This window comes from Hoplias malabaricus, chromosome 5 (assembly GCF_029633855.1).
Source record: "Hoplias malabaricus isolate fHopMal1 chromosome 5, fHopMal1.hap1, whole genome shotgun sequence".
In the NCBI taxonomy this organism is placed as follows: domain Eukaryota; kingdom Metazoa; phylum Chordata; class Actinopteri; order Characiformes; family Erythrinidae; genus Hoplias; species Hoplias malabaricus.
The window spans coordinates 46,090,894-46,162,982 of record NC_089804.1 but is presented as its reverse complement, the minus strand read 5'-3'; the positions used below and the strand labels follow the sequence as shown (position 1 = coordinate 46,162,982).

The 72,089-nt window shown below is 38.4% G+C and overlaps 3 protein-coding genes across 6 annotated transcripts; 2 read left to right on the top strand and 1 right to left on the bottom strand.

Moving 5' to 3' along the window:
* Window positions 1-16,688: 16,688 nt before the first annotated feature.
* On the bottom strand, window positions 16,689-29,681 carry LOC136696178 (isocitrate dehydrogenase [NAD] subunit gamma, mitochondrial-like). Of its 2 annotated transcripts, none has more exons than XM_066670344.1 (13): window positions 29,531-29,681; window positions 29,025-29,075; window positions 26,085-26,182; window positions 25,880-25,995; window positions 25,715-25,775; window positions 25,364-25,496; window positions 24,706-24,839; window positions 24,399-24,501; window positions 22,448-22,594; window positions 22,111-22,205; window positions 21,841-21,901; window positions 19,757-19,881; window positions 16,689-19,546 (listed from the first exon to the last, which is right to left on the bottom strand). In XM_066670344.1, exons 1-12 carry the CDS (start codon window positions 29,597-29,599, stop codon window positions 19,777-19,779), a joined length of 1,173 nt encoding a protein of 390 aa, XP_066526441.1. In that variant the 5' UTR covers window positions 29,600-29,681; the 3' UTR covers window positions 16,689-19,546; window positions 19,757-19,776. The 2 variants fall into 2 exon arrangements, with proteins under 2 accessions (XP_066526441.1, XP_066526442.1); XM_066670345.1 differs by having other exon boundaries at window positions 29,025-29,072.
* Window positions 29,682-30,336: 655 nt separating this feature from the next.
* Window positions 30,337-51,328, top strand: fam120c (family with sequence similarity 120 member C). The gene is made up of 16 exons (XM_066670343.1): window positions 30,337-32,613; window positions 38,049-38,295; window positions 38,442-38,524; window positions 38,612-38,740; window positions 38,840-38,942; window positions 39,120-39,193; window positions 39,296-39,582; window positions 43,318-43,564; window positions 44,798-44,969; window positions 45,704-45,953; window positions 46,205-46,319; window positions 48,230-48,439; window positions 48,542-48,758; window positions 49,222-49,357; window positions 49,513-49,576; window positions 49,869-51,328. The coding sequence occupies exons 1-16, from the start codon at window positions 32,095-32,097 to the stop codon at window positions 50,151-50,153; spliced, it is 3,138 nt and encodes a 1,045-aa protein (XP_066526440.1). The 5' UTR covers window positions 30,337-32,094; the 3' UTR covers window positions 50,154-51,328.
* A 10,180-nt stretch (window positions 51,329-61,508) lies between these two features.
* Window positions 61,509-66,021, top strand: hsd17b10 (hydroxysteroid (17-beta) dehydrogenase 10). 3 transcript variants are annotated; one of them, XM_066672149.1, is made up of 6 exons: window positions 61,509-61,615; window positions 62,656-62,820; window positions 63,171-63,335; window positions 63,800-63,928; window positions 64,564-64,672; window positions 64,922-66,020. In XM_066672149.1, exons 1-6 carry the CDS (start codon window positions 61,592-61,594, stop codon window positions 65,110-65,112), a joined length of 783 nt encoding a protein of 260 aa, XP_066528246.1. In that variant the 5' UTR covers window positions 61,509-61,591; the 3' UTR covers window positions 65,113-66,020. The 3 variants fall into 3 exon arrangements, with proteins under 3 accessions (XP_066528246.1, XP_066528247.1, XP_066528248.1); XM_066672150.1 differs by lacking the exon at window positions 61,509-61,615 and adding an exon at window positions 61,689-61,907 and having other exon boundaries at window positions 64,922-66,021; XM_066672151.1 differs by lacking the exon at window positions 61,509-61,615 and adding an exon at window positions 62,334-62,483 and having other exon boundaries at window positions 64,922-66,021.
* Window positions 66,022-72,089: the final 6,068 nt, after the last annotated feature.

Sequence of the window (72,089 nt, the reverse complement as noted above, 5' to 3'; positions counted from 1 at the left end):
CCACCAGTGAAAAGCTCCTGAAACTAAAAGTTCCAAAAAATAAACCCTTGCTCACCACGCCTCATTAAACATGCCTTTATTTCCTGAATAATGGTAACGTTCTGGAGCTACTGGCCCCCAGGCAATGGGAAGGGTTTAGGTAAAGTCTTTGTGAATTCAAAGCTGAGGGCGTTTCTTCTTAGATTCAGTGTAGCTGTGGAGCAATGAACAGCTGCTGGCTGCGTCCTATTACCCGGGGGGAGGGGTGCGCTCTTGGACGCCGCTCTCCACAGGGATTTGCTCACAGCTCTCAGCAGGCGGGTCAGAAGTGATTGCCTGGGAGAGGAACGCCTGAAAGCAGGAGGAGCTCTCCAGAGGCGCGTAGTCTATAGTTGGAAGAGCGCTATGGAATGCCATCCGAGCCAAAATGTTTTAGAATAAATTTAAATTTACTGTTTTTTTGTTTTTTTTTTAACACAGAACAACCAAATAAAACCTTTATGTTTTGTGACTATTTTAAATTTTTGGGCACTTTGAGGTACATATTGTCTACTTTTAGAAACTGCTGTATAATTCCATAATAATTGACAGTTTTTGCTTAAATTTTGTAAGTTGTCTTACAAGACCATAGTGAATCAGGAAATATAAAGAAATTTCTAGTCTGTAATCTTCAGCACCCAATAACACATTGTTGACACCTAAAATAATAGGTCCTTTTTTTGCCTTTTTTTTCCCTGTTTTTAAAGGTTCTCAATTGGACCCTAATGATGTAAACAATAGCCTGAATGTGAATGCTTCTGTCCAAGTGTCAACATCAGTTTTAGCCTTGAATGATCATTTTAGTGTTTGTTGAACTTAAGATATCTAGTGTTAAAATGGAGTAGTACAAACCGCTCTAAAATTAGCTGAAAACTGCATCTGCGCAAAGGCGAGACAGGCAGCGTTTCACAGAGGAGATTTTTTTAGCCCTTTGGAACAATTTGAACAAGAGAAGCGTTTTCTGTTCCAAACTAGAGAAATACGCTTTCCATCAAGTCCTGATTTGTAATTGTCGCATGCTGGTTTAATATGTAAAGCTAAGGCACACGTCAGAACCAACACAGCACAGAAAAGAGAGAAAGAGAGAATTAAATATTAGCACACAAATGACAAACTATGAATTCTATTTATTTATAACTGAAGTTTTGCACTTGCTGTTCCAGCAGAATTATTCTTAAGACCCCGAGTATGGAAGCAAATCTGTGTCATCAGACTTTGAAATATTACCACCTTTGAATTCGTAGCACTGAATTGTTTTGGACTGAAATTATGCATCTGAATATAATTGCTCTTGAATAGAACTCGTGAATTTTCAAGAACACATTTTCACTGTTATTATTCAAGGTTAATAAATTCAGCTAAAAAATTCAAACAATATATTTTGAAGTTGATCAAATTCTATAGATGAAATTCAGATACCAAAATACGAGTTACAAAAAATTCAGATACACATCCGGGACACCAAGAATGAGCAATCGATTCATTTGGATTTTCTCTTTCACCTTAAGTGCTGCACTAGTTGCATTCTGTCGCCGCTAGATGGCGAAATACGAACACAACTTCCATACCGTGGAAAAACTACACGTTTAGCTTCATTTCACGGATATTATTTCTTTATTTTCAAAGTGCCTCAAAAATTTGAAAGGCTCACTAAAGACACCATATAACAGACTATTGATATCCTGAAGATGAAGAAATTTTACTGTGGAAATGTTTTGTAATGGCCCTGTGAACATAGCATGTGATATGACAGGAATGTGGAAACATGAACTGTGGAGATACAGTCGTGTGAAAATTAGAACACCCCATAAAAGCCTTTGTCTTTTAAAACATATTTAAACATATGTACATTTGACTTTCATTTGAACAGCACTAAGAAATGGAGCTTATACAAACAAAACTGAAGAAATTACTTATAAACATAGGTTGTACAATGTAATTGGCTTTGGCAGAGAGGATTTGCCAATTTTTTCATGGGTGTAACCCACATCCTCAGCTCTACTGCTCATCCACAAATGCATGTTCCTTACAAATGTGGGACCAATGAAAAGGGAAATTAAGAGGCTTTTCAATTGTATAAAATGTATTGCCAGGAAGCATTGTTACAACAAATAAATGATCTACAAATACAAATTTCTATATAAATATTTATAATAACATTAGAAATAACTAGACATTGTTAATATACACACCGACATTCAGTGTTTAAACAAACACAACTTTATGAATTAAACTCTGCACTTTGGCATATTATGTTTGTACTACAACTTCTGTAATATCAATTTCAGATTCTTGATAATCTGACTATTAAAAAATAAAAATGCCATAGGACATTTACTCCTAAGTTCATGTTTCCACATTCCTGTCATATCACATGCTAGGTTCACAGGGCCATTACAAAACATTTCCACAGTAAAATTTCTTCATCTTCAGGCTATCAATAGTCTGTTATATTGTGTCTTTAGTGAGCCTTTCAGATTTTTGAGACACTTTGAAAATAAAGAAATAATATCCGCGGAATGAAGCTAAACATGTGTTCGTATTTCGTCATCTAGCGGCGACAGAATGCAACTACTGCACAATTTAAGGTGAAAAATAAAATCCAAATGAATCGATTGCTCATCCTTGGTGTCCCGGATGTGTACTCTGAATTTTTTGTAACTTGTATTTTGGTATCTGAATTTCGTCTACCGAATTTGAGCAACTTCGAAATATATTGTTTGAATTTTTTTGAGCTTGAGTTCTATTCAAGAGCAATTATATTCAGATGCATAACTTCAGTGAAAAAAAAATCAGTGCTACAAATTCAAAGGTGGTAATAATTCAAAGTCTGATGAGACAGATTTGCTTCCGTACCCGAGTCATGTTACTCAGAGGAAGAACGAGATTTTGCAGTCGGATTAAACTGCTATGAAACAATTTCAAAATAAGAAAAAAAAAATTAAAAATTAAAAAGCAACCAAAAACACAGACTATGCACAATTAGTGGTATGAGCACATCTTTCTGGAATGTGAAATGTGTGTATCTTATGTGTAATTGTGGACAGAAATTGTGTTAAATTCCATTCAGTCAACATTCAATAAATCGTTCAGGAACACTGCCAATAAACAATCATCAATACCCGAGAAGTGCAAGCGATACAAACTTCTCAAACTTCTGCATAAACAGTTTTCCTAAATATAACGGTTTAATTTTTTATTTAATAAAAACACAAAAATCAAGATTGCTGTTTACTATTGTTAATTGAAAACAGTTATTTTAAACTCTCTTTTGTTTGTTTGTTTGCCGGACCACCTACCGGGTGGCATTTTCCTTTACCGACCAACTGACTGACTGAGTGACTCGTAGGACTGCTCAGTCTGACTGACTGACTACTTATGTATTTCACCTGAGTGTGTATCTTTGCCTGAAATATTGTAAAGGGAAGTGGTGGGGACATTTTGTGGTGTTAGTGTGTTTATAAAACTCCATATTAAAACATCATGTGCTTTACTGTAACTGCGCACGGGCGCACGGGCACCTTAAAACTTCACTTAATCTTAGAGAATGTATTTTGGCTGTAGCAGACACATCAAGTAGAACTGTGAGGTGAGCGAAGACATCAGGTACTTACAATAGTTACTTGTTCTAATATTTTAGAATCAGAAACTTCCATTTTGTGTGTTTATGCACATTTATGCATGTTGCTGCATTGCAACAAATAACTGGTCTTGCATTTGAATCATAAATATATATTGAACTCTTCTTACTTATTTGACTTGCTGTTTGTTTAAAGTTGAGCAAGCGTTTATCGTTGAACATTGGTCTAATTTTACGACAAATATTCGATGGTCCATTATGCCTGTGGTTTGGGCAAACTTTGAGCGTCCCCTTGATTGTGATGCCAGCCTTAGCATCCTCTGCCCCTGGAATTCCTTGCTCCAAATCTTAAACTATCAGGCAGAATTTTGGAGCACTTTTTATTATATCCTTCCCACTGAAGTAACACCAGTACTGGCTGAGTTCAAAAATATATATTTTAAAATTTCTGCATTTATTAGTCCTGCTCTCCTTATTTTCTGTACAACACTGTACACTGTATTTTCTGTACACTGTAAACCCTTGAGTGATTCTAACTTAAAATATATTAAAATGTTTCACTCAATTAAACAGTTAAATTATCTTCAACAATTTCTTCTTTTTGAGTTTGTGAAACTGTAAAATTTTGATTTAGAAGAGTCTTGTTGATTTAGCAGAGACCACTGCAGCAATTTTCAACCAAGATGGCGGATGGTCTGGGGTTCATTGCTTTTTGTTAATTTGGAGAGGTTCATGTGTTTATTTCAGTGCAAGGGGTGGTGGCACGACAGGTCGAATCACTGTCTCATAGATCCAGAGTCCTAGGGTCGTGGGTTTGAGATCCACATTGGGTTACTGCCCTGAGGAGTTTGGTGTGTTCCCCCACAGTGCAAAACAATCATTGGGAGGTGTCCATAGGTGTGAATGTTACAGACAATGAATGAATTTATGGTTAAATTAGTTAATAGTAATTAATAGTATTTTTTTGAGTTGAGTTCAGTATTAAGCATTAAATTAAATGTGATTTAAATTACAACTTAAAGTAAATGTGACAAGGGTATGTATTTTGGGCTTTACTGTTTCTGAATTGCCAGAAACAACTCTGTGACAACGGCTAAATGGCTAATGGGGGTCCAGCCATAAACTAGGCTTGCCTAGTCTTGTTTTTAAAAATTTGTTGCAGTCCTTTGAAAAGAAATGTGAAATTAACCATTATTTGCTAAATGTGATATTTGTTATAGATGTGCTGTTACTGTTTTGCACCTCTACAGTCCCTTCTAATAAAATGTTGAATTAAATTATGATTGTTTTTTTTTCTGTTGCATTATGTAAGAAAGAAAATCGTGATCAAGAATTGTTTTTAAATTTGTAAAAATCTCGAGATTTTTTTTTTTTGCAAAAACGCCCAGCCCTATCTGGAGCCTACCTGGAATCACAGAATCACAAAGTAGGAACACACTTTGGAAGGGGTGCCAGTCCAATACAGGGCCACACACACTCTGGACACTTGAGTAGCCAATCCACCTACCACTGTGTGTTATTGGACCCTGGGAGGAAAACAGTATCTGGAAGAAACCCACACAGACACAAGGAGAACTCACAAAAATTCAACCAAGTCACCCATAGCAGGGCTCGAACCCACAACCCAAGCTGTGTGAAAGCAACACTACCTTTTGTGCCACCATGGTGCACTTTAAAATTTATTGTACACCAATTAAGTGCAAATGAATCCAAGGCACACCATTCCTGTCACAGGTGTTAGATGCCCTCACAGTTGGTATTATACCCACAGTAAAATGGGATGCTATAGAGCTGCTGCACATGAGTTTAAATGAATCCTAAGGGATAGAAAGTCTCTGCACTGTGGAGGAGTGGAGCAGAGGAACTGCGTTCTCTGGAGTGATGGAGCACCTTCCATTTTTGGATGAGCTGGAGTGGTATTTATGATCAGTGCCTGACCTCAATAAATCTCTTGTGGCTGAATGAAATCCAACATCTAGTGCAAAGCTAGAAGACTCTGGACCTCAGAAGAGTGGAGGCTGCAGCAAAAAGTAAGGCCTGCAGACACCCTGCTTTATTAAATCCTCCCCTGAATAAAAATGAATGAAGTATTAATGGGGATGGGTAGGGGTTTGAAGTAGGATGTTGCTTGGGGCCATCAAACATTCTGAAATATCCTCAGCATATACACCGATCGACCATAATATTATGACCGCCTCCTTGTTTGTCCACTCTTTCAGTGCCCCTGACCATCATGGAGCACTTTACAGTTCTACAATTACAGACTGAAGTCCAGCTGTTGCTCTGTATACATTGTTTGCATCATTCACCAATTTCTTCAATTGTCAGGACCCTCAAAGGAAGACCACCACAGAGCAGGTATGATTTGAGTAGTGGATCATTCTCAGCACTGCAGTGACACTGACAGTGTGGTGTGTTAGTGCGTGTTGTGCTGGCATGATTGGATCAGACACAGCAGGGCTGCTGGAGGTTTTAATGCGGTGGTTGTAAAAAGTGCCAATAAAAGAAACCTGAGAAATCATGTGCGGATCCACCACCACAGTTCGCTGAACTCGGGAAGACAACGGCATCAACAGATTCTTCCCGGCAGCATGCACAAAGAACGATGCTTCAGTCGCTGACAAGAAGGAAATGTCCATCTGTTTCATAAAAACACTTTTGTTTTTTAAATGAAGGAATGGGACCGGACTGGTGTTTCTTTAATTCCAAACGAGTTCTACGTTAAAAACAGAGTATTAATTAAAGACTCTATTGAATATTAAAACGTGAACTGAGTTTTCTTTCACTCTAAGTGCAAATTTCCCGGGTCCCTCGCGAACACGAGTCTCAAAAGAGAAGGTGACAAGCACAGATATAATGAGTTTAATATTTCCAAAAGCCACATTTATACAGCTTCATACCGAAATGAACAATATCAAACTGATATAGAACTATTAAAAAAGGTCTTCTCTTGTTTGTTTTATTTAAAAAAAACCCACCTTTATACAAATTTTCATGTGTTTTACTTTCTCATAAATGAGAGACAGAGCAACAGAAACGCTCTCTGCATTCAAGAAATCCTTGAAAACCCAACTCTTCCGAAAGTATCTTTTGCACTGGAAGTCTTTCTTTAATGCACTCATTACTTCCTGCATACTGCGCCTAATGTAAGGTATTTTGTATAATTTGTGCTGTAGTTTGAATGTTAGATCCTCTTTTGGAAGTCGCTTTGGATAAAAGCGTCTGCCAAATGCATAAATATAAATATAAATGTAGAGACAGGAACCTGGTTTCAGGAGTTTCACAGGTTTTTCGTTTCCTAGTATTTTTTTACAAAACGGAAATCCTTTGACCTGGTCATTTCCACCTCCTAAACACCTCAAATAATAAAAAAAATGCTTTGGATCATAGTCCGAAGATTATTCTCAGCAGCCAGAGTGATGTAAAAAGTCACATGAATTCGGACCTGGCCTTTCAGACAGAGTCGAATTTCCACAGATGGACATGGATCATATGAAAGTGGCCCAAATCTGATGTGAAAAAGTCAGATTCAATGTGATTTATGCTGTTCACACAGCCACATGAACGACACATCTGGGTCTCTTTACCTGCTGTGTGAACATAGCCTTAGTATTCCCTGCCCAGAATATGCCAAGCCAGTAAATAACTGGTGTTTAAGCCACAGTACATTTAAATTTGCAAATATCATTTTCAAACATACAATTTTAATTAAAAACAGGACAAGGGGCAAATATTCATTCATTATCTGTAACTGCTTATCCAGTTCAGGGTCGTGGTGGGTCCAGGGCCTACCTGGAATCATTGGGCGCAAGGTGGGAATACACCCTGGAGGGGGCGCCAGTCCTTCACAGGGCAACACACACACACACATTCACTCACACCTACGGACACTTTTGAGTCGCCAATCCATCTACCGTGTGTTTTTGGACTGTGGGAGGAAACCGGAGCACCCAGAGGAAACCCACGCGGACACAGGGAGAACATACCAACTCCTCACAGACAGTCACCCGGAGCGGGAATCGAACCCACAACGTCCAGGTCCCTGGAGCTGTGTGACTGCGACACTACCTGCTGCGTCACCGTGCCGCAATTGTGTGTACATTATTATGTTATCATTAAGCATCAAGACCTATTAAAATACTGGGGGATGTAAAAAAAAACCCCAGACAATTAAATTATTAATCGCAATTACTTGTATGACAAATAATCGTCAGTTAAAATTTCATGATCATGACAGCCCTATCTACAAGGTGGACCATCAACGTAGGTGTGTCTAACAGAGTGGACACAGTGTTTAAAAACTCCAGCAGCACTTCTGTGTCTGATCCACTCGTACCAGCACAACAAACACTAACACACCACCTCCAGATCAATGTCACTACAGCGCTAAGCATGATCCACCACACAAATCATACCTGCTCTATGGAGGTCCTGTGAGGATCCTGACCTTTGAAGAACAGGGTGAAAAGGGGAAAATAAAGTATACAGAGCGAATGTTCTTGTAATTATTAAACTACAAAGTGCTCCGGCATGGACAATGAGTGTAGAAACAAGGAGATGGTCATAATGTTATGGTTCTTCTGTGTATTATGCTTATGGGTGAACCTTACTGAGTGAGTGTTCATACTGTTTGTGTGAGCCTGAGAGGAAGAGAAACGTGTGATCACAGCATGTCTCTTCTGAGGTCTGAGTGTGAGATAGTGGAAAGGTCTTCTGACACAGTGCACCTGGTGGAATTGACAAAGGGGCTTAAATCTGGTCTTGAAAAAAAAAAGGACAGATGGTAGCAGACATTTGGAACAGGAGCAAGAGAGAGAGGAAGCTGTAGAAGTGAGAAAAGAGGGAGAGAGAGCCTGGAAATGCCACAGCTGTTTAGGGAGAAAGGAAGCCTGGGAGAGACAGAAAGCACAGAAGTCCATGCACACGGCTGAATGTGAAGGTCTTGTAAAATCATTTTTGAGGGATTTGATTGGCTGGTGCAGAAGGGATAACATATGTTGGTAATTTCCCAAATTATCACATATAGCTCAGACCATGTTTCTGTGTGATAGCACACACTGTGTACTGTGCTCACACAAACCTGATTCAACTCAACTGGCAGTTGTTTATTAGGTGTGTTTTAGCAGAAGAATCAGCAAAGTTTGCTGGACACTGGCCCTTCAGAGTTGTGTATCCCTGATATAAAATATGAAGTGATTAGCTCTCTCTCTGTCTCTCTCTCTCTCCGTCTCTCTCGTTTTTTTTTTTTAGACAATGGAGAGAATTCCAAACGTTGAAAAGCATGAACCAAAATGAGGATTGGCGATTCCTGCTCCATAGGTGGTAACACTCACTTATTTTTCGGATCACTAAAGGCTCAAATGTCTCCAAACTTGGGAGATGGTGAACTACATTACAGTAAGTGCTACAAAACAACTTGAGTTCCAAACAGGTTTCTGTGGTAATTCAAACACTTACAGACAAGTTAGAATTCATCCACGTACAACTGTCATTTTTTCCCCTCAAACACATTGTTCCAAAAAACGAGCAGCATTTAGAGCAGCACAATCCTTCCCTTTAACCTATATAAGCCTTCTCATGTTAGTCTGGCCTTGTCGACCATTTGGTGTGTTTGTTGTCCTACGTGTTTATTCCTGTTCAGTGTTGTGCTTAGTGTGTTTGTTCTTATTAAATAATGCCATCTCTGCATGACATCTTTATCTCCATGACAGAGATAAAGGGCCAAACGTAGAAAAAGCTTTTTTGTGTACTATTGTGTTGCTAATAATACTGTAGCCCCTCGTGTAAAACATTGCTCAAACAGGGCTTTGGTTTTATTCTTACATATCTTCTACGCTCTGACCAGGTGCGATGTTATGAGTGCCACAGCAATGCTTATTCAGATTCTTCAGTGTTATCACAGAAATAAGCAGTGCTCCTGTATGTGTCCAGGTGAACCTCTGGCTGCTTAACAGCAGGCCTGCAGCTCTGAGTTCTGCTGTTGCTGATGTTGATGTGTCATGGCAGGAGGTCTTCAGCAGGGCAGCGGGTGTCCACTTTAATTAACATGGTTCAAGAATTTCTGAACCATGCAGCATGATGGACAGGGCAAAATGAGGGTGAAAAAGAGGCTGGACTAGTAAATAGTTTTTACTAATCTTTTTACGCTTAATTTAAATCTAAACATGCATCCAATCATTGGTTGATACTAACTCATTTATTCTAAAATGAAGGGTGTAAATAAATATGTAGCTTGCCCCACTCTTCTGTGAAGGCTTTAGACTAGATATTAGAATGATTTTTTTCTAAGGAACTGATTGCATTCAACCACAAGAACAATAGTGAGATCAGGTTTCTGATGTACCATGAACAGTCTTTGATTGCATACGCCACTCCATCACATTCCAGAGGTATTGGATGGTACTCCATCACTTGAGAGAACACGGTTCTACTGTACCACAGCCCAAGGCAAAGGGAAGTATGCCACTTGAGCCAACACTTGGTATTAAGCATGGTGACCTTAAAGGGAACATCTACGATTGTGGGGAAATGCAGTTCTAAGCTCTGTGTCTTTTAAGGCGGAACGGTATGTTTGGGGGTAAATAACGACTGTTGATTGTACGTGCCTGAAATTTAACTTGTCTGTATGTTTTTATTCACTGTATGAAATACCACAGAAACGCATTTGTAACTCAAGCTGTAAAGTTTTGTAGCATCTTCGGTAATGCAGTTAGCTGTCTCCCAAGTTTGGAGACATTTCCACCTTAAGTGAGCCAAAACAGCAAATATAAGTCTATATTACCCACAAATGGAGCAGGAATCGAGCAATCCTCATTTCGCTTTGTGCTTTTCAGTGAGTGGTGTTCACTCCGTTGTCTAAAACAGCTCCAGATGCCTCTGCCATGAGAGAGAGTGAGAGAGAGAGAGAGAGAGAAACTAGCATACCGGACCGAGCCAGTTTTTTATTTACAGACACTGGGGCTTTTTAAACACATTAGACCGGTTTCAAGTACACAAACAGACTGGAGAGCTAGCAAATGTTGAGGAAACAACATCTGAGTTTTATAAAATGTTTTTTTTTAATTACTATTGTGAACTATCCCTTTAAGAGCCTGAGTAAATCATCTCATTTCATGCTGTTCTACAGAGATGATACAAGCTGTACATGCAAAACAGAATGTCCACAATGGGCTAATTTTAAATTACTGGAAAGTATACAAATACAAATATTTCAAAATGTAGTGTAACGCCGGTGCAGAATCCAACGTAATATAAATGTTGGCAACTAGTTAAAAAGTAGTGTAAATAAGATTGCTAACTGAACTACACCTTTAAGATTGGTATGTGTGAGCTAGTGTTAGATGAGGATATAGGGTGGAGTTGTGAGATATGTGGATTGCTGAAAAAGCAATTCCAAATGAGAGGGGGAAAAAAAGACCAGTGCCTGTCAAATATCTTTGGGGCTTGTTGGGTCCTCAGAGTTTAAAGCTGTCCTGCTTCTGACAGCATTTAGGACAAGATGTTATGCATTTTGCATGAAGACAAGCAGCGGTGTGTGTGTAAACTGGAGAGTGGCAATGAGAGATGGGGCAGAAGGAGAAGGAGGCAACACAGACAACGGTACTCAACACTAAACAGAGCATCGTTAAACTATTAAACTAAGTGCTTACAGATTTATAAGAGAGTGGCACTGTCACTGGATGGAATTAATTTAATCAAACCCCCCCCCCCCCCTCTCTCTCTAGTTTGTTACACATTTTTTTAACTAAAAGCTTTTAATGTTCTAAAATTGATTTACAATCCGTGTTAGACCATTGCTCTGATTATTTGATGGCCATAGCCACAGGGGTGTTAGGTCAGGTACTTATGAATGTTGATTGACTAATGTCGCATCAGTAAACCCTAAACCCCTGAGAACACAGTTCCCCTGCTCCACAGCTCAGTGCAGGTGGGCTTTATACCTCACTTGCTGAGAGTTGGCATTTTTGGTTTACTACATCATTTGAACACAGCAGCTGTCCTTCACATTGTGTGAAGATGGGAATGTTTTAATAGAACCAAGAAAAACGCTCGAAAACCACTTGGAATCAAATGTTTTACATTGACTTCCATTGTAAGCTATGAAGGATTTTTCCTTCTCCTGTAAAGTTACTATTTTGCAGATATGTGATTTTCTTTGGACAGTGATGATATAATCTTTCCATGTTTACACATCTTTATTTCTTTTAAGCAACTCTTTCTCCCTGTCTCTTTCTCATACCTCCTCCTTCAGAGTGCTGTTTTTCCCATATTTCTGATCACTTCAAAGTGGTCTTTTGGCTCCTCAGCCCAAAACATTGCCAGAACAGTCATAGCATACCCCCCACCCCCCCTCTCTCTCTCCAAATCCAGCAAGTTCCAGGCCTGACAGATATATCAGCAAATCACCAGAGAGCCAATAGTGTGGGTGTGTGCGTAAGTGTGTGTTTATGTGAGATGTAAGTGAAGAATGCTTACGATAGTCACATACACCACAGGTGCTTTCACTTCAAAAACACTCTTCTTCATCCTGCCAATGAGTTTCCTTCCTCTTCACCTCCCCCTTCCTCCTACATTCCATCCCTCCTTCTTCACCTTTCCTTCTCTGGTACCGTGTTTCTTCTACTCAATTGCCTTCTAATTTGGCCGAAGTGATTAAATTACTGTGATGAACACCGGGTGATGTTTTGTTCTTTTAAAGTCCACCCTCACGCTCTCTCGCTGCCGACTTTTTTCACCTACCAAATTTCATCTATCAGGTGCAATGCTTTTCTGTTCTGATTAAAAAGTTGTTTCATGGTTACATTCACGATTGTGATCAAAAAACACTTTTTAGAAAATTCAGAAGATACCGTTTGCTAGCTCTCCAATCTGTTTTACTCTGGAAACAGGTCAAATGTGTTTACAATACCCCAGTGTCGTGTGTTACAATTCCCAAGTGGCTTGTCAGACATGCTATTTCATATAGTAATTCATATAGTAAATTATTCATTCATTCAGTCATTCATTATCCTGCTTATCCAGTTCAGGGGCACGGTGGGTCCAGAGCCTAGCTGGAATCATTGGGTGCAAGGCAGGAATACACCCTGGAGGGGGCCCCACTCCTTCACAGGGCAACACACAGTCACTCACTCACACCTACGGACACTTTTGAGTCACCAATCCTCATGTGTTTTTGGACCGTGAGAGGAAACTGGAGCACCCAAAGAGAACACACCAAACTCCTCACACAGTGTCACCCCAAGCGGGACTTGAACCCACAACCTCCAGGTCCCCTGAGCTGTGCGACTGCGACACTACCACACATCACTTTCTGTGAATTGTGTTTCCAGAAATTAGAAAAAGTATTACATCACTTATCACTTCATCACTACCACTCTGTCTCTCTTTTATTTTCTCATTCATTTATGTGTATGTTTATAGCTAATAGGACAAATTCTAACTGAAACATACAACCAAAAATGCCTCCCAACACCATCCCCAAAGCATGAGTGTGTCCCTGGACCACCTCCTTTGCAGGGGTCAATTATTATTATTGGCGAATATGGTGACAAAATTACTTGTTAGGGCACGTAAATATTTTCCCACATTTCTGTAGACCTGCACTCTTATTTGCAATTAGTGGGTTATGCGCTGTGACTATACTATAATGTCCTGCATGTGTGTGTTTATACACTGAACATCCATAAGTTTAAAGGAGCAATGTGTAATATTGCTCAACCCTATGTACCAATGGTACTCAACGCTAAAATGACCAGTGTGTCATTGGAGATTAAGGAAACATTTTAAGCTGAAGAACTGGTGTCTTTGACAGCAATGCTGCAGCCAGTGTATTCTTCTGTTTGTTCTGGAATGGAAGACTATTGGGGTTTCGGCCTGTGATCCTGCCCACTGTCCAGTCACAATGAAATCTAATATCACCCTGTGTTGCCAGGTATAAAACAACGCAAACATCTTGCTTCAGCCATGGATATGGACAAGCAAACAAAGATAATGTTAGTTTCTGCAAAACCTCAGGTTCTTTCTAAAAAATTTCCATGAACAGAGATGGAGAAAAATGAGAGGAAATACTAGCCAGGTGTTTGAAAAGTGGAGGCAACTTAGAGCCCAGAAAGATTACAAACTGTATTTCAATTTGGCTACTTTTCTCCTCAACGGGTAAGTAAAAACTGAAAGTACTGAAAGTACATAAGTGTTGAATACAGGTGTAAACTATAACACTATGGTTTGTGCGTTTTAAACTGAGAAAAATATTAACAAAATTTGGTTTTTAAAAACTACCTTAATTTCCGAGTAGGCTCTGCACCCAGCTTGACGCTGAACTGGATAAGCAGTTACAGGCAAAGAATGAATGAATGAATGAATGAAAAAACTTACCTTCAGTTTTCTATTTAAGGTGGAACTGAGTATTTGAGAAAGAAGCTTGCAAATAATGGCAATATAAGCCTCATAAACTGATCTATTTAAGCTTTTCTACAGCCCAGTTTATACAGCGTTGACTTGATGCAGAGCCCTATGTTGTAGGCCACACAAGAGCCCTATGCCATTGTGACCTTTTATACTTCGGCGCTGTAAGTTGTCTGCGTCGCTCTGTAATTACACCGCCACACCACTAGGGCTGAATCTTAAAACAGCGTCCTCTACATTCTGTAGTGCACAATGTAGTGGTGTAGTAGAATTACTTTTATAAATTTTTGAAGTGCAGTATTTAGGGAGTAAGTTGTGGATTGGGACAGCGCATAGTTTACATGAGGTGCCAGGAAAGTAACTAACACAAAACCGGCATGTTTGTCCCACGTGGTATCACTTTTCGTTGGGTTATATTTTCCTGGAGACGTCCGTATTTTTCCTTTGTTCAACATTTTTATGAAGCCCACGCCATGTCTGAGTAAATCTCTCGCTATGAATTTGCTGCTGTCTGCGTCTCTGTGTGTGGAGGAGAGGACATTGTGTTTCTGTACTTCTTCGGTTCTGCATAAACAATGTCCGTCCAACTTCTGACCAATCACAGTTTTTTGCGGTTTCGTTACATTTCTGGAGAGGAGCGTGGCAGGGTTCGCGTTGACACAGAAGTATAAATTGGGCTTTAACCTGCGTGAGGTTTGGGGTAGACATGCAGGAAACCCTCCACTGTTTTGAACCACTGTTTTGTGTATCCTGGTTGTTGTAACAAAACTTGTTGTAATTTATTCCCCTCAACAACTTTAAACCACCACTTTCTTTGGAACTGATTTACAAGGTGTAGTTTAGAAAATAGAACAACCTTCAGCCGTCACCAGAACACGAAGAACCAGCTCCGCGATATCAGAGGTGCTCTTGGACGTAGTTCAATTACAGGCTTTATATGCCTTCAAAAATCCAGTCCTACTTTATCACCCACTCCTAACTCTCTGTGATATGAAGCTGAATTAAGCTGCTTATTCTGAGGCCACAGACCCCTAGAATGTAGCTAATTGCTTCACCATTTAATGTGTAACTGAACATTCTGAGACATCTGCAAATTACTTGCGATATTTTATGTTTATTATGAAATAAAAACACCCAATGCATTGAAACTGCATTAAACTAAATCCCTACTCTGGCTTTTGCCTGTGGACGTAGGTAATATTTTACCTCAGCAGTTTTAATTCTGTCCGAACAGACCACTCCAGTCAGTTCTCCTGTGCGCGCTCCCGTTTCAGTAAAACAACCGGTAAAAAAAATTCCCGTCCGAATTTCATGTATGTATTTTTCGCGGGTTTTCTCGGGAATGGACTGAGGAGGCGTTTGTGAGGGATATATGAGGTTTAAGTTCAAATCTCAGCTCAATTTATGAACGAAGCACCACATTTAAATCCACAAAACGACCTAAAGCATCACTCAGAGGGAAACCGTTAGCTGTAGGTAGCTTTTGTGCACAAAAGCAGTCTACAGACGTATGAATGTGTGACCTATTCATAAAGTTACCCTTAAGCGGTTTAAAATATCAGTTATATAATTGTGTGAAGGAATAGTAAAAATTTCACATCTCTGTTATTTTCTTATTCAATTCGAATCCACCATATTAACTGGTGACGTACTTTGGGAAAATGATATTACACTAGATCCCCACGAAAACCCCGTATGAAGAGGGCTTACGATTATACAAACAATATCATCAAAGAAGAGTATATTGACATTTGTTGCTTATCATTTGGTCGCTTGTGTGGCCTTCTTGCCGGTGATTCACAAGATATTTATAGCCTTTCGTTTGAAGCGCGCCCCTGAAAACCCTTCAGTTGAAGACCGCGGTATATAGCCCTACCCCTCTTTCCAACAATAATTGAGACACCACTACCCCTAGGCAAAACGGAGGGGCAGGACTAATGGCAGGGCTAAGGGTGAGATAGGATTCACCCAAAGGATATTCATCACTTAATTATGTTGTGCACTAATAAGAGAGTGAGTGAGTGAGTGAGAGAGAGTGAGTGAGAGAGAGAGCCGAGTATGAAATTGGCTGGATGACCAGGATCTCAAGTGTCTTTCCAAAGCCTCATATAATTAACTTTAATAGCACATAATCTCTATATCACATAATGTTCTATGCCTAGTATCTAAAATTTGGCAGTGAGTCTGTAGGAAGCTGCCTGTGCAGCATCTATTCGGAGAGCCTAAATTTCCACTGACAGATAAACTAAAAAACCTCTTGAGATGTTACTTTGTTGTGACCAAGATCAATGCCTCTTGACTTTTACTTTTTTTTGTGAGGTTAAATCTTGTGTTTATCATTTGCATCATTCAGCTCTGCATATCTTCAAAAGGCACATTTTCTCCGGTGGGAAAAAAATAAGATTAAAAGCAGTTTAATACCATTATGCTGTGGATCTATAAATGGAACATTTGGTCTAAACTCTGTATGAAATACTTGGAAGCATGATATAGTGAGCTCATATTTTCCCTTTAGTCTTCCTGTTACTTTCCAGTTAAATTGCTATTAAAATTTTACAGCAGTTTTATTTGGAACTTGTGGAATTTTGCATGGCAGTTGGCCTCAGCACATTTGTACACAGAATGTGTGTGTATTGATTCAATAGATCCATAGCGACATCAAACATTTTGAAATATTTATGCATTTTATTATTCAGTCAAAATCTTACAGAGAACTTCGGGCATATTTTAAGTGAATGATGGGACTTCAGCGCCATCTATTGGCAATAATGTAAGCAGTGGAAAAACTGGCCTAGATTGTTTCCTTCTTCAAGAGCTTTTGAAGAAAATAAACTGCTGAAGAAACCTCCTTTATCATGAGCCATCATGATAAAAAAATAATAAAAACAACAGTATGGCCTAGTCCTATGGTTTGAAATATAAATCAGATTCAGTAACTACATTAAACACTGGACCTTAATCTAGTTAAATGTCACTAGCTTTGAATATATTGAAAATGAAAACTCGTAAAAAACTGTTAACATAATTTTGTTGTAATTTGCAACTGTCTCCTTGTTTTGGTGCTATAGAAAATGTTGTACAAGTGCCTTCTAGGAGTCTCTCCACCTGAATAATGCTATCATAAGGTGTGTTGGTGTTGATAGGAACAACAGCCTTATCTCAGCTTTCCCTGAGACATCAGAAAAGCAAAACAGCACCACATCATTACGTAGACTGAAGTGTATCTATTGTGTATCTGCTTACAGTAAAAATCACAGTAACCTGTTTAAGCTAGTTCAAATAAATGACCAAAAAAACCCCCACAGCTTTATTTCAATAAAATCACAGTAAAAAAAAAACATCCCAACACAATTGAGTATGAAGTCTGAGGTCTATAAACTGATATTTATTATACAGCTAAATGAACAATTTCAACTATCTAAACTTTTGCGCTGCAGCACATGAGCTCAAGGTCACCATGATCAATGTCAAATATCAGCTAAGGGCATACAAAGTCCAGTGTAGTCTAAAGCCTTCCCAAATAAGTAGAAGCTGCTACTGTAGCAAACAGTACAAACTAACTTTTCCCACCCTTCATTTCAGAAGTGTTGGATAAGCAGGTGTCCACACACATTTGACTATGTTAATAATTACAAATCTTTAGAAACTGCAACAAATCTTAGGAGCAAAGTACTTAGGTTTGTTAGGCTCTGCTTTTAACTGGATCTTTCTATTGCTATACAATTTTTGTTTCCTAAATACTGTCGTACTCTAACCTCACAATGTACTTTGATGTATTACAATGTGTACTTTACAGTGTTCATTTGTCCAGATTTAGATTTAAACCTATTTTAAATATGGCCAACCCTGTTAGGGATCACGCTCTATGGAGCATAAACTGGTATTTCAGGAAATTCATAATAATTAGATTCTTTGTCTCATCTCAGTTAGAATTTATAGGGAAAAAAATAAGTCACTTTAAATTTTTGCTAATATCTGATGGTTAAAATGACAGATTGTTGCTTTGAAAAAAAAAAAACCACCCCATAGATACATCACTAATCAACAAAGAAATTAGCTGGACACTGTAATGCTATGCTACATCCTTCAAATGCTATTCTTATGCGGTAAACTCTGACCATTTAGTAGCCTCCAATATCTTTAAAGAAACATGAACAGACAATATCAGATAAATATTGTAACAGTAATGTTGGCATCCCTGCCTGTATACCACAAATATAATAATCATACTGGCCCTTATTAATCAAAGTTGTGTATAAACAAACCCAGATTCAAACACACTGAGTGATGACCAAACTCTTTATCGTCTCATTCAAGAAAAGTGGAGATTTGGGTGTTGATGAATCAGTTAACAGTGTGTGAATACAAGCCCGTCCTACCAGTACCTGTTTTACATGTCATTTACCTGAAACACCTTAATTTGTCCAGTTAACGAGTTAACGAGTCAATGGAATATGTCATCAAATTGAACACAGAGGGTCAGCATAATTATCTGCTATATCAATGTACATGTAGAAACATAACTTCATCCACCATTACTGGATAGAATTTTGCAGATTATTATCATTATTTTCTAATTTTGTTCTGCTTTTATTACTATTAGGGATTACATTTTTATTATCATTACTATTAACCAAGCTTTTCTCAGTGTAGCATATTTGATTTGGTCATAGAGATACACTAGTGATGAATATCCAAACGATATGTGAACTTTGCACAAGCTCATTTTACGATAACATTTGACAGTACACATCACTGATGAATAAGGACCATGGGGTATTTGGCTCAGCTGATCAGTGGGTAGATAATTTCTTCACACAATTAAATGTCAATTAAAAATGTGCAAGGAATCTTACCCTATAATGTAACTGTTTTATGTTAAAGTACACTATGTAATATACAAACAAAGAATACATTTATATTTCCATGGATCTGTTATCTTTGTAAAGGTGCAAGAATGCAGGAGGTGGTCTGTTGTTGTAATCTACGGCTAATACCACGTAAATGTATAACTCAGTGCTAAACTGTTTTCATTATTACAGTGTAAAGGCTCATTTATGCTCCCTCTGCGTTCAGAAATGTATATGCGTGCGCTTCAACCGATATAACCGTCACTGCCTACATACTTCCATGCGTCAGCTCCGTTGACATGATTGTTGAACAACACATCCAATAGAGGGCAGTTCAGAGTAAAAACCAAACATGGCGTGGTCTGTGAAGCCATTAAATAACCTCTCTTCAAAACGTTCTGCCATTTCTTCTTCGTCGTGTCCATATGGAAGTGGTGGCATCTTGCACTGCCCCCACAGTCTCCAGTGGTATTGCTCCGTCCCGTCCGCATCCGTAAGCTTTAAGACGTGTAAATTACGTACGGAATGAACGCAGAGTACAGACAGAAGGCTCTGTCCGTCTCCGTGTCTAACGTTGAGCATTAATGAGCCTTTACAGTGTTATATTGTAAAGCTAAACCCTAATGTGTGTCCTTCATATGAAATAATTTAAAATAAAAATATGATCTCATGACTTAAAGCTGGAGTCTTCCCCCTAGAAAGCACAAATAACACACATACACATGATAAAAGACACTGAACAAAAAACTATGTTATCATATTTTTCTATTACTATATTTTGGTCGTGCTATAAAACTTCAATTAAGGTATATGACAATGAAGGACGCTGCAACTTCTTGGCAACAATCATTGAAGCTTGTATCTAAATATAATTATTTACAGTACTGTTGTGGACAGCGCATACCTGGCTCAAGGAAAATGTATTTAGATATATTCAGAGGTAAGAGGTCCACCTTTCTGGACCTCTTGCATTATGGATTGCACCACCTCAGATGTTGTGCCTTGACCCCCAATGTCGGCTGTGTGCAACTGTCAGGAGAGGAAACATGGTTAAGATGTTAAAGTAATAAATACACTGTTGTGTGAATATTATCAAACACATGGTAAAGGATACAATGTTGTACAAATCATTTAACCGTATATTTAATTGAAAAGTACAAATTCAACATTTCATCTGGCTTGTTAAAAGTGCACATGGCATAGGTAACCTTTAAATCTGTGTACACACTGTAATGTTGAACAACATATACATATTCTGGAGCAACTGCCATCTAGACCTTGTCTTTTTTGAGGGAAGGCCTATTTTAGCAAGATAAGTATAAACCACATACCGCATGGATTACATCAGCACTTTCCTGTAGTTAAAGAAAAGGCCTAAACTAGTTCAGACTTACTGAAAACATTTAGCACATTATGAAAATAAAAAATACTATAATGGAGACCAAAACTGTTGAAAGGATGAAATAATATATCAAGTATGAATGGGAAAATATTTAAAAACAGCAGTCAGTCTCCAAAGTTTCCAAGCGTTTAGAGTGTTGTTAAAAAATGTGTGATGCAACACAATGGAAACATGCCCCTGTCCCAAATTTTTCAGACACTTGTTGCTGGCATTAAAATCAAAATGGGCAAATTGTCTGTCTGTAAGCGCTTATCCAGTTCAGGGTCGTGGTGGGTCCGGAGCCTACTTGGAATCACTGGGCGCAAGGCAGGAACACACCCTGGAGGGGGCGCCAGTCCTTCGCAGGGCGACATACACTCACACATTCACTTACACACACACACCTATGGACACTTTTGAGTCGCCAATCCACCTACCAACGTGTGTTTTTGGATCGTGGGAGGAAACCCGGAGGAAACCAATGCGGACATAGGGAGATGTCTTCCATTCTGTTTTATATACATTTTGCTCAGTGTGTTTTCTGGGAATTGAGTTTACACAAGGAGTTTGTGTTTTTGAGGCAAACAATAAAAACAATGCAATGCATCATCAAGGATTTTAAAAATTGTTTTGAAACATTACTCTTGCCTTTAGCTTTTTATTTTTATAGACACCTCCCATCCAAAGAAAGGGGAAACTGTTCTTGTTTGAGGGAAGATAACTGCCTGTTGACATTACCAAAATGGTCACAGAATCTTTAACAAATTCCTATAGTGACTCATTTTTACCTTTATGACTCTCTCATTTTTTTGTCTCAAATATGGTGTAAATTAAGCTCAATTATTGTAGCCCATAGAAACAAAAAATATAGGTCTGTCTCATTGCCTGCAGTAATGGGAGAAGCTTAAGGAAGCTGAATTAATTAATTACAAGGAAACTGGCAAACAGATGGACATTAAATGTACAGGAAAATAGAGTTACATTTTAAAAGTTACCCAAAAGATTTAAAGGCCATCGGAAGTGTTAGGGAACTGAAAGTGTGTAGTGAAAATGACATTCTTATGAAAAATATGATCATTCCCACACCTCAAACCTACAAAGGAGAAAGTCTTTGTTTGTGTTGCTAAAAAGGGCACGTTCCTCCTAGAATCCTGGATTGACATAATCTGGCAAATATGCACAAAAAAGGAGGGCAAAAATAATCAGCTTAACTGAACTTCACACACTTCATGCTGAAATAATAAGGCTGGGAAATGTCGAGATTAAGCTGCTGACCTATTCACAGCATAAGAACATAATAACTCCCCAACGATCCTGATTAAAAGATTTTATGTTTGATCTTAGAAAAGTAGTGCAAGCATTTGTTATGATTTGGAGAACTGTTCTGTGACAGGTGACAGTATTCCTTGTCAGACCTTTTATATAACGTTCTCATTAACAGCAAAACGGCTGCCCCCCCAAGGGAACAACTCAAAAAAATTATTTTTATAATTTTACAAGAGCATTGATGCATGATGGTAACTGATAAGACAAAATCTCCTAAAGCTGTGAGAAAGGGTTCAGTGCATTTAAAAAAAGATTAGACAGATAATGAGGTTTGAACGTACCCGTGTCTCAGAGAGTGTTTTGAGGATAGCTTTTCGGATCATACTGGCATAGTCATGAAGCCTTGGGAAGTAATAAACAGACAGCTATAACTGCTGATCATGGATTACACAAAAGAACATGGATTAATTCAGTAAGCTTGAGAAGATCTCCTGTCTTCTGACCTAATGAGACCCCAGAGTCTCTTTCAACTGCCACATTTGGGTTAGAAAAATGATTGATAAGTATGGAATGTCTTAAATGAGGAGGGAAATTAAAATGCTTTTACATACCCTAAATGGTCAAGCATCAGGCAGCTGGCCAACAGTGTTGCAGTGGGGTTTGCAATGTTCTTGTTAGCAATGCTTTTCCCAGTGTTCCTTGTGGCCTGACAACACAAAACATAAATTATAGGAAGACTGTGTCCAGCATTTTTACAAGCTTTTGTACAAACGGTGTCAATGAGTGGTACACAACATATCAGAGGACAGTTTATCCAGCAATAAACTAGGAAACATTTTTTTATTCATGCTTTTTTTTTATCATATTTGTACCATTTTATTAAGCTAACAAATAAAAATGCAACTATTCACCTTCTGTTTGCTGCAATATGTACATAAGGGTTCTTACCGTCTCAAAGACAGCATAGTCCTTGCCATAGTTGGCTCCTGGTACCAGGCCTGGACCTCCAACAAGTCCAGCACACACATTGCTCACCACGTTACCATACAGATTTGGCATCACCATCACATCAAACTGCTGGGGCTTGGAAACCAGCTGCACACACAGAAACAAAGACACTGTATAAAATCTTCATTTAGCCATAAATTTAAATCTCACTGATCTGTATTGGTAGTGCTGGGTGATATGAGTGCAAATCTATATTAATTATTCATTCATTCATTATCTGTAACTGCTTATCCAGTTCAGGGTCGCGGTGGGTCCAGAGCCTACCTGGAATCATTGGGCGCAAGGCGGGAACACACCCTGGAGGGGGCGCCAGTCCTTCACAGGGCAACACACACACACACACTTTTGAGTCACCAATTCACCTACCAACCTGTGTTTTTGGACTGTGGGAGGAAACCGGAGCACCCGGAGGAAAACCCACACTCCTCACAGACAGTCACCCGGAGCGGGAATCGAACCCACAACCTCCAGGTCCCTGTTGCACCACCGTGCCGCCCTATATTAATTATTAATTGTTATTAATATTTACAATGATATACAATTAATGTATATTTTACCATGATTACGATTAAGGAACGATTATGTTTTTGTATTTTTGACCCTGATAGTTCAGTGACGAGGCTTGTATGGTAAATATGCTCCAGTTTTAAAGCTGGGATATTTTTCTTATCTCACTGGGATGTTTTTTGAGCACTGTTTATATTTGGTGTCTGATTGTGCTTTGGTCACTGAAAGCGTTCTTTCTCAGCGTTAACATTTGATTTCTTTTTGTTCAGTGTTGTCTAAATTATAGTCATAACACAGCACGTCCAAACCACAGACGCTGTGTTTGCTTTTGGTACGAGCTGCTCAAGTCACTCAGTCTGCCTCAGCATTTAGGTTGTTGCTTCCATGTGGCAGAACGTGGAAGAATCAAGTGACTACAGTTTGGTAGCGTGGTTTTCAAGGGGCAGTACATGAACACACAGTGGGGACATAACAGAATAAAAATAATAAATATAGACAAGATTATGTCGATTAGAAGTTCTGATTATTATTATTTTGATTAATTTTCAATTAATTGCTTAGCCCTATGTATTGGTAACCAAAAGAATACAGTGGAACCTCTACCTACGAACTTGATCCGTTCCGTGACCCGGTTCATAAGTGCAAAAGTTCGTTTCTCGAGTCAAGTTTCCCCATTTAAAATAATGGAAAAGCAATTAATGCATTCCTGCCCACCCCGAAATTCACCTTTTTTGCACTGATATATGTTTACAACACTCTCAAATTAGTAAAACGGGCTGTATGACGGGAGGTGGGGGTGGGTGGAATAACGGAGAGTTGGCATGTGAATGTGGAACGAATTTCGATGTCTGCTATTTACACTAATGCTAAATTGCTAAAACTACAATTTGCTAATCTTAAAAGCTCACTCAAGTCTGGGCGGCGCTGGGAGACTCACCTATTGGGGTCAGGGGCCATTTCCAGCCGCTGACTCGGCGGAGGCTCGGGTTCGTTTCTAGAGTCATGGTTCGTTGGTAGAGGCAAAAATATTCAAATGCCCGGTTCGTATCTTGGAAAGTTCGTTAGTATAGACGTTCATGAGTAGAGTTTCCACTGTATATCCAAAACCTTAAATTAACCATATGACAGTAATTTGCCACACCAATAAACATGGAACAGAACAGAAGCAACCAAGCAAGAAAATGTCTCAAAATTCTTTTTAAAAATCTGGCAATTTGAAAAAGAATTGCAGAAATAAAGAATTTCATTTTGCTGCAATATATTATTCCATCCTGAAGCTGTGTGTGTGTGTGTGTTCACTGCCACAGATGTGGTAAATGCAGAGGCCCAATTTCTTTGTACATTGTACAGTGAGGATAAAAAAAATCTAAACTAATACATATACCTGCATGGTGGTGTTGTCCACAATCATGTTGTCAAAAGTAATATCAGGATATCCTGCTGCAACCTCCTTACAACACTGTAGGAAGAGGCCATCACCCAGCTTCCTGAGTGGAGCACAGAATAGACGAAAAACCTCAAGATTATGTTCAAATTATGCAAATTTAGCACAATTTCAGTTTCTTAAACACTGCATGGCTTACCTTTGTTGATATAGGCTGACTTTATGCTTGTATATAGTGATTCAGTGTAAAAAAAAAACCCCAAAAAAACAGGCCGTGCACAAGTCAGTAATAAGTGTATACACTCACATGATATTAGCTTTATGGACAGCTGTGACTCTGCGGCGACCTTTCTCTCTGGCAAGTTTGAAGGCATAATTAGCAATCCGTAATGAGTTCATTCGAGTGATGATCTTCAGACTCTCAACTACTCCAGGAACATTCTGGTAGATATATAGATGCATAAACAGGAGTGAACATATAAAACTTTCTATCATCGAACACTGGTATTTCTATGGTTAGAAATTTTAAGTCTAGTGCTTTTTATTGGGGCTCTTTGAAGATTCACATTTGAGCAGTTAAGAAAGAGAACCAACCAATGGCTAAAACCAGAGCCTCTGCTACTCGCTCCTCACTCCTGGGCTCTCACATTGAGGAAAGCTATGGCTCATTTTCATTTAAAGAAACAGACTGTAAAACTAGTCAGTGTTCAGAACACACCTAACTCCTGACAGTCACCCGGAGCGGGGCTCGAACCCACAATCCCCAGAGCTGTGTGGCAGCAACACTACCTCTTGTGCCATCACCGCCCTAGACCTTTTATTAAGATCACAGAACAGTCTGTGAAAAAGGGATATAATATGCTCTCTTTATGTTTTTTTTTTACATGCTGCTAGCGAAAGGGGTGATCTGGTCCTTTAGTGGATATTCTGACTTTATAAGTCAGTACAGACACAAACACACACACCTCATGCTCCAAGCTGCTGTATTCTCCTTCAGTATTCTCTCTGATAATGATGATGTCTATGCCTTTGTGCCGAGTCTGGACCCCGGGCAGAGTCTGACAGTGCATCACATTAGCGTACAAGTCCAAAGACGTACTAAGAAAAAAAAATGCAACAACGGACAATCAATAAACTATGTTCAACTAGCATTCAAACTTAATCTGTCAAACTTAATTTGTATTACTATTGTAATATATACAACAAAAATGTTATGATAACAACCTTTTGACATTTGCCCTTTCAGTGCATCATTAATTTCAAATATTGGTATCTATGGCTATGTTAATTTCTATATCCTTACAACATAGTAATACCGTAACAAGTTGTTTCTGGATTTATGAGATGGAGGAAGGTTGTGGTTGGTCTCAATGTTTCCTGCAGAAAAGAAAATAATGCAGAATAATGAGTAATACTTCAGTTAAACATACCTTTTTAGACATGCGCATGTACAAAACACTGATAAATGGCAAATTACCTACCTTTCAGTGCTACTCCATTGCGTCTGATAGCTGTGACAGCATTATTAATATCATCCTCTGAAGTAACAGATGAATCTACATTGACCACCTCAAAATCCACAGGGACGCAGCAGAACCTGTGAAGACACCAATATGTTAACAATTTAACTAATTCAAATCATTCATGGCCTTAAATAGGATTCATTCTTTCAGCCTATGTCCATACCTGAAGAGCTCTCGCACATGGTTTAGGAGTTCAGGCCCAATACCATCTCCAGGAATAAGGGTCACCGTGTGTCTGCCTCCATACTTAGCAGGTGGAGGCTGATGTGTAGAGATGGGAGAGCATTTTACACAGGGCAACTCGATCAGATGTACAAATATGTGCAGCATATATTTATTTATTAGCAATTCTGAAAGCCAAATGTGAATAATTATATAATAGTATGTCAAACATCATCTAAAACCACATAAGCAAGTCTACCTGTGATTGTATTCCCATTCCACCATCAGATTAAACATGTCTTTTTTATCAATTTCTTTATTAGCTCTACTGAAATGTGTCAGAGGAGCCATTCAGAGGGGTGATAACTCACAAGGCCGTGTTGAATATATAGCCACAATTTTGCCAAAACATCACTGCAACCTAACGTACATATCTCATCAATCCCAAAACATGATGGACATATCTGTCCATTAGCTGTTTATAGCATGATTTCTACTTAAATATGCTTGATATTTTAAAACCTTAATATTTTAATAACTCTAGTTATTCTATGCAAGTTATGTTGAAGCGTCTATAAAAAAAAAAAAAAAAAAAAAAAAAAAAAAAAAAAAACACACACTGAGGCTAACCTAGCAAAAGTTTAGTACATTGCTTGCTACTAGTGGTGATTTGTGTAACAAGTTGCAGAGTGCATGTTAAAGACATTTTTGAAATAGGAATGTTTTGAGGTGACTGTGTAATGAATTACATATCATCGCTGTCCTACTAAAAACATGTATCTCAATTTTTGTGGATTTTTAGTTTACTTCATCATTGAACATTGTGAAAATGTCATAGGAAATGGACCCCTATAAATGCTCCAAAATTAATTCTTAGAAACGTTTTACTTTGACTTCCATTAAAAGTTAAGAAGGTTTTTTTTTTCCTTCTCCTGTAAAATTACTGTTTGGGAGATGTATTTTTAATTGGACAGTGACGATATGTAAGTTACATGTCAGTTATTTGTGGGGTAAAACCTCTATTTTTTCCAACATAAGACTCATAGCACCAGGATAAACCTAAAGAACCATAATTTGTACAAAAAAGGTGTTGACTAATTTACATTTGGGGTAAAGGGAAAACTGCTAATTAAATTGTTGAAGAAGCAGTCCATTGATGTAACAAGCATTTACTGTGTTCAAGTGAAAGTTGGGCCTTAAATGCTCATATAAAATACATGCCATCCATCCTCCATTGTATTGTTTAAAGGTGCATTATGAAGGAGTTGGTTCATTTCCACAAAACCACTTAATACATAGCAAGCAATGATCAAACTCACACAAACCAACACTGATAAAAAGTTTACCTCATTTAATCAACAATATAACTGGTCACTGGAAGAAAAGCATTGTTTTATATATCGTATACAAGTTCAACAAGTGCAAATTTATTAGAAAGTGGTATGATGTAATGCATAAAAACAGAGTACTCCCATTAGCTTGGCCATGTATATATAATTGCATAAATTTAATATGAAGGCGTGAATTGGAGGGAGTGAATAATTGTGGTTAGCCATGGAAAAGTAACTATGTTACTTCTGGAGGAGGGTATGAATCTACACCTGTACAACATGCATTATTACCATGAATAATGTTTGCAATGCACAGTCATAACTTCTGTATTTTTTCAGACTGTTCTCACAACTTCACACCATGCATGAAATGTATCACAGACGCACACTAGTTTTCAGGCAGTTTTCCTGATTTTATTATGATATTATACAATGTTGCAGGTGAAGTAGTGTCAGCCACAGACACTCCACCCACAAGCTGAAAGAGACTCTGGCCTCACTGTCAGAATTCTGCCAATTGCATTCTGATTGGCTATCTGCATCCTTCTACACATTATGCCAAAATAGCAGACTTCTGGTTGGTTTTAAGCATGTCAGTCAAATTGTTTTTCCTGCAGTAGTAGGTGGTTCTTGGCCACGTTAAATGGCGAAAGGTAGGAGACTCTCCTAGAGAGTCTGGCAATGAAGACGTACGGGTGAAGTAACTAATTACTTACGATACGAAACTAATTACTTGGTGAGGGGACATTCATTCATTCATTCATTATCTGTAACCGCTTATCCAGTTCAGGGTCGCGGTGGGTGCAGAGCCTACCTGGAATCATTGGGCGCAAGGCGGGAATACACCCTGGAGGGGGCGCCAGTCCTTCACAGGGCAACACACACACACACACACAATCACACCTACGGACACTTTTGAATCGCCAATCCACCTACCAACATGTGTTTTTGGACTGTGGGAGGAAACTGGAGCACCCGGAGGAAACCCATACGGACACGGGGAGAACACACCAACTCCTCACAGACAGTCACCCGGAGCGGGAATCAAACCCACAACCTCCAGGTCCCTGGAGCTGTGTGACTGCGACACTACCTGCTGCAGTGAGGGGACATTGTTCTTAAATTGATTTGCTGATGCATTTTGGCAAACTGGCAGATCTCACAACATCAAAGGCCTGTGACAAAAGACTTTTCAGTGAACACTCTTTTTATATTCAAGCATGAATGAATGAACTTCAAAGTATGTTTAATTTGACCCTAGTCTTTAATATTTTTTCTAGATCAAAATGAATGTTAAGACGAGTTTCTTCTGTGAAGTGGAATACCTTTAAGCTTGATAATGAGAGACATAATAAGGTACTAACAGAGACAAATGCATAATGAAATCATATACTAGCTAGATCAGGTTTCAGGATGGGTACAGACTTGGACAAAATTAGCCATTTAGTATCAACTGGAATCTGATAATGACTTTTGATCCTTTTAAGGCAATGCACTGTCTAATTCTTGTTTAATTATTCTTTTTTGTATTACTAAAATAGGCAATTTACTGTAAAAAGGTGTGGAAAATATTGGAAAGAAGACACTCGTACTATGTATAGGACACTTACAGTATAAGAGGACTTTTCTCTTCTGGTGCCTACAGCTGATCGTAACACCTGCTGAAAATGACAGAAAAAGAATGAGTCTACCTTATTGAGAGTGAGAAATAAAATCTTTAATAAGTGTTATCAGTGGGCTTTGCTGGACGTATTGAGAGGTTACAGTAAGATGTGCACTAATGAATAAAACGATACTATGTACTATAATGATACACTATATAATTATTATAATAATAATAATACACACATTATATATATATATATATATATATATATATATATATATATATATATATATATATATATATATATATATATATATAAAAACACTCGATGTGTAAATGACCTTGTAATCAGTTGCGGTATGTGCTACAGCAAACTAACGCGGGTATGGTGAAATAAACAATGACGCCTTGTGTGCACGTACACTTGCTGTAGCGAAAGAAATAAAGACATTACAATGTATTCGAACGTTACTCTGTTCTACTGAAGCATTAGAAAAATCTGACACTGACCGTGTTGCCCTTTACTCCGGTCCATGGCTGTAATGCTTTGGCGAGCGACAGGACTGACCTAGTGGACATTTTGTATGAATGAACAGCAGCTCCTCACACACTCTGCTTTAGCAGGCCGCCCCAAATCCGACAAAGTGCAGAGCACATTACAAACGCTGTTTTCGCCTTCTGTTAAAGGGAAAACACTTACGGAATATTTTTGTCTTTAAACAAGTGCTTTAGTGCCACCTGCTGTCGCGTTTTGGTTATTAGAGGAGGCTTGTATTATAAGCAGAGAACGAAAATGCTGAAAATAAATGGCAAAAGTATAATTCAGGCGCGATGATTCACACTTCTAGGTTTCAATAATGATAATGTAAACGAGATTTTAAAAAATCCTGTTTCTAGGATTCTAATCCTAAAAGCAGCACTGAAAGTATTACTGCATTTAATTTTATTTAATAATCATTTGTATACAAATGCTGATAAATTATTCTAAAAACAAATGGAGGTTACATTTTATATGTTCTGATTTTACAAACGTTTCATGTTGCATCCTGCATCAAGGCCATGCATGTTGTGACACTTTCAAGGAAGGAAAAATAAGTTTTAAGCCAAAACTTGATCTCCAAACTATTGCCAAAACAATGTCTCAGTTGTTTGAATTCATATACATTTTAAATGCAGATTTTTGTGAGGAAGCTTTTGGAGGCATTCAATTATTGTTATACTTGTTCCTATCAAAACAGTTCCAAATACTCAGGATATAACAAATAACATTACATCTTTATTTGACTGTTTGCATATTCACACACTATAAACGTACATACATTCTGAAATAAATAAATAAATTAAAACAGCCAACTATCCCAGTGAGTTGGGCCAAGCTGAACATGAGTTTTAAGATGAGGATGGGCACTCGGTTGGTTATTACATGGGCTATGAGATTGAACCAGGTGGGCTACTTATCTTCAATTTAGAGAGTTTTTCCCCCCCTCAATTTACAGCCCATGTTGCTACATGTTTTATTAATATGGTATATTTGTGTAAAACAGGAGCATTCAGTATCCTTGAAACTGAGACCAGTTTACTGCAATTTGAAATAATAAAGACTAACTTGGATAGTCAATTATATATCTTTAACTTATAGTTTATAATGGGGCCTATTGAAACTAGGTCATAGTTAAATGTACAGTTAAGTAATAAATTACAGCAAGGCAACATTCGTTATGACTTACAGAGTAAGGGGCGTTTCTGTTATTTTCCTGGGTCTGTGAAGGGTGCACTTGTTGCCCTGAACAACTGGGAGCTATGTGGAATGTGCATATCCACTTCTTTACCCTTGTTTCAATCTAACTTACTTGACACGTATTTGCATCTGATTCCCAATAAACCGAAACGTAACGTTACACTGGGGCTTAGAGTGGTTTGTCGTTTTATACTTAAATCATATTCCCTACTGTTTTTTGTTTTTGAATGAATTGATCCTTTTAGTTTTTGCCTTGGCATCGGGGTCACTGGTCACGACGTTGGTAGTTGTAGTCTTCTACTCGACCTCTCTGTTGGTGCCTGTAAAGCAAAGGGACAGCTAGGACTACATTTCCCATCATTCCCCGCTCCGCTACACCCTCTCTCCTCCTCTTCGCCTGCCTCCTACTGTCTGCGGGTCCGCGGGGAAGTCGCAAGATGGCCGACGTCGCTTGAAAGTATGTTCGTCTCCTCAGTATGAAGCAGTGAGCGAGACAGAGAGCGAGGGAGCTTGGGTTTTTTGTTTTTTTTGTTTTATTTTAGTTCTTTTACTTTGTTTTTGTTTTGTTCTGTCGTCCATTTCCTTCTGGATTTGGGTTTCGTCTTTAGTACAGAGTCGTCAGTCACACCGGGCTCAGGCTCAGCAGGAACGGGCTGCGGGAGATAAAGCTCGGTTTAATCGCTGTAGTTTTGAGTCACATCAGTCAGTAAAAAAAATTAGACACCGTTTATTGAATCTCTGTAACGTTTCTGTGGTCACCCTATAAAAGCGGGCGCGTCCAAACACTAACGGTTATGCTAAACTGAAGCAGCAAGTTTCGCAGTCGCAGTTTAACGTGGAGCCAGTTCGCTAGCATGTAGGATTATCGTGGTTTTTGACTGTTGTCGACATCATTACTGCCGTTAACTCCCGTTGTAACGTTGTGAAAGGTAACGTTACCGTCGGTCATGTGTTCCCAGCGAGTTTTACTGTAACGTCGATGAATGCTGCGAGTCCGTAATGTTAGTTTGGACTATTGCTGGCATCATACCAAAACAGAAAAGGAATGGCTGACCAAATATAAGATATAGCCTCACAACTCACGTTCGCTTTCACAGGTTTAACTCTTTCACACACTCACACAGAGATCAGTTGATTCTTGTTTATTATTTGGGGGTCACCGTTACTCGCTGTAACGTTAGTCACATAAGAACATTAGTAAAGTCTGCCTGTGCGCGCACTCTGCAACTCTGTCAGGAGAGACGTTAGCGAAAATTGCACGTTTTTGCATATATTTTATTTTGTCAGACTTACGTTAAACTTAAAGACGCATTAAAATAGGCTTAAAAGTTTCGCGATGGGAGTGCAGGGGTTTCAGGAGTATTTGGAGAAGCGTTGTCCTGGGGCCGCTGTCCCGGTGGACCTTCTGAAGCTCGCGAGAACAGCAGGCCGCCAGCCTCCACACCACCATCCTCATCCTCACCATCACCCGCACCCTCCACCTCACCCCGGCACTCTGGCGCCACCGCCGCGGGTGCTGGTGGACGCGGACTCAGGGCTGCAGCGCCTGTACGGCGGCTACCAGACGGACTGGGTATGCGGCGGCGAGTGGAACGCGATGCTGGGCTACCTGGCGGCGCTGTCGCAGGCCTGTCTGTACCAGGGCGGCCTGGAGCTCGTGGTCGTGTTCAACGGCACCCTGGGCAAGGAGCGCTGGCCCGAGTGGGCGCGGCGGGCGCAGGCGCAGCGGCAGACCGCGCAGCTCATCGTCAACCACGTCGGCAGCAAGGCCACGCCGCCCCCGCGGGCCTGGTTCCTACCGCCCGCCTGCCTCAGCCACTGCGTCCGCCTCGCCATGTTCCGCTTCCGCGTGCGGGTGAGTGGCAGTACACGCACACACCACCTACAAACATTCACCTGGACAGTTTATAAACTTGTTGTATAAACCACAGCTATTTCTCCCATAGTACATTAAAATAAACATTTAATTTCTGCTCTAATCAACAGGTTGTATGTATTTACAGCTATGTTACATGTGGAAAATTGTGAGCGTACATTTAAATATTACACTAATCGAGCTATGTAGATATGCAGTTCTGGATAATACTTTAGAACTAATACTCAATATAAGTTTCTATATACTAATGAAAATCTTTATATGAACACGTTTGGATTGTACATCAAATGGATATTGGTGGTTTATCTAATGATCTGTGTAGTACAGCAGAAAAGATGTGTATTCTTCTAAATACTACAGCAATCTACAAGTGTGTTTGCTTTGTACATAAGAAGAAGGATAATGAGTGTATTTTCCAATTACTACGGCAACCAAAAACAATGCCTTTACATTTTTGGATAATGCATTAAAAATATAGTTGCAAAATTACAGTAGACAAGTTGGCAAGTCTACATCATATTTCTACAGTTAGCGATGCATCGGTATTACAGCAGTCGATCTCTCTCTCACTTTTACACTGATTATTAGAATAATCATTAATCTACACATACACCTCTGGATAGTACATCAGAAAAATATTTGAGTGTACAGTAGTTTTACCACTGTAAGCAACAACTTTTGTCAGTCTCTTTGACTTTGTTTTCTACACCAGGCATTAGCATGTGCCGTTGTTGATCAGATCATAAGCATCCATTATTAAAGAGTGAAGAGAGCACAATGCATCCTATTATAATCCTTTCACTCAGACCACATTTGGAGGTAGATGCCTCAAGCCATATTACAATATGTATGGCAAAGCTTACTTTACAACAATGAGGTACTGCCTAAATCATGTTTATCATAACTGTGTATCGTAACTCCACTCATGTTCATTCATATGTTGGCCTGACAAACCCTGAATTTGAACAGCATGTACTGGAGCAAAACAAGATTTTTACTGATTTTCTGCCCAAAAACAAATGTAGCGGAGGAGTTACTTGTGTGGGGTTCTGCTTTAAGCCGAAATTATGTAAGAAAGCTGATGAAAAGTGGTCACTCAAGATGCTAGTTGTAAATGGCTTTGCACTTTAAGTCTCTTTTGATTGTCGGTAGTCATATTGTCGTTAATCCCAATTCATTGCAATTAATCTAGTCCAGGTGTAAATGGCTATGCACTTTGTCAGTCAATTTTGAAAACTCACATATTTAAAGAAGATGCGTTTAGTTATAGACTTGGGTGGGAAAAAATCAGTTTGATCAGAATGTAATTATTGTTTTCAGTATTTAAGCAACATTAATTTCAACTTGCCTCATTGTCAGATTGCTTGAATCCTGGCTGATTTTAACTTTAAAGAAACACTGCATAATATTATTTTATCTTAAGATTACAGCTTTAGAATCACTGTGAGGCTTCATTGACCTGTAATAGGGAGAACAGAGCTTTTGCCATTGCTACTCTGGTCTCAGCACTGCAGAAATTGCACTGTGCAAATTTTGCCATTATAAGAGTGTTTATTCATTATAATATTGCATTGTGTATATTTTTTTTCTGCAGTTATCACAAGTTTCAGAATACTATTTCAAGTGGTTTTATCTGCATTTTATTCATTCATTGTTCTAGCAAGAATGTCTGACATTTAAAAATTCACATTTATCCATATATTGATAGTGGTCCACACACAGCCCACGTTTACCTGTGGTGCTGTGACCCTATTATCACTACCTGTTATAAATGTATAATATAGACAATTTGGTGACATTATCTTAGCTTGTGTAACAGTTAAAACAGAAGCTTAAAGCCAGCACATTATTTACTAAATCGTTTAATGTATTTTATACCTTAATTTAAATCGGTGGTTCTTGAACTCTTTCAAACCAAAGCCTCCAAGTACCCCTTATAAATATTATCACATAAACATGTGCGCCCCTGGTTCTTTCTCTGTTCTGGGGGCAGGTTGCTTTTACTTGAAATTTGCATGCTTTACACAACATTTACTCAAAATTATTCCAAAATTATTATTAAACATTATAAAGAAAACACACATAACTAGGCCTAAACTGAATATTTTAAAGACAATTATACGTTTATGAGAAATGATGGAAATTGTAATATCCGCTATGTGCCTTAATATGCTATAGGTGAAAACAGCATAGCCCAGGGAACATGTTTTGTTAACGGCTCTTGGGGCTTGTATCAGTGGGTCAAGAAGGGGCGGCGCTTCTAGTATTAAATTATGTTTTAGTGCTATAATAATGCGAAGATCAGCCTGTTGTTTTTGTTTTTTCAAATGAGTGTTTTCTTCTATTTTCTCTTCACGTGAACATAATTCTTGCTTTGTTTCTCTGGATTTTGTCCTTCTGGGCTCCATAGTTTGTCTCAGGCTAAGTCTGCTTGTTTTTCTGGTTTCCGCAGTTTCAGTAAGCAGCTGAAACTGGGTTTTCTTTACATGGACTTTGCAAAATACTGAACTGTATTTTTCCAGGGAGGGAATGCAATCTCCCCACAGTTTCTCCCATTACAGTTGAAACATATGTACAGGGTGGGCCATTTATATGGATACACCTTAATAAAATGGGAATTGTTTGTGATATTAACTTCCTGTTTGTGGCACATTAGTATATGGGAGGGGGGAAGCTTTTCAAGATGGGTGGTGAACATGGTGGCCATTTTGAAGTCGGCCATTTTGGATCTAACTTTTGTTTTTTCAATGGGAAGAGGGTCATGTGACACATCAAACTTATTTGGAATTTCACAAGAAAAACAATGGTGTGCTTTTTTAATGGTTTTAACGTAACTTTATTCTTTCATGAGTTATTTACAAGTTTCTGACCACTTATAAAATGTGTTCAAAGTGCTGCCCATTGTGTTGGATTGTCAGTGCAACCCACTTCTCCCACTCTTCACACACTGATAGCAACACCGCAGGAGAAATGCTAGCACAGGCTTCCAGTATTCGTAGTTTCAGGTGCTGCACATCTTGTATCTTCACAGCATAGGCAAATGCCTTCAGATGAACCCAAAGATAAAAGTCTAAGGGGTCAGATCGGGAGACCTTGGGGGCCATTCAACTGGCCCACGACGACCAATCCACTTTCCAGGAAACTGTTCATCTAGGAATGCTCAGACCTGACACCCATAATGTGGTGTTGCACAATCTTGCTTGAAAAACTCAGGGAACGTGCCAGCTTCAGTGCATAAAGAGGGAAACACATCATCATGTAGCAATTGGCCTTGAGGTTTCCATTGATGAAGAATGGCCCCACTATCTTTGTACCCCATATACCACACCATACCATCAGTATGTGCAGCACCTGAAACTACGGATACTGGAAGCCTGTGCTAGCATTTCTTCTGCTTGGCTAGCTTTTCAGCTATTCACCAAGCTATAGGGAGGGAATGAAAGACATAAACAGAGCAAACAGAACACAAAAAATACAGAATGAGCCTGAATCGATTAAGGCTGAGTAAAGCAGAGATGGCAGCAACACTTGGTCAGTGTGTTTAATGGCACATTAGCAGGGATCTCAGCCGCATTTGGCCGGCACGCAGAGCATAGTAACAGTGGGGAAGGCAGACCCACTTGGTTGGGAGTACAGCAGAGTAGCAGCGGTAGAGGTCACCAATTTGGAGACACTAAAGAAGGAATCCAGTTTTTACAATTATGTTAACATATATATAAATAATCACACAAAACCACACCACAGACACATAAAAGACAAAAGATGTCAGTACATGAATGGCTGTATAATGCCAATTTGACCTGCCTGTGCCATTTTACTGTTATCTTGTGTAAAATGACAACCGCAGTTTATAGTTAAATACAGTGACTGCTCTTTCTTGAGGCTGTATGTTGCCATGGTAAGGTAAACAGCATTCTGTTCTCCAGTGATACAGAGCTGAGAGCCATTAGTATTGGACCACGCCCACACTGTCCTCAGAGAGCTCTGAAGAGTATATGTTGGTCATTTTGAGGAGAGATTGATCTTATTTCTGATTTGTGTTTTTTAAACTTTGCTGAACGTTCCACATGACACCCAAGTTTAGAATAAAAAAAAAAAAAATCACAATTTCAAAATAGGTTCCCAGGGGCTTTAATATATTGAGTACAATTTATTCAAAAGACAGTATATTAATTTGAACACGTGTATAACTGATGGCATCATGCATATCATACTCGTTTTTGTTTTTTGGACAACAATATTGCATCATTATTTTATTCCCCCTTGGTAAAATTTTGCAAACTTTGCCAGGGACAAATAATCAACAACTAATCATGTTTGTCTCTAGCGTGGCATAGAAACAATGAGCATGACACACCCCATGAAGCAGATAGTAACGTGCAGGTGCACTGCTAGATGTAGCTCGAATTTATTGTTGGGGCAGATTATAAACAAACTACACTACACAACCCCAAACACGAAACATGTGGAAATACGAATGTACAACTCACTGCAGTTTGCGCGGTTTGTGTAGATCCATAAAGAAAAAAAACGTAAAAATGCCATTGGGTCATGAATGGGAAGATATAGTCAATGCACTATATTGATTATGTCAATTATTTTTATTATGTTTTGTCCTCACTGTGTGTTCATGTACTGTCCCTTTAAAACCACACTCCCGAGTTATAGTAGCGTGATTCTGCCCCTATCTGCCGAATGGAAGCAACCTAAAGGCCCAGGCCGACCGAGCAACTCTAACAGCTAGTTCCAAAGAAAATCACAGCTTCTGTGGTTGGGACGTGCAGCGACTATGTTTAATATGACACTGAACAAAAAGAAGTAAAACGCTGAGAAACGCGACCAAAGCACAATCACTCATCAAATATAAACAGTGCTCAGAAAACAAGAGAGGAACAAGCTCCCAGAAATATTAGAAAAAAATATCTCTCAGTTTTAATACTGGAGCAGATTTACAGTACAAGCCTCGTCACTATGAGGGTCAAAATTACAAAAACGAAATTGTTTTTCATTAATCGTAATCATGGTAAAATATACAATTAATCATGATATTGATTTGCGCTCATTTGGCATCCGTTCTTGTGTGAAATTTGCTTTTTTTTTTGCTTTTTTTCTCTCTCCAAAAAAACTTAAACATTCCCAATATCAGCATTTGCAATTTTCTGTACACAACAAAAATATTTACATTACTTTAAGAAGACATTTTGTCTGATTTGTCTTTTTTCATCTGCAAAAACGAACCGGTGTTTAACAGCTTTTAAATATGCCAGGTTTGCCCTGTCTGTACTTTCTAATCAAGTGTGCTGATAATACAGATGAGAAAAAAACACCTAGAAAATAGTGTTAGTCTGTTTTCCATGATAAAACATCATGTTTCTTACATTTTTATGTATTTATTTTAATGATGAATGTTTCAGGTGGTACAGACCCTTGAAGACCACCATCAGGAGGTGCTATCCCTGTACAGAGACTATGGTTTTCAGGGCCTGATTGCACAGGACTCAGAGTTCGCTCTATGCAATGTCCCAGCCTATTTCAGCTCCCATGCTCTCAAGCTCTCCTGGAACGGCAAGAATCTGACCACTCATCAGTACCTGCTGTCTGAGGCTGCTCGCCAATTGGGTCTTAAAACCCAGCACCTGCCCATCTTTGCTGCCCTGCTTGGTAAGTGTCAGTTATGAACAGCAAGAAATGCCACAGTCTGGAGATCTTTGAACCTTTGTTACTATTTTTGTCTCATTGTAGTTTACCTGATCCTGACTAAGTGGAATGTTGTTTGTGTGTTTTTTTTTCTTTTTTTTTTAATTAAGGTAACCACATTTTGCCAGATGAAGACCTGGCTGCCTTTCATTGGAGTCTCTTGGGTCCAGAACACCCTCTTGCCTCCCTCAAGGTATTCCTTTCATTTAGCTTTCTATTTAATAACTAACTTCTATCATCTTTTTTTTGTTCCCTTTCATTGTTGCTCTGATCATTTCAGGTAAGGGCTCATCAATTAGTACTCCCTCCTTGTGAGGTTGTGATTAAGGCTGTATCAGAGTATGTTGCATCCATCAAAGACCTTGGGAACCTGGATGCTGTTGCTAGGGATGTATTTAAACAGTCGCAGGTAAATCATAATATATATTTCCTTATTTCTCTTTTTACTATTAATAATATTATTTCTGGAAGGTGTGCTCAATTTGGATTATAATTCTCTATTTCATAGTCTCGGACTGAAGATAAAATTGAAAGGTTTAAGAAGGCAGTAGAGTATTTTTCAGCGGCCAGTAAACCAAGACCTCTTTCAATGGGACCTTCTCCTTACCTCTGTAAGTAAATGCCTTGAGTATACATTTTTAGAATTAGATGTCGATTGCATTTTAGATTTGTGTCAACAAAAATGTTCAGCAGAGTTATCTAGTGTTATCATCTATGGTCTTCTTAAGAATAATTAAGATTCTGTTTTTACTTTCATAATGACAATTTCCAATTGGCCTTCTTTACAGTTCCAGGTTTTGGGCCTGGTCAGTTTGGCGCACCTCCAGGCCACATAGGGGCAGTACAGTCTGGAAAAGCCCCGGTAAATTTAATGTTTTAGACATTATTTTTTGTTTTTATAGTATCCCTTGTGTGTTTTTTCATTCCAGCTAAAACATTGTGTTTTTCTACTTTGTCTTCTTAGTTTGGTCCACCCCAGGTATCAGGTGTTAAGGTGCCTTATCCAGGTGGGCCCTATGGACCTGGCTCAGCCTCTGGTCCTGCCCTTCTATTCCAGAACCCACCTCCAGCACTGCAGGATTGCAATGATTCTCTTGTTGGGAAAATGGGCTTTGCTGAATGGTCTGCTCCTTATGATTCTGCGCAAGGTGGCAACCGACTGCCCAATCACCACACAGCAGCTCCCTCAGGCCCTTCCCCCTCACCATCTTCTTCTTCAGATGGGGAAGAGCAAAATGACACCAGCACTAAGTGAGTTTGCTTTTGAACTGATTCCTGCACCCTTCTTTTTCTTTAACATGGCTTCTCTTGCACTCTATTCTTGGCAGAGCTTCTCTAAAAATATCTTAACAGGTAACATCAGAATGTGGCAGAAATGGTGTCAAACTCTGATTCTACTTTACTAATTATTAATCTACTTTACTAATATTATTAATTCTACAAAATTTCTTTATTAAAAAAGTTAGATTAGGCTATATTACATTTGGTGTACTGTTCAAACACTTTTTATGATATGTCTGTGTTCTATTTCATGCATCAATTGACCACTTTCCGAATCCTCTGTGGCTGTCTGTGTGGGTGTTACCAGAGAGGAAGCTAGTTAATCAAGCTCTTGAGAGTTGATCTAAGCATTACTCTTTTCATTCTTTATTGTGGAAAAAGCCACAAAGCAAATTTGTTGTTTTTTCGTTTTAACCCATTTCTTCCAGTGCCCTGCTTTAAATGTTGTCACCAGTTGTGAAACCCCATGTAAGCTTGTGTAATGGTCTAGCAGAAATGTGACCAAAAAGCCTAATTTTAGCCTTAAGTGTCTTATTTGCACATTGTTCACATGTAAAAAAAAAATAAATAAAAAAAAGCCCTCACAAATCAACATGATTTGAACATGGTCCTGATCATATCAGCCTGATCCACATTGCCAGGAAATTGTTGCCTTTGTTCCTAAGGAGCCTATTGGGAGTACTAGCAACTAGTAGTAGCCAAACATCTTTTATATATTTGAGTATGCAGTATATGTTGTTTCTTCCCTTCGATGTTTTATTAATTGGTCCTGAAAGTATAAGCCTTATTTTCCTATGTTGCATGTTGTTTCAATAAGAATATTTTTCTGTTTATTTTTTTCCTTATTTTTGCTGCTTGTTGATTTGGCCATAGCCAAAAGCATTTGGTGCTTATTTGCCTCTTGGTTTTCAGCACTGTGTTGCTTTTAAATAATTTCTGTCTGCTGTATTTCATTGATGAACAAGTTTTCCATGAATGTAGCTCGAAATTATTCACTACATTTCGTGTGAAAATGAAAGCTAAAGAGACAGGGCCTTAGCAGCTGTGCTTTAAACTGTTTAGGCTGGAACAGTGTAATGGTTCAAACTGGTTAAAACTTTAAAAATCATAACGGATTTGAAAATCGGGGCACATCTCACACTAAAGGTCTATTCTCCACAGATTTCTGTGTCATTGCAAAGTGCACACTAGAGGGTTTCGAAAATTATAACCCTTAAATCAGAGTACATCTCACATTTAACGTCAGGTTTCCTACAATGCATACATGAAGAAATCTCCCGCACCCTTGAGTGAATCATTGTGATCTTGCATGGACATGTAAACATAGACATGGAAACAGCGCATTGCTGCCCTTATTGGTGATTTTATTTTACTTTATATGTTAAGAAAATGCTAATAAAGGGGAACAAAATGTGAAAATTACAAATATCTGGTGAGGAAAATGTATACATTTTTTAAAATATGTTTTGCAGAGAGAACTGTAGATATGTAATATTTTCAAGCATCTTAAGCTAACTATGCACTAGAATTCTTTGGAATCACTTTTGGAACCACCCTCTCTAAAGATGGAATCTACCAGTGAAAATCATTTTAATTTTGTGTTCTTATTCTATATCATTTATATGAGCACCACACTAATTGAGAAAATACATTTATTTTAAATGATAATAATAATTAAGCCACACTTTGGGTGAGGAGTTTGGTGTGTGGGTTTCTGCCAGGTGCTCCGGTTTCCTCCCACAGTCCAAAAACACAAGTTGGTAGTTTGATTGGTGACTCAAAAGTGTCCATAGGGGAGTGTGTGTGTGTCGCCCTATGAAGAACTGGCTGGCACCCACTCCAGAGTGCGTCCCCTCCTTGCGCCCAGTGATTCTGGGTAGGCTCCGAACCCACCGTGACCCTGAATTGGATAAGTGGTTACAGACAATGAATGAAGATAATTAATTAATTTTACATGTCCAAGATATTTCCAGAGGACTGCATGTTCACTGCAGTTTGTCCGATTCTGCTAAAGGCGTGGGTACATGCACTGAAGCCAAAGGTGTTTACTCTTGAAACATGCTCCTTCTACGAGTTTTGAGCCATTTGACTGTTGACTATAAATGCCTGTGGATTTGTTCCTACTTTGCAAATGCTCCTTCAAATGCATTCGCTTTATATGAAGCAAGTTATAAGACATACTTTCGGCACATATTTAGCTTGTTTGTTGGGCTATAAACAATAGAAATATTTTGGATCAAATAACTGTTCTTTCAAAGTATTTATTAGAGCTGAATAAACCCTGTTTATTGTTGTCACATGAAGTATTTTTTTAGGTTGTATGGGCAATCTGTTTTACTGTGTAGACCTAACAAAAAAAAATACTAGATGTTTTGGTGTTTACATGTTGGTTTTGTGATATTGAGCTCCAGCAACTTTGTATTAATACGAGAAAATAATATTTTTATTTAGATGTAGATACTTCTATATCTATTATTCACTTGTGTATTTATTTATTTGTATTTTTATTGGTTGTTCAGGGAATACAGCCTTGCAATGCACAAAGTGCATGCACTATTACAGTTGCTCATTATTTTTATTATTTTTTAAAAAAGGTTTTGGTAGAATTTGCCCTTCAAACTTAAATGGTGCTGAATTACTCACTGAACATTTTATGTGGTGCAGCAGGTATGTTCTGGTTCATGTCTGCTAAAAGCTGAATTTAGCTGTACAGGGAATGAAAAATGTAAAATGTTTGTAAATGATAAAAAATAAAGAATTGGTGTTTCACACCTAATTCATACACTGCAGTTGTAATTTTATGCATGTGGAGTGCACAGATTCACTTCAAATGAACACAATACTATATTGTTAGGCTTTCTACAATTGTATGTTTCAAGAATCTATGTTTAAAAAAGAAAATTGTTGAGGGGAAGATTATTTGGTTTCAAAATTCCTTGAAATGTTTCTGTGGGATTCAAGTCAGGAGATTGTCTAAGCCATGTGAGTGCTATAATTCTTTTTTAGCAATCAGCCTTAATTTATTTGTGTGTACGTTTGGGGTCGTTGTCTTGTAGAAACCTCCATCTTCTCTCTGGATTAAGTTACATTCTCTTCTAATATCTTCTGGAACATTTGCTCATTCATGATCTGCAAGGATAATGATGTACTTGTTGTTTGACCATGTGCTTGCGTAAACAACCTGCTGTGTTGTGATTGTAACTATTCAGGTACCTGCCTATGTGCTATGTGTGTTACTGGAGGCTTACACTAGAGGACAGGCCAGAGAACACTGGCCATAAATAACTGCAATTTTGGCCACAGAACTTGTTTAAAAACTTACTGCCCCTGCCTGCTCTGCCGCTAAAAATGTACTCATAGCTTTAATTTCTGAGGTCATGCAAAACAGATGGACACATGAGGCAGTCATCATGCATGTGTATAGTTAACGTCAAATATACCTCTATCAAATTCAGCAACATCAATTTCACAACAGTTTGCTGATACCAATAGCAAAGTATTTTCTAACAGGCTTTTATTTAAAAATGAGATTTATGGAAATGTTTAGAATTTCAACCTTCAGAATGTCTGTAAAGTGAATAAATGTCCTAGGAAAAATATCTTATTGTGTACCTTCAGTGTTTTAATAATTCATGTTGCTGTTTTATGTGTTTTCATGATAGTATAAGTTTGCTAAAATAGTGTTGGTTTTTTTCTCCCCCCCAGTCATTTGGCCGACAAATCCTCTAGATGGGAAGAACCTGGTGGCCGTGGAGGAGGTGCCTCCAGTGACAGTCACCAGGGTAATGGGAGTGGGCCAGCTATTCCATCGCTGCTGTCCATGGCAACACGGAGCCACATGGACATCACAACCCCTCCCCTGCCACAGGTCAGCGCAGAGGTCCTGAGAGTGGCAGAGCACAGACATAGGAGAGGACTCATGTACCCACAGATCTACCACATCCTTACTAAGGTGAAAGCACTAGCATGACGTTACAAAGTTAATTAGCACTTTCCCATGAGTTGCATAGTCAAACTCCACCAACAGTCGCATGACTATCTAAATGAATATTTAAAAATGTCAGACTGGAATTGTACCTTGTTCTCTCAGCAGGCTGTAATGAAAATGAGATTTTAGACCATGTTTTATGAGTGATCCATGTAATGTGGAGGGCTTTTATTCAGAGGTGGGCGATATAATAGCATTCACTATAATACCGGTATATGTTTTTTTTTTTTAATTCGGTAAGACTTTTGCCATATCTAGATATTGTGACGTAAGTGCAAGCTTCTGACACAGGTGTGTGACTGTAACTTGAGCTCGAGCTAGAGCTGTGGGATATTTCATTACGTTTAAATAAATACATTTTCAAAGCTTAGATCCCTTTCAATGTCTGCCCTTTTCCTACTGAGACCATTTAAAAACAGGAGGGGGGAGTGAGGGAGGTGGCCTCACTCAACAGCCAATCAGGGAAAGCTCCCTCCTTTAATTTTTTTTTTCTTTTTTTTTTTTTTTGCATGGAAGATAGCAGTGACTGGAAAAAGTGCCTGATCCTGTACAGATGACACATTAAGAAGAGTTTTCCACAAAATAACGAAAATTGCTTGTATATCAGGCTGTAATCATGTATGAATAGAAAAGCTGGGGAAAAATACTAGCCTTTAATTGGTCCTTTTTTTCCCTCCTCCCTCTCTTCCTCTTCTCTCTTTGAAGGTCAAAAAATAAATAATATAGCTGTTTATTGCCAGCATTGCCATGTGCATGTGATAGCCATCCTATATGGTAAAGTTAAAGTTACAGAGATGCTAGAAGTGGCAGCAGATTTAGTGAAGCATATTGTCCGAGCCAAAAGATTATTTCAGCACTGTCCCCTCGGTGGAAAAAGCAGTTGCCCTAGTTATGATTTATGAGTCCAGAGAGAGGGGAGATTTCAAACTACAGCATACATGCTGGAGAGTTGCAAAACACAAAACGGGATGATAATTGATTAAAATAATATGTAATATAAATAACTGGGTAAAAAATTAATGACTGGACTATAAATAATCCAAGGTGCATTTTATACGTATTTTGAAATATGCAGCAATGCATAAGATGGATGTGTTTTTGTTGTTTAAATTCATTTAGTTAATTTTTATGTATTATTATTATTATTTTTAAATATGGCTGATCTCATTGCTGTTTTCGCTATGATGTTTCTCACAGGGCGAGATGAAGATGCCAGTGTGTATAGAAGATGAGAATAGCACTGACCTGCCTCCTGCCTCTCTACTGTTCCGTTCAGCCCGGCAGTATGCCTATGGGGTGCTTTTCAGCCTGGCTGAAACCCAGAGAAGGCTGGAGAGGCTAGCCATGCGCAAGCGTGCTCCGCTAGATGGTAAGTATCAGGCAGAGAATAAAGGTGTTTGAGGTTTACATTTGAATTTTTAGTATTATTTTGATTTTTTATTTTTCACTGGAGGACAAATGTAGGCTTTGCTTTTTCTATTGTCTGAGGAATGTGATCATAATACATTTGATTAATCACCAGACCTCATTGACAAATACACACTTTGTAATAACAAAGCGAATATTTATCACTTATGGGCAATGGATATCCCATGGCATAATTTTAATGGACACTGAACTAATTATGTAAATGATTGCAAATTTCTGTTACTACATGATGTTACATAAAATACAACTCTGAGCATTTATTGCAAGCAATGATGTCTAGTTTAATAAAGTATGGGTTTACGGGATTTGACAGTGACATTAGAAACAAATTGTATATCAGTGATTACTAAAAATGGGTTGCATAGATTAAATAGGGCTGTCTGTTCTACTGAGCATATTCCTGGTTTGCATAACAGTGATCCAAATAAAATCCATACTTTATCCAAAATTTAGTTTTTTTTTTTGTTTTTTTTTTAACATTATCATGGTTGTTTCTACATTGTATTTCTACATTACAGATGTGCTGCTGTTAATGCAATAATGTGTGAATATTTGCTGTCTTTGTGGTGTGCAGGGGTTTACACATTTTAGATACTCATCATAACTATGTTTACTAGATAAGTACCTTTCCAAAATGTTGTATAAATCAGGCTGTTTTTCTTTCTGCATCCACAGTGCCTCCAGTGATTGTTAAGGAGTGGTGTGCCAGCAAGGCCAAATCAGCTCTGACACCAGAGCTGGTTCCGGCATTGTGTTTCCGAGAGTGGACCTGTCCCAATTTGAGACGTCTCTGGTTAGGCCGTGCCTCAGAGGACCGCAGCCGGCGCACTCGAGCATTCCTGGCCTGCATGCGTTCAGACTGCCCTGCCCTGCTCAACCCTGCCTGTGTGCCATCTCACCTGTTGCTCATGTGCTGTGTCCTCAGGTACCCACACTACCAGAGAAGAGCAATTTCTCCATAAGCATGACAGTAGATAGATCTCAAATGCAGTGACAACAAATGTACTTGTACCTTTTTCCATTTAGGGAATTTGACTTGGCTTTAATAGTATTCTAATTTTCATTAGAATTAAATTAATTTATTAAAATCTTGTGTGGTCTCGTGTCATTTGATGTAATTATTTGTAGTGTACTACAAAGTATTTGAAATACTAAATGGTTTGCGTATGCCTACAGGTACATGATGCAGTGGCCAGGTGGCCGCATTCTTCAGCGCCACGAGCTTGATGCCTTTTTGGCTCAAGCTGTGTCTAACCAGCTCTATGAGCCTGATCAACTCCAGGAACTCAAGGTAGTATTACATTTCATGTACTGACAAATTGATGAATGTGGTGCCTGCAGTTAGGTCATGTGCACAAATTTTTGAAAACGTTGTTTTCATGTTGTTTTTTTAATCTGCATTTTGGACTCCCTTCCACTTAAGATGGCCTTTCAGGTAAATTGATCTTTTCATAAAGTCTCCAGAGATTTTTTTATAACTTTGTTTTCAGTGCAGTATGGGGAATACAGACCTTTGACAACACTTGTCTGTTTGTCTTCATTAACCAATTCCACCACAAAACTGGGCATTGATAAGTTGGTTACAGCTGAATTTCGCTTTACGTTAGGGCTGGGTGGTATATCGATTAAAATTTATATATATATATATATATATATATATATATATATATATATATATATATATATATATATATATATATATATATATATATATATATATATAATATCAATATTTTATGTTTTTAAATTGCTCTAAGTCTAAATCTTGTACACAGCCATTCTGTTCTCTCACTATGAGTCTGTGCTCTGCTCAGCTTGTCTGCTTAGCTCTGCTCCCAGCCCCACCCGCATTCTGTCACACACACACACAATGGAGGCAAGTAACACAGAGCGTGAAGAGGAGTTAGTCTATAAAAAGAAGAACAGTGGTTCGGTTATATGGAAATGGTTCGGATTTTACCAGTCAGATGAGGAGCAGAAACAGACTACCTGCAGGGAATGCTGAAAGGAGGTTGTATCAAAATGTGGTAGTACTACAAGCCTATTTCACCATTTACAACAGCAGTACAAACTTCTGTATGAAGCTGTTAAACTCTGAGGTACTGCTGCTACTGTTCTGAAGCATTCACGTCCCAGTACCACTAAACCATTTCAAACAGCATTGCAAGCTTCATAAGCTAATGCTGTGCCTTACAAATAGAAAAGTACAAAGTGGCATGTCATCACTAAGGCAGTAGTTTACTACATAGCAAAGGGTATGCTCGTTTCAACAGTAGAGCAAAAGGGCTCCAAAAGGCTGATTAAAACTCCCACCCACAATACCAGTTGCCCAGTTGCAATTTCTTTGCATGAGAAACGCGGCCTAACATGTACATTTAAGTCAGACAGGTCCTTTCCAACCAGCTCACGAGAGTAAAACATTTTGCTTTGATGACAGATCTATGGTTAAGATGCACCTGTGAGCCACTGGTAGATTAAAAGTGCGTGTCTGCAGACGAGCTATTTCTCAAAAGTCCACACTGGGGGCACATAGCCAAAGCCTTTACACGGTTCTTAAAAGCACTTTATTACAGACACTGTAGGTGTGTAAATTAATAAAGTCATTTGTCACGTACTTCGAATCTTTATTTAGATAAATAAAAATGTTTTTCAGACATCTTGTTTAGCTTTGCTTTTACAACTGAATTTTGTTCGATGTACAATAATGGGGAAAAGTTAAGACACCCAATGAAAACCTTTGTCTTAAACATCCATTAACATGTAATTTAATTTGAATATCGAGAGATGAGATTGAGATAACACATAAAACTGAATGTTCTGTTTATAAAATGTTCATAAAACATTTTTTCCACATTATTTTTCACATATGTCAGATCGTATATTGCCATTCAGTTAAAATATATCGAGAGATGAACTTTTTTTTTTGTCCATATTGCCTAGCCCTACTCTACATGTGCAGTACACTGCAGTGCAGAGGTGCCAACATTTACTGCACCAAATAATTTTAAGATCATATGTTGATATTGAAAATGTGTACTCTTACCTACTGTTTTGCTTTCTCGTGTGAGCCTTTCTGGGATGTTTTTGTGTGAATGGAAATATGTCTTTGAAACCCTGATGGAGTGGACTTAAATTTTTTTGAAAAGCTAAAATAATATGAAAGTCAAACGCTTATGACACTTAATGTGATTCTATTATTAGGTGGAGAAAGTGGATAACCGTGGAGTTCAGTTGGCCTCTCTGTTCATGAGTGGCGTGGACACTGCACTTTTTGTGAATGATGTGTGTGGGCAACCACTGCCCTGGGACCACTGCTGCCCATGGGGCTTCTTTGATGGGAAACTGTTTCAGAGCAAATTGGCCAAGGCTACCAGAGACAGGGCTGCCCTACTGGACATGTGTGAAGGCCAGGTAATCATGTCCCTTCACCATAATAATTGAATGTTATTTAATGTTAAGGGGATAGGCATTTCAGCTTTTCAATCACATGATTAAAATGTTCACCCCTGGCAGGAGGAACTGGTTTCTCGAGTGGAGAAGATGCGGCAGGCCATTTTAGAGGGCATCAACCTTTCAAGGCCCCCTCCCCCACCCCCACCTCTGCCACCCCCAGCGTTCCTGCCTCCTGCTATGGTGCCACCGTTCTACCCTATGCACCCTATTTACCCTCCCCGACCCCTGGGCTCCATGCCACCTCCGCACCACCAGCACAGGCCTAGAGCCTTCCCAGGTCAGCTCCCAACATCAGGTGTACTCTTCTTGACATTATTTATTAATCTTCAAGCATATTACTCAGAAAATGCTATGATTTGTACAGTAGCAAATAAGTCATGTCCTTGCTAGTTATGAACTAATCAAGTGAAAATCAAGACAGCTTTAATGAAGAATGTCTAAGATGTGTAGAATCTTCCTGTCTTCTCTCCAGTTATTTACACATTGTATTAGTAATTAATATGATATGTTTTGTAACAGACCCTACATGTACCCAATAAGGGCTCTAAGAATGGTTTTGGTATCTGACAGCAAATGCATTGAGCGGCTTATGTAGTAAAGCACCCTTCTTCATGTCACAAAATCTAATCAGGGTGAAAATGTAATCTAGTTACAGTACTTAATCAATTCTTTTTAGAATCTATTGTCTTCTTTAAGAATTAATTTTCATTAATATTAAGAATATTTATTTCATCTTTTAGGTATCCAGTCTATACCCCCTCAAGGTGGGAAGCTGGAGATTGCTGGTATGGTCGTGGGTCAGTGGGCTGGAAACAAACCAGTCCGTGGCAGAGGGGGCTTTAACATGCAGGTGGTATCAGTAGGAGGAGGGAAAGGGTAAGTCTGATACTAGTCATGTTTACAGTTACTGTATGTATAATGGTAGTAATACAGGCTTAGGATTGAAATGTGGATGTAATTTTTAAGAAATTACTAAAGTGTGTCAACCTGTATTAGAAAGCAAATAGCTATGATCTGTTTGTCTGTCATAGAAGGGGTAAAGAAGTGATGCCAAAAGGAAGGGGAGGGAAGAAAGTAACCACCAGTCGCACACAAGTAAATACTCTTTCTTGAGCATTGAATTGTTTTCTGATTCTAATGATTTTATTTTTACATGTATACAAGTTTTAAAACAGACGTCAATACAATTAAAAATTAATTTTGAGATCATAAAACAGATAATAGTTGTCAGAATATGTATGGAATTTTAATTTGGTCATTACTAATACTACATTACTAATTATATGCTAGGCTGGTAAATACCTGACTTTACCAGTTTTACCAGATGCTTACATCACAATTATTGAGACTAATAATACAAAGTAATTTTTGTCTCCCTGCCTTTTAGAATCTATCTTCATCGCCTCCTTCTACAAGCCCCCCAAAATTGGCAGAAGAGCCCAAGACAGTGGGGCGGCCTTCTGGAACTGGTGATAGACCTGGGGGTGTGTCCCAGCAGCTGAATGGCAGCTCTTCAGGAAGCGCCACTGGTCAACCCATTGACCTGCCACCACAGCCAATCCAGTGTGCCTTAGCCAGCAGAGACAACCAATCAGGAGATGGGGTGGAGGTAGAGGCCCCTTGTTGCCTTGACGACTGCCCATCAGATGGTGCACTACAGAAAGAGGAGTAATTACATCCCATAATGTAATAAGAATGATTGAGTTGAGAGGGAATGATCCACGTTCGACTGCCTTTTCCTTGCAAAATATGATAATTAGGGCACAGTAGCCACTTTGTGTTGTCATAAGAATAATTTATGATGTTACAGATGCTGGAAACTATAGATGGACAGTGTGAGAAGGAGTGCGGTCTTTGTCACCTTAACAGCAGGTTCTGATTTAAAACTGAGCAAAGTTAAAATCACAACCTTTGATTGCACTTTGCACTGAATCTTATGATTCTGAAACTCAGCCTTTCCACTGCCCCATCAGGGTTGTAGCATTGTGACAAGCTCTCAGTCTTTTCATCTTTCTAACATTTGTTTTATTTTGAAACATCTTAGAACATTGTTGGTTATATCAGTATGATAGCCTAAAATGGCTACAGTAGGCCCTTACCGCCCAAAGTATGTTCTAAATTAACCCACAATTAACTCTTAGCTGGTAAATTTAAGAGCAACATAATCTACTCCCAAAGTATGTTTGAACCAACGTTAAGCTGTCTGTATGCTCAAAAAGAAATGCTTACGTAAACAAGACTGTAGATCACACTAGTACCATCAGCATCTTCATGCGTCCACCAGACCAACCACAGGTTCTCATGATCATTTAGTTTTCAAAACTATTTTTTTTTCTCCTACAGTTTTTGTTTATATTTAAGGCTGGAATACTGAATTATTGATTTGGTATTTTTTTTTCTTTTTCTTTTTAACACCACAACTACTCCCCCACCCCCAAAAAGGCATCATGTTATGAGTCATGTTAGCAGTGTGATTTTGTCAGTCAGAGTTTGTCCCATATAATTCATATATTTTTAAATTATGCCCTTTACCTTTAAGAGATATTACCAAGAAACATTTTAAATTTTACAACATTTATTTTAGTCAGTTTTGCCAAATTAAAAATGGAGGAGCAACTGGCCCTGTGTAGACAACTAACCGAGCACTGTGAGGTGCACATACCAGATTGGCAAATAAGGAATAGGTCACCAAACAATGCTATTGTACCTACCAGTGAATGAAAGCTGATGAAATTCTTTTTGTTGTAGTCTCATTTATATTGCACAACAGTGGCATGTTTTTAAAATGATTTTATAATAGATTCAGGTTTTCTTTTTTGTTTTGCTTTTTTGCAGCTTACCTTAGCAGTCTGAAAGATTCAGTCCAGATTTAGTTGCCACAGAATGCCAATCATAAATGTGAATTGCTGAATTCACATTTGATGGCTCGTAAATTTTTTTTTTTTTTTTTTTTTTTTTTTTTTTTTTTTTTTCTCCCTTCTCCCCGTCCTCTTTTTTTCCTCATACACACTCATATATATATATATATATATATATATATATATATATATATATATATATATATATAAATAAAAGCGTGAAAATATTTTTTTTCCTGGCCCCAAAATTGATAGCTTTTTCCTATCTTGTAGTCTTGTGACAATCTTTATTTTATTCCACCCCCTGCCTTTTGAGTCCCTCATGCTCCGATTGTTCCTGCTGATCTACTAATACGGTCCTAAGATAATTTATATTAAAATATTAAGCACCTTATGCCCCAAAATGTTAGATATGCAAGCCCAAAGCCAAACTGAAAAAGAAACTGCTCTCGAGAATTGATTGTATTCCAACATAAAGCACTTATGTTATTTGTTTGAGATATGATTATAGCACAGCACTCTTATAACTACATACATTGTCAAATGACCCAGACATTAGATGTTAAATGCTTCTTCACTTTCTGTCAGCAGTGTAACTGTCTATTGATGCATTTGTTTCGCTTGTTGCATAATAGAAATCATTTACAGCAGATATGTATGTGAGAACAGTGCAAAGAAAACTGCACTTTGTTTTAAAATGCGAAAGCTACTAATTTATCCTAAAACTAGAAAAAAAAAATTAAATGAGGCTTCTGCCAGAGTGGGGAAGAAAACAAAAATATATGTTGAGAATGAACCGTAATACCATTTGATATTTTAACTGCTTGTATATGCTGTAGACATAATGTTTGTGATCTCGATGATGCAGTGGAGTGATTTTATCAATGGTTGGGAATGCACAAAGCCTCAGTCACCCCTAAACTCCACTGCTGTTTATCATTTGAAGTAATGATTATTAAAGTCACAGCTTTAAAGCTTTGGCTAATTTAAACCCATCTGATTCTGCTCACATACTCCCATTTGTGCCTAATGTACATGGAATACTCTTGTGCATGTGCATTCACCCACCATGGCTAAAATCATTTTAATTTTGTGAACATTTAAAAGTAATGGGAATCTTTTTATTGTGACTCAGCTAACAAAAAAAAGCCTCTCTAGACCTTTTGTGACATTTCACTGTACGTCGTCTGGTTTTTGTGACATTACGCTTATTGTATTGTCTTGTTTTTGTAATAGCCCGTGGAATTTGTGCACTTCTTATAGAAAGCACTTTTGCTGAGGCAGATGGGCTTAAACCCATGCAAAATTACATTTTCAAGTCCCCTAGCTTATAAACATGATTTGACACTTTGACACAAAGGGGATCGAAAATGCTCCCCCTTATGTGAACACATTTTTGTACTTAAGATATTGAACATATTGTGAATAAGTTTCAACTTGTATTGAAGGACTATATTAGAGAGAGGCTTTTCCAATAATTGTCATTTTAATCCAAAAAGTTAAGGATTGGTTACTTTAGTTTCAAAGTAGGCATGTCAATATGATGCACCTTATTTTGTTAGAATATAGATAAATAAGTCTATCTTGTGCCACAAAATGTATATTGAAAGCTCTTTAAAAAAAAAAAAAAAAAAAGAAAAAGAAAAAAAATTTAAATAATGACACACCCGTATTCATGTTTGTATATTTTAGAATATTCCACAATTGTGGAGACACCTACAGCTAAATACCAACATCAATTTTGTACCCCCTCTGAAGTACCTAAATTAGCAGCAAATATATGAATAAGCTTTTGCCATTTCGTAAATACATACGTTCATAATTCTTAGGTAAAGAGACTGTGCTGGACCTGTTTCACAGAACAATTTTAAAACAGGACTAATCTAGACCAGAGTACTTAAACTAGTACTGTAAAATATATATATATATAAAATTGAAATTATTCTGAAGTTCAAACTTTTGTGGGATTTGATGATGAAATTGTTCAGCATTGCTTATGATAGATGGATCTCACTATCCCTTAAGCACATGCTAAGACCTACACAAATGCACACATTCACTTCTACACACACACACACACACATATATATTTGCTTCAGAGTTACTATAGATTGTTGATCATTTTTGTTTTTTTCCATTTAAGATAGGTACAGAGGTTTCAGTAAGTTTTCTAAGTGTCATAGAATATCAGTTATTGGAAGCACACTTAGGTTAATTTTAGTCTCAAACATATGACATTAATCCACTAAAAGACCCAGAAATTGACACACATTCACACATACATACCATTGTTTTCTTTTAGAGGCATGTTAGAGAAAGCATAATGCAGTTTCACACTTGTGCTGCATTATCCAGAATTATATTTTTGTTTTGTTGTAGTTAATTTTAATACTCAGTGATGTCAGATGTGTGGTTCCCAAGTTACCCTCTGCAGAGCTTCTGTTTCTGGCTTTTATGTATTCTCTTTTTGACTTCTAACATCTTCCTCCTTGCCATTTAATCACCCATTTGTGGAGAGTTCAATATACAAAGATCCAACTGTACAATATTTTACAGTATTAAGTATTATTTAAGGGATACATGTTCTATTTAGAACAAATGTTTTCATCATCGTATGCCTTTATCACCATTATCCTAATCGTTCATTGATAATAGTGAAATAGAGCTCACTGATTTAATCATAATCCAAGTTACTGTATTCAACAATCTATGGTTGATTTTAAAATCCCTATTTTGCTGTTGGATATAGGCTACTAACATACACTCCCACAGTTCAGATGCTTGCTTTCTGTAGTTCTATTATAACAGATCCTATTTTCTTTCCCACTTTTCCAAAACCACCTGCCACCTCTTCATTGTCTTGTTTTACTTTGTCTAGCCTCTTTCGTCTTATCTCTTACCATAGCTCTGTTGTGGAATTTATTTGTATTCCAGTGCTGTCCCCTTACCCCGTTATACTAACAGTAAAGGTAATATTAACAATAATAATCAGTCTTATAATCAGTCTGTATGTTAATCGTAGCCAGAAGTTGGAAACAAATGTTTTCATCAGTGAACAAAAAAAATCTAACCACCTTTGGTTTGAAATTGTGAACTTTGTGTTTTTCTTTTCTTTTTCTTTTCTTTTTTTTTATGTTATTACAAGTGCTACTCCTTTGACCGTCGCTGCAGTTAGTTTTAAAATATGCTTAGCCGAAATAGGTATTTTTCAACTGTAATAATTGCAATTTTCCTTACCTTTAATGGTATTTGTTTCAGACCACTTCACCATTATGATGTAATTGCAGCCATCAGACTAAACTGCAGCGTTGTTGACCATGTTCAGTTACGTTAATTAAATCAACCAAGATTATTCAAAAGTCGATCAAGTCCGCGCTGACGATTGCATCCTTGCACAAACTGGAGAAATATTCTCTCTACAATTTAAAAACCAAAGTGCATATTATCTTACTATTTGTCAGTTCTATAGTTTCTGGAACCCATTCTACATTTCATGATTGAGAATATAGAATACATATTGTGGGTCCATATACAGATATTGACTGAAGGAAATGTGGTGTTTACATCTTTCTGGTGAAAAGTGGCTGAGTTGTGTATTGTCCGGTTTCATTGCTACAAATTGTTTTTTTTTCGTTTTGTTTTGGGTTTTCTTTTCTTTTTTTTTTTTTAAATCCTTTTTCTGAAGTTGAGCCTTGGACGCAGGTTTCGATACAGTTCAATCTTACCACCCTTTACGGTCCCCCATGCACTTGTAACGTCCTTCTGAAAATGTAGCTTCATCAGTAGTCATGGATAGGTTCAATGTAAACACAACTGTAAACAGGCTCACACATACACCTAAGCTATTGTGAGGAGTTTTTTGCCTGTGCATTCCTGTAGATTTTGTGTCTGGAGCTTAGATTTGATTCTTGCTTTAAAACTGTTCCCCCTGTATCCTAGCTCTGTAGCCCTTCACTTCACATGACCACCTGTGTGGAATTGATTGGTGTTGTAAGGTCTCAACCCTGTTATGATAACAGCAATGTGTTGTGTACAATGGCCCACTGATATCCATCCTATTCTTGCTGGATGAATGCCCTCTACATTTTATCCTTACTGCTTTTTACAGCATGTTGTCCCATCATGTTTTGTACAATTTTAACCCAGCCCCATTTGTAGGCAACACATTCTGTTGTCTGATCTTGGAAAACCGATCCATTCATCAAGAAGAATGCGATGATGCATGCATCAAGGTCTCCAAAAGAACTTGTGTAGTGAAGGGTAAAACTTCATTATTATAATTATTGCTGTTATGGTTATGATCGTTATTAACAGTTTCTCATTTTTAGTATAATGAAAGCACCAGATTGTTTTGGAAAGAAACCTTTTTTTATTTGTCTTGCTGTTGTGGTCTGATTTCACAATGCATTGAGAAGAAAGCCAAAAGGCTGAGAGAGCAAGAGAGAAAAAGAGAGTCGAAGTTGGCAGTCATGTTCGAATGGTTGGGAAATGACTTACAGTGCTGAAATAAAATTTATTCTTTTAGTAATTTTTCTTTGTCTCTGCTCATTTCATTGAAATGAAATATGCATGTTATGGTCCTCAGTCGTTTTTTTTTCCTCTGCTAACTTTAAAATGTACCTGTGGTATTTTTTTAAATTTAAATTAACCTGGTAGTTTATATAACCTAATTTTCTGTTTTATAGCAAATAATTCTTATATTCAGCAGTTATTCTACCACAGTGAATTTCTGTTTAAGTGCTGATATTGAGGATATTTTGGACTCTAACCTATTTGTACTAGCCGGAACACAAACAAAGCACTTTTGTGAGTTGCTCTAGATAAGAGCATTTGCTAAATGCCGTGAATGTATATGTATTGATGTTAAATTATATGCCGAATACTGAATTTCTGAAGAAATGCTATCCATATTGTTGGCAGGAGATAAACATTTGAGAGCACTTAACAATAAAAGTAAAGAATCTGTCCAAACAAACATTTAAACTAGTTTTTTAATTAAATGGGCTGATTTTAATTCAGGAAAAAGTTAGCAAATCTCTGGCAAATAATACACTGAAAATTACTTGGCCATTCTTATGTACATGACTCATGACTTGGGTCATCAGACACAAATGCCTCAAGTGGGAGTAAATGCAGACAATCCAGAATCAGCTCCTAAGGCAAGGCAAATTTATTTCAAATAGGTGCATTTCTTCATTAGTGACTGACCAAGGAGGTATAACTTCTGTCTGGCACTAAGTAATACTTTTAATTTAGAAATGTGCGGTTTCACTGACCTGTAATAATAATTGAGCTTCTGTTTTTGCTAGTTAAGTCTCGGCACTGCAAAAACTGCACCTCTTGAGTTCAGAACAATGGTGTGAAAATGAATTGCACTTTGCAAATGCAGGGGGAGCTCAGGAGCAAAAATACCAGATCGATCTTAGTGTTCCTTATAACAAAGCAGGAATTTCCAATGGGTTAGGTAACAGGAGACAAAAGAGAAGGCTATAAGAGCAGACGTAGGAGTATTCTGAATAGGATTGTGCAAACCTTTACAACATCTGGCAGAAAAGAGAATTACAGCTTTGAAATTCAGGAGAGATCCCTGCCAACGGGAGGACACAGAAGAGTGAATATGAATTATACTATCCTTGACATGAATGTTTTCAAGAATGCAGAGATTCAAATAAAAATTCTGGGAAAAGTTATGAAAGGAGGCTGTTTTAGAACTTGATTCAGTGCATTTATTTTTTTTAGTTAATTAGTCACTGCACTGGACTGATGCTTGATGCAAGAAATCCACAGCCTCTTTCTCCCTCCTCTTTGTCCTTATTTTCCACTTCTGGAGTCATAGCCAGTACACCTGTAGAAATAACCTAGAAAATGGTATAAGTTGTGGCATAGCTTCAAGTTTTACTGCCAAAAAAGTGAGAAATACTTGCACGTATAGCAAGAATTAATTAATTCATTCATTCATTATTTGTAACCGCTTATCCAGTTCAGGGTCGCAGTGGGTCCAGAGCCTACCTGGAATCATTGGGCGCAAGGCAGGAATACACCCTGGAGGGGACGCCAGTCCTTCACAGGGCAACACAGACACAAACATTCACTCACACCGACACTTTTGAGTTGCCCATCCACCTGCAACGTGTGTTTTTGAACTGTGGGAGGAAACCCACGGGGAGAACACACCAACTCCTCACAGTCACCTGGAGCAGGAATCGAACCCACAACCTCCAGGCCCCTGGAGCTGTGTGACAGCAAGAATTAAATTAAATGTAAATGTTATGAAGTTGTTTGCTGTTGCTGTAGTGTTTTGATGCATTGTTTTCAAGCTTGGTAATAAGATAAGATTAAATAAATACATGTGTATTGAATACATATTGTGTTGCCTCCACATTCTTTTTTTTTTACCTGAAAACCTGTAGGTTGTCTGAGGGAAAAAAATCTATTTATTTGTCTTTTTCACCACTAAGTCCATCTGGTATGAGCTGGAAGTGAAGTAGGTGTTAAATTGATATGAACAGGGACTGAAGTAGGGAGTTCAATTGATGTGGAATATGAGTAAAGTAAGGTTTCCTGTGATGTGATTTGGGACTGACCCAAAGACAGTCTCGTGTATTTGCCCCAGTCTCGCGATGCCTTGGCTCGTCCTACTGCTGTAGCTGCTGTAAGATGGCGAAGGCGTGCAAGCTCGCTGTGTCTCAGGTGAGAAAACCTCACAGTTCCGTCCTGCAGCTCTTTAGTGTGATCTTCGACATGCCGCTGGATTCAGCCTTCCCCTGTCATAATTTCGGAGAAGCTTGAGAGGACATATGTGAAAGAGGGTTCCCTTTTTTTGAAAGGCAACAATTCAGAGGGCTGAAGGAAAACCGCCATTTTTCGTATTTAGTATTAGCAGCAGATATTCAGCGCTAACACTGGCTCGCCACTCTTTAAACTATGTTCCCTAAAACAGATTCTGCTCTTTAGTCTGCTAAAATGAGTCTCTTGAAAATGTCTACTAACAATAATGTTTCCTTCGCTATTTCAGGACAGGGCAGGTAGTGTTAGCTGGGAAAACGTGTCTGGCGGCTGCAACGTTAATTTGAAACGGCAGATCAACGTTACATATAGCTAATACATTGGAGAGTAAATTCTAAGAACACGTGGATATTTCACGTCTGGTGTATATACATTTGGATAAACTGTACAACTTGTGAGCTGTCACGCTATTTGTTGAGCTAACGTCAAGGTTGCTACTAGCAAGCTAGCGTTGTCTTAATCTTGCTTCTCATTTAACGTTATGTACGTGAATTTGAAGCGGAGGCATACCGCTTGATATCGAGATGCATGCATACATTTTCCAGATAAAGTTCCGGCTTGGTTTGTGCAACCTTAAGGTTATAAATGTAACGTTAACGTTACGTGGACGTGTCCTCATGTTCCCTTCCCACTGGGTGGATGTGGCTAGGATGAGTCAGTTAGACCCGACATGCCCTTTCAAGACTTGCTGCACATTCAGACAAACCGTCACAGACGTCTCATTCTTACGGATACAAAAGAAACTACACCACTGTCATATTAAGGAAATTATCTACAGTATTTCAATGATTTTTCTCCTATTCTGTCCAACTGAAGGTATAGTCCTGGGAGGCGGTATGTACACTGAGGAATGAATGACAAGTTATTGCGTAGATACCGCAAAGCCCCATATTTAACCATCTATATTTTAACAGTACATGAATAACTTTATTGTATGTAGAAACCTAACTTAACAAACTCCCTGGTCTTTCTGTTTTCGTAACTTACCTACATATAAATTCTGGAATAGGGAAATCCCTGGATGTGAAACTGTTTTCTTCATAACATTGGAATATGGTCCCGCTTTTGGGAAAGGAAGAACGATTCAGATGAAAGCAAGGCACGGTCAAAGGACCAGAGACAGTTTCCCTAGTGAAAACCTGGTTCAGTTTCCCTAGTGAAAACCTGGTGGATTCAGATGTGTGTGGAACTTGTAAAAGCTGAGACTCTAGACAAGGACAGGCTTTTGAAAGGCTGCTTTAGAAACTGCAGACATTGCAGTGATGAATGTGACTCTAAAGATTCCTAACATTCTGCTATTGACCTATTTAATGTGGCTTTGCTTCTGAAAATCCTCCATGCACTTTTTAACCTTCTATATCAAGGTGAACTTGAAAGGAATATTGGCCTGTATAAGGGGCATGCTTTTCATTTCAGAAGTCTATGGGCTGTAGGCCACATGTAACTACCTGGACAAGTTACTTGTTGATCCGCAATTCAAAGAATAAATGGTTATTTTTCAAATGTCACATGCCTGAATGTTCTACATTTTGCCTTATGTTAGTGTTCACTGTATTTATATATATATATATATATATATATATATATATATATATATATATATATATATACATACATACACACAGAGACTGCCTCTGGCATAGTGACTTCATTTTCAGTCCGACAGTTAACCAGGACTCAGTGTGGTGCAGAACTACAGAATGCTTATAGCATCAAGGACATTGGTCATCAGTTCATTTGTGTTTACTGTCAATGCAGTGCATGTTGGATAACTACGCTATTTTCTTGAGCAGACATTGGTGTACTGATTTAAAACTGGATTATACATGGTGTGTAAATACAAATTGACTCAATGTTTCTCTTTTTATGCAGGTTTCAGAAGAGAATTCAGTCTAAAATATAACTTGACAGCAACTGAGCATTAGTAAAATGGTATGTATATTGCTGTTATAAATGAGAATGATGCTGATTTTCATTCTGCATCTGCTTTACATGACACTGGACCTTTTATTAGGGTTGCTTCTAAGATTTTAATTTGTATTCGATTTCCTGGTACATTGTCTTTTTGGGGAATTCACTATACAGTGATGTCAGCTAATCTGTTAGAAATGAGATCATTTTAGAGAAATGACACTCACCTGTTCTCAGTCAGTGTCTTCCGCTAATAGTAGTATTATTTATTAGAATTCAACTTTATTAACCACTAATTTGTGGTGACAGTGCATGCTTATTTTCAGGATTCTAACAGTGTTTGAGTATGAACCTTGGTTAAACACCATTTTCTCAGTATGCCTCGCTGACTAAGATCATGTCAATTTTATATAATGTGAATTTTCTTCCACAGGATTGAGAGCTGTTGTCCAGAGAGTTGGCATCTGTGGGCTGAGGTAGTAGTTTGTATAGTTTGGGATCACACCAGATCTGGGAGATAACTATACAGCCTACTGTCTTTCTCACGGCTACCACGTTACTTCATAAGGAAAGATCCGTCAAGGAAAATGTGGACTTCAAACTGCAAGCATATCTTTACCTTGGAATGTGGTGAGAGTGTAGCTTTGTTGTGCTGAGGTAGTAAGTTGTGTTGTTCTGGGGACTTGGTATGATTTGTCCCTTGCTGGAGATAACTATACATCTTACTGCCTTTCACACTGGAGTCTTCATACCCCTTTTATATTTGTGTTTAAAAAGCTTGTTCTTTAATTGTAGATTTATGATTTTATAAAATTTTGCCATTATTGCTGGTTTCTATATATAAATGTTTTCTTTTTTTTTTCTCTCAAATGAATGTCTGGTATTTCAGATATAAATGTATATCATAATAAACTGATCAGTTTATAAAATGTGGCATTCATTCTATTTCCACTACATTTATTCAGATTCCAATCAAACCATACACGCAAACAGTATGATTCACTATTTTTCACTTAAAATATTTAAGAATTATTCAAAAGGACTCTGCTAAACATTTCCATGGCTCATGTAAATTAAATTGTATTAAAAGCTGGTTGCATCTTCTACTCCTAGCGGTCAAAATGATCCATGTGTTCAGTAATGCTGAGGTGTTGGTTTAGTCATGTGCTTTAAGTTTTACAGATTATTAAAGGTTTAGGAAATTCATATTTGAGCAAATAACTATATTGTTTATAATGGATCCAATGGCTGCATATTTTCCTGAAAACAAATGTCAAATTCAGATATAATTTTACACTGGTTGGTGAATCTGGCCAGAAACGGGACAAAGGATAGTACCGAGCAGGCTCTGGTGCCGAGTTTCCTGACATGACCTTAAGGACTGAGCTGCAATTTCACTGGGCGATGGATATGTCAATCAGCTGTTTTTAAGCCAATAGAATGGGGGCGTTGTCACGTCCGTGTTTGTGATTCGTCAGAGACGCGAGCTTGTGTCCGAGGAGTTCAGTGCTGCGCCGACTGTGACGCAGGCGCTTCAGCCCGCGCGGAGGGAAACATGGCGAACATCAGGAGTGTCAAGGTGAGGGGTGGTTTGAAATGAAATCAACTTGTAACTAACGCTCATTGGATTATCGCGTTGTGTTCGGATATGAAGGCCTGGTTTACTGTGAATGCAATCGTCCTTTCAGATCTGCCGGTTTACTTCTGGAGGGAGGATTTTGCTCTTATTTCTAGTATCTGTGGGACACAGCAGCAGTGAGCGGGTCGGGGCTAAGTAATACCGACACTGAGTGAACTGACCTGTCGTGCCTCAAAACCACCTCCTCATACATGCCTTAAAACCAACGGCAATCGGATAAACGCCCGCGCATGTAACTTAACACTAAATGCCTTACCTCGCCCCTGCTTTACACGTGTTCGGATGTACTTGCTGTTATACAGCATTTGGTTTTGACCACACATTCTGATTGGCTGAGGAGGGTCTAACTTGCTGAAACCTGTGACAACAGAAGCTCACGCTTAGCTGCAACTAAATTGTAGGAACACGGAATGGACAGATTAGTAAAATACCCAATCTGGTAACCAGTTAAAGAGCTAATATAGATATGATAATAATAATAATATAGAAGGGAAAAAAATCTTCAATCAAATTAATCATCATTCAGTGACTGCAATTAGGTTCCACTCACTTTCAGCTAAAGTCCCAATCCACGAGATAATTGGGTTGGTTCCTGACGCACTCTTAGCTCAGAGGTGTGACAGAGACTTACGTAAGACAAAAGTACTTAATGAAGGTTTTTTTTATTTTGCCATGTACATTTTTGTTTAATCTTATGTGGTGCAGCCGTTAGATTTTACTAGGTGTCAGAATGGAGCTGCTGCGCTGTTTAAAAACGTAACTGCTTCAACTAAGCAAAGTGGATTTTGTCAGTGCACTGCTCTGTAAGGTGAGCACTGACGTCCAGCTGTCCTGCTTGATCTGCTTTACGTCTCAGCCCAGTGTACAGGCAATCTTATCTAAACAGTCTCTGGGTCTTTATCATTAAGCAGTGGAATGACCTTTTAACACTTTCAAATGGTTTTCTCTGTTACTGTAACTGTGTGTCCCCCTCCTCCTAGGGTATGGTGGGCTTGGTCACAGGAGGTGCCTCAGGTTTGGGCAGAGCCACGGTGGAGCGGTTACTCAATCAAGGGGCCAGTGCTGTGATCCTAGATCTGCCCAGCTCAGATGGACACAAGTTGGCCACTTCTCTCGGGGACCGCTGTGCATTTGCTCCAGCTGATGTAAGTACCCTGCTGTGGTCAGCTTTGTTAAATGAGACATGTAGCCTGTGCCCTAGTTATTCTGTTTCAGCACTTCAGCATTTTACTTTTGGATCAAATTCTTTTCCAATTCTGGTTCCAAACTAATTGATGGACCAAGATGGCAAGGCATGCACAATGTGAGGCTCAGCATCTCTATGGATTTCACTTTGCACAATGCTAATATCTGTACTTCTGGTAGATGCTAACTGCACTTTTGTTGCCTTGTTTTTGTACTGAACACCAAAGTTGAATATAGCTATCTATTAATTTTTGTTATTGTTATCAACAAATTCACCATACGGTAAGGATTGATAATGGTCTCTATCCAGGTAACATCAGAGTCAGATGTGCGAGCAGCTGTGGACTTGGCTAAAGAAAAGTTTGGCCGACTGGACTTGGCTGTGAACTGTGCTGGCATTGCTGTAGCTGCCAAGACGTACAACTTCAAAAAAGACGTCCCTCACAGTCTTGAGGACTTCAGCCGTGTTATCACTGTGAGTCTGGATGTCAGCTCTAATATTTTCTGGCTAAACAAGAGTTAACTAACTGTATAACATTATTAAGTGGGAATCTTAAGTTTGGGCTCCACAAGGTTTTGTGAAGATATGAGTCTGTAGTTTTTCATCTGTTTTCTCATAATACAATGAGGAATACATATCATCGCTGTCTAAATAAAAACATGCATCAAGATAGTAACTTAAAACAAATATACAAACCAAGAACTATTCCATAAAACCTTATAAAACATTTGTAAAATGTAGACATTAGGACCTGGATTAGCATTATAGGGCAGGATAAGATTAGTATAACTGCAGCTAAACATTACAGGGATATAGTGCAGTATCCACACTGTCAACCCAGTGTCATGGCTTGAAATCAGTCAACTCTTTTAAACAGATGTTTAATTGAATACCTGTTCATCTATAATTTATTTATTTCTGTGTCATGTCTGTTTTAGGTGAACATTGCGGGAACCTTTAATGTGATAAGGCTGGCTGTCGGGGAGATGGGCAAAAACGAACCAGATGCTGATGGGCACCGAGGCTGCATCATTAACACAGCCAGTGTAGCAGCTTTTGATGGACAGGTAACTGTTTTTATTCATTATAGCAAGTAAATAAGAGAAGGCAAGATCAGTATTAAATATCAGTTGAAGATGCACACAACTCAAGCTCTCCAAGCATGATGTTAAACCAAGCAGACAATCAGATCACAGTTTGTGTCCATATAAAGATAGATTCAGAACAATACAGAAAATACTAAGAGGGGGGAAAAGGGGTTGGGGTTTACTCATCCATCTACTGTGAAATTTGTGTTAAAAGTTAGGTTGGAATCGTAGGATACAGTATATTGTCAGCATAGCTTTAAAAACTCTCCCTTTTTTGATTAGAATTTCTAGTAGGGTCTCTTAAAGTGCATCTGATTTTCTCGTTTCATATGCAAAAACACTTCTCTAATCCAGCAAAGACGTGTGGGAGGAATTGATGATTTCCATTTTAAAAAAGATGACACGTCTAGCAAGGAGAGTAACAGAAGCAATAAAGTCCAACTTGTGTTTAGGGATCAAGTTATCTTCAGGGAAAAACACCAAGAAATAGCAATAAAAGGAGACAGATGAATGTGCCTCTGAACTAAAGCAGAGATTGTATGAAAAATGTCTGTCCTGTAGTTAAACAACAGTGTGTGTTCTGTATGTATGAAATCATTTCCTCTGTTTGCCAGGTGGGCCAGGCTGCATACTCAGCTTCTAAAGGGGGTATTGTTGGAATGACTCTTCCAGTTGCCCGAGATCTTGCCCCTATGGGCATTCGTGTTGTTACCATTGCCCCAGGTGTGTTCCCTCATCAGTCCGTACTTGTGATGCATTACTGGCATACTGTCTATGTGTAATGAGTGGGAGGAAGAGCCATCCTGCACACTCAGAGTGAAAGAGGACAGTTATCCTCTTTTTACTGATTGCTTAGATATCAGCCATATTAAACATGCTCACTCTTAATGTTCTAACCAACACCAACCCAAGAGACATTTAAAAACTGTAGGGCTCTGTCATTCATTATTTCTCTGTTTTCCCATTCGTCAGGTTTGTTCTCCACACCGCTGTTAGCAGGGCTGCCTGAGAAAGTGCAGAGCTTCCTGGCCCGACAGGTGCCTTTCCCCTCACGCCTAGGAGACCCTGCTGAGTTTGCTCACCTTGTCACCTCCATTGCAGAAAACCCCATGCTCAATGGAGAGGTGATCCGCCTGGACGGCGCCATCCGAATGCAGCCCTGAAAAATGAGAGAAAAGCAAGGGCCATGTGTGTTTGTGTGTTGAAATGAATAGGGACAAAGGCACAGGGCCAGATGTGAATATCCATTACAGTGCAGTGCAGCTTTACTTTCTCAGGATTACTCCAGTCGAGACAACATGCTGCTTCTTGTGATTTTTTTTTATTTTAACAACTGAAAATCTGTAGATACATTTTTTACACTACAACTTTTGTCGTTGTTTAGTTATTAAATGTACATTTAATATTTAACATTAAATTTGATGCTCTAATGTTGTGAGATTTCTCTCTGGGTGTGTCTGTTAGATGGAAGTTAGTTATGCTCTGTTTCGTAGATGTTTGTATGGGGTGGGCCATTTATATGGATACACCTTAATAAAATGGGAATGGCTGGTGATATTAACTTCCTGTTTGTGGCACATTAGTATATGGGAGGGGGGAAACTTTTCAAGATGGGTGGTGACCATGGTGGCCATTTTGAAGTCGGCCATTTTGGGTCCAACTTTTGTTTTTTTTCAACGGGAAGAGGGTCATGTGACACATCAAACTTATTGGGAATTTCACAAGAAAAACAATGGTGTGCTTGGTCCCCCTCCCATATACGAATGTGCCACAAAAAGGAAGTTAATATCACCAACCATTCACATTTTATTAAGGTGTATCCATATAAATGGCCCACCCTGTAGATGTGTTATTCTGGCAAGGAGCAGCAGAAATTCTGGCCTGGGAAATGCCCGAAGAGCATTTATTATCCCTGCCCTCAGACTGAAAGTATTGATTAATGGTTCTGTTTGCCGTGACTGTCCACTGAGATCTCGCAAAAAAAAAAGCATATCAGGGTGAAACGTGGTAAAGAAAATGCAGCATTGTGATATGGTTACACTGAAGTGGAAAATAAAACAAGGGTGAAATGACATTACATTTGTGTGATGGCAGTTTTCATCCTTTTATACCAATATAATGCTTACTGTGGATGCAAGGATTGGGATACTACTACTGAGATGCCATGCTTTTGTTGAATTTCAAGGTGAAAGAATGGTTTTCTATAAGGAACAAAATTAAATATGACTTAATGCAAATTTTTGTTTAACTTTAAATACTTTTTGCACAGGGTTCATTTTAGAAGATTATATTTGCCAGTTTGTTAAAACCAGTTAACAGCTGTGCATTGGATTGAGAAAAATGTGTTGTCTGTAAGAATATACTTTCACTAAACCAAAATGTAATCAAAAACACATGAAATTCACATTAACAGTATGACTTTGACTCAGTCTGGCTCTTCTTTGACCTTGATTAGACAGCAGGGCATTTCACTGTAAAATAACAAGCTCAGAGAACTGCTGTTTCTTAGAAGAACAACGATCTTGAACTCAGTGGGAGATGTAGTACTCCATAAACCAGAGGTTCTCGGCAGTTTTGTCAAAGTCCACTTGACTAAATATGACTAAACATTGAGTTTTTCCCACAGGAAAAGATATGTTTTTACTTTCAAATTTAGTTGTAGGGAAATCATCTTATTGTTATAATCAGTTACTACTTTCACTTATATTTATTACAGAGTGCCATTGATGGCCCACTGGAGACCCTTCGTTATATGTTTGAGGACAACTTGCAGTCAACTACTTTGTAGTCAAAAAGCCCTGCCACATGCAGTCCTACTGCACCATCAGAGGGCAGCAATGTATCAGCATACTCGCAATGAACAATTCCTATCTCCCCTCAGTCTGTGCTGAGTTGGAAACAAGCTTTCAGGAAGCTTTGTTCCAAGTTTGTTCCAGCAGTACTCTGCGTAAAATATTAAGCATCTGATAATTTAATTTAAAACAGTTTATTTCACCAATACATATAGCGTCAGCTGCTAAACGAACCGTTAGTTCAGTTTTGTTTTTGACCTCACATACACAACTATCTGATTATCCAACATTTATTCTGAGGTGGTAGATATTAATTGGTTTGTTCCCACTTTGCTGCAGTACTCGAAAAGTTTCACGCTAGATGTTGGAATATTTCTGTGAGGATTTGATCAAGCTAACGGACTGAGCAACATCACTACAAAAATAACCGTTACACCGCTCAATGCTGGGGGATTTATTACCCTCTAGTCAACACTGAGCTTGTAGTTTGGATGTGCTTTTCTGCGTAAACCGTGGGACCAACGTAAAGTAGCAGAAGTCGCTAAATTTAAGGGTTGTCCACATTTTGGGACATGGTGTACCAGGATTGTTTATTAAAGCTGAGATGCTGTGACTGGCCTTTGATTTCTTTACCTTCAGATCATGTTTTTAGGGTATTTTTAGGAAGGGTTTCCTGGAAGATTGGGCTCAGGGGAAAAGATGAGCCTTCTTGGTACAGACATGTCTGCTGAATTTAAGCCTTAACCAGGAAAACACAAGCAGACCCAAAGCTCTTCCAGGAAAGCTAAAAAACAATTTAGAGGGCTGAGAAATGTATGAGTGATTGCCTGCTCTTTCTGCGTAACCCCAGAAAGAGTGTTGGAAACCACTTCAGATGAGTGCTCTCTCATCAGAACATCTCTGACTTATTTATACAGAGCAGATTCCAGCAGCATTATTAGATTTTATACAAACCCAATTTCATATATGTAGGAACTGTAAGAAAGCTGTAAACAAAACCTGACAGCAACTATTTGCAAACACTTTTTGACTGTATTCAACTCAAAGCAGTACAAAGACAAGCCCTTGTAATGCTTTAACTAATTAATCATAGTTTTGTTGTTACTTTATTCCAAATTACATTGTTTTATTTCTAAGCCCAGGCTGCAATACAGTGAGAAGGAGTCTTTATATACAGTAGAGTAATTCAGGCTTTTTTTCTGAGCAGCGATGTGGTAGAGAATGTTTGGTGACCTCTAAACTTAACTGTGCATGTTTTATTCAAAGATATCATGTTATCATGCACCAAATAATCAGTCATCTTCCAAGTTCTGCTCCTGGTGGTTCTCTGGCCTGCGTGTTGTAGTTTTTTCCTCACTCCACCACACCCAATTCAGCTTCAGAAGGAGTTGTCAATGAACTCATTAGTTGCATCAGGTGTGGGAGCAGAGGAAAACATGCAGCGTGGCTGTCCCGCAGGCCTAGGACTACGCTTTTCCACTGTAAAACTGCAGGGTTCTAAAGACTGTCTCAATCAAGTAAATACAGATGGCCTGGACATTTTTACCATAGACCTAATGTAGGGCTGGTCAAAATGAATTGTAATCAACATTCAGAACTTCTAGTCGAATGAATCTTTCCTACATCCTTTAATATGAATGTCTGTTCCCTCAGGTTTGTTTATAACCAGAAGCTTAATTTGAACTTGTCTGTTTTATTCACTTTTTATTTGAATTACCACAGAAACTCGAGTTTCTGTAAAGTTTCTTTTTGTAGCACTTTTTGTGTTTACTTTCCTGAATTGTGTCAGTTCCATCTACATCAAAAACAAGTCAACATTACCAACTCAAAAACCTCTAGATGCTGTTTCTCTGCCATGAGCAGAGAAAGAAAAACTACTGGACATTTTTTTTAACTCATTTAAAGACTTTGGGGCTTCAGGTTAGACTGGTTTCAAGCATGCAAACCAGATGGAAAGCTAGGAAATGATGAGGAAACATCTTTAGAATATTATTAGAAAGTGTTTTTTCATCATTGATTGATTGAAACATTTTAATTGATTTCTTTTAATGCTTTTTGGTTTGTTCTGTTTGGCATGGAGATAGATAAGACATTTTCTTTCTCGTAACATGCCGATTCTGTCTATAAGAATGCCTAGCAGCGATTAACCCTATTGAGGAGGCTCAGAAGCTTTGAGGCGGAGGGTATTGGTATCTGTTTTCATAAATCCCTTGTGGAATCAGTGCTGACCTATAATATAACATGTTGGTATAAATTTCATACTGCAAAAAGCAGAATTAGGGTAGAGCGAAGTATTAACCAGGCAAGCAAAATAATTGGTGGAAGGCAAACTCCATTTCCAGAGCTGTATAGATGGGCCGTTAAGAGGAAAGTATCACAAATACTGTGATACAAGACCTTACACGTCCACTTAATTGTTCCTTTCAGTTACTTCCATAGGGTTGTTGACCAAAACAAATGTTTTTAAAAGGTCGTTTGTTCCAGTGGCTACTAATTTTCTTTACCAGTAAATAATGCAGTATTGAATTTGTTACAATTGCACTGTTGAATTGAGTCTGCATTGATGCGCAGTGTGGCAAAGACATTTTTTTGTTTTGAGGTTTGAATCTCAATCTGTTATTATCACCCACTCTATGTTCATGTACTGTCCCCTTCAAACCACACATGCATGTAGTCCCATCCATCTGCCACATGAAAAAAACATGGAGGGGAACCTAGACACTGAGAAATTAAAAAGTCGGTCTGTCTTTTGGACATGTTTTAACTTTAGTGAAGATGACACTGATCATAAAAAAGTAAACACTGACAAAAACAGCATCAAAAGTGAATACCACCAGTCTGTTTCAGGACTTGAAGCATGATCAACATTACCCAAAATCAATGGGGCATATCTTAAAAAAAAAAAAAGACTTTTAATACTCTTTACAGTCTAAGCCTTGTCAGTGAAATATGAGGGCAAAAAAATTGCTAATTAAATGTAGAGATAAAATATTCAATCAATCATGATATTCGTTTGCGTAATGTCCAATAGCCTAAGGAACCAATCACATTAACTTAAAGGGGGCTTTCAAGTTGCAGGTGAGTGGTGGAATAGTAAGTGGACACAGGGAGAACTGTGTATTTATAGATCCATTCATACTGAATGACAGCGTAGGTATGGCTTTAAATATAAGCCATTTTAAAGCTATTAAGGGATTTTGTCCTGAAAATAACATCTATCTTGTTGATTAACAGAGTTTATAGTGGGTTAAATCATTCTTTGTGCTGTTTTCATTTGAGGACATATACAGGCTCAGTAGCACTGTAGTAGTAACAAACCTAACAAAATGTAAAGGAATGTCTGACCTTGATGTACCTCATCAGACTCTTGTAAGAAAACAATCTCTAGAGACTGCCATGACCCTCTTGGCAAGAAATAAACATGTGTTACACTGGTAGCAGTGCTTATAATTACTGTTAATCTCTTTGCTGGACAGATTGACTGTGATTACGTGAAGTAAGACCAGATTGATGGCAGTTAATCTGGTTTAAGGGCACACAGCTGACTGATTCTTGACTGTGGCAGGTCTGATTTTTCTAGTACCCCTTGATTTGTTTCCAATGCTGTCAACTACTGTGTGTTTTACCAAAATGAATATATTTACATTGACCTATTCAGTTGATAATCGCCTGCAAACTGGGATTATATAAGGAGTATTTCAGCAGCCACACTGCTTTTTACTTCATTTGAATAATCTCAACTGGGAAATAACACACCCCCCCATGTCATTTAAAGGCATATTAAATTACTTCATATATCTATGGGATAGAGAGAACAGCTTGACTGAAAGGCCAGTTTGACAAATAAAATCAATCGATACCTCTCTTTTGGATCACAGTTTCTCAAAAGAACACTGTGTGTAAAGCCCCTCGAACTGATGCTTGGCTTTTGGCATGTTGTATTTTATCATCATGTGCAGCTCAGTATTGTGTATCTAAATATTTTTAGTGATGATTGAATATCGCACTTGACACAGTCAGGGCAATGCATTCCTATCTATCTGCATTGACAGTGCTCATATGTGGTTATGTATATATGTACTCTAGTGTGTGTGTGTGTGAGACTGTCTCATATGGTTCATATGCTATGTGGCTTGAGGTGGAGGCCTGCTCCTCTCAGACTTGAGAAGAGATTCTGGATGCATGTCTGTTTCTTCATGTCCCATCTGTCAGGATTGAGGAAAAAGGGATGTGATGGACATTTCCTCTCATCTGAAAGATCAGAGCCTCGGCAGAAAAGCAGTGCTCAGCAGTAGAGCCCCGCAGCTCTGAGAGAGGACAAACATCACACACAGCAGCAAGACAAGGTTAAAAACGAAATACAGCCAGATCTCTGGACAAAACATCTGTACCAAATCAAGTTAGCACAGCATAACAGCATTTAAAAATCCATACAGGGCCTTCTTAGTCTTATCTACATTTGCTGGCCACTGTTAAATCCCCCTTAGTGTTTCTTTTCTTGTATTTTTTTGTGTTAATCCTTATACCTTCAGTGTGAATGGGTAGGGCTAAACTGCTGTAGACTGTAGAAGGTTGTGTGTGAACCTTTAGGGAACACAACTGGACTTTATCACAACTGTTGTATCTTTTAAAGGTACATTTACACCATTTGTAAATTTAGTTCCTATTGGTAGAGACCTATATGGGAAGGATTATGTTTGAGCTTTGTTTATTTTTGTGGTCTGTGTGTGTAGTTGGCCTGGGCAGTGAGTTGAAATGGTTGACACCAGAGGGCAGTCTACATCTATGAGTAAGAAAAAAACTTCTGAAAGGGCATTAGACTCATGCAGTAACTCTAATTAGCCACATGTTCTTGTGGGATTTAGGAACAATACATTTCCTAATATGTGGAATATAAAGAGCAAGAGTGAGCCTGCTGGATGAGGGCACATTTGTCTTTTTTTTTTTTTTTTTTTTTTTTACATTGTTGTTATTTTAAATCAGCCTCCGCTGCTGCTGTCTGTTCCATGTAGTGGCCCAGAGAGAAAGAGAGGAGCGGGAGAATGGACCCTTGGGAGAGGAGGAAGAAGGAGAAAGCGAGAAGGCTGGGAAGTGTCATCTATCTGGGTCAGCCAGAGCTGTTCTGACACGCCACAATCCATCTCACAAACTCGCACAAACACACACTATAGACAAAAAAAAAAAAAAAAAAAAAAGAAAAAAGAAAAAAAGGGGGAGCACAACATTGTACATTAGGGACACACAAATCGGCTTAAAAAAACATGACACAGGCCCAGTGTATTTACTCATGAATAATACTACAATACTTTATTAGTGGCCTCGAGGCTAAGGAATGGCCTTTGTGAATA

What these genes read in the sequence shown, in the direction of transcription:
- fam120c (XM_066670343.1), top strand. Translation starts at nt 32,095, where the DNA reads ATGGGAGTGCAGGGGTTTCAGGAGTATTTGGAGAAGCGTTGTCCTGGG. An exon ending in CATCTTTGCTGCCCTGCTTG is followed by an intron (nt 38,296 to 38,441) that starts GTAAGTGTCAGT and finishes TTTTTAATTAAG; the next exon opens with GTAACCACATTTTGCCAGAT. An exon ending in TCTACCACATCCTTACTAAG is followed by an intron (nt 43,565 to 44,797) that starts GTGAAAGCACTA and finishes TGTTTCTCACAG; the next exon opens with GGCGAGATGAAGATGCCAGT.
- LOC136696178 (XM_066670344.1), bottom strand. Translation starts at nt 29,599, where the DNA reads ATGTCCACTAGGTCAGTCCTGTCGCTCGCCAAAGCATTACAGCCATGG. An exon ending in ACAGCAGCTTGGAGCATGAG is followed by an intron (nt 24,840 to 25,363) that starts GTGTGTGTGTTT and finishes TATATCTACCAG; the next exon opens with AATGTTCCTGGAGTAGTTGA. An exon ending in TGGACAACACCACCATGCAG is followed by an intron (nt 22,595 to 24,398) that starts GTATATGTATTA and finishes CTGTGTGTGCAG; the next exon opens with CTGGTTTCCAAGCCCCAGCA.
- hsd17b10 (XM_066672149.1), top strand. Translation starts at nt 61,592, where the DNA reads ATGGCGAACATCAGGAGTGTCAAG. An exon ending in ACTTCAGCCGTGTTATCACT is followed by an intron (nt 63,336 to 63,799) that starts GTGAGTCTGGAT and finishes TGTCTGTTTTAG; the next exon opens with GTGAACATTGCGGGAACCTT. An exon ending in TGTTGTTACCATTGCCCCAG is followed by an intron (nt 64,673 to 64,921) that starts GTGTGTTCCCTC and finishes CCCATTCGTCAG; the next exon opens with GTTTGTTCTCCACACCGCTG.